Source organism: Triticum dicoccoides, chromosome 2A (genome assembly GCF_002162155.2).
Source record: "Triticum dicoccoides isolate Atlit2015 ecotype Zavitan chromosome 2A, WEW_v2.0, whole genome shotgun sequence".
Taxonomy (NCBI): Eukaryota; Viridiplantae; Streptophyta; class Magnoliopsida; order Poales; family Poaceae; genus Triticum; species Triticum dicoccoides.
Window position 1 is genome coordinate 735,420,456 of NC_041382.1, and position 72,089 is coordinate 735,492,544.

General features: G+C 47.6%; 1 long non-coding RNA gene across 6 annotated transcripts; it reads left to right on the forward strand.

The window, feature by feature from the left end:
* Window positions 1-27,591: 27,591 nt before the first annotated feature.
* On the forward strand, window positions 27,592-32,303 carry LOC119356768. 6 transcript variants are annotated; one of them, XR_005172036.1, is made up of 8 exons: window positions 27,592-28,121; window positions 28,238-28,298; window positions 28,412-28,485; window positions 29,708-29,921; window positions 30,166-30,313; window positions 30,524-31,382; window positions 31,596-31,717; window positions 31,915-32,303. It is a non-coding gene; the product is annotated as an uncharacterized LOC119356768 (long non-coding RNA). The 6 variants fall into 6 exon arrangements; XR_005172037.1 differs by lacking the exon at window positions 31,915-32,303 and having other exon boundaries at window positions 30,524-30,698; window positions 31,273-31,382; window positions 31,596-31,865; XR_005172038.1 differs by lacking the exon at window positions 31,915-32,303 and having other exon boundaries at window positions 28,238-28,315; window positions 31,596-31,865.
* The last annotated feature ends 39,786 nt before the right edge of the window (window positions 32,304-72,089 follow it).

A 72,089-nucleotide genomic window follows, 5' to 3' on the forward strand; every position in this document is an offset into this window, starting at 1 on the left:
AAAGGCCAGCTGGTCTCCTCCAACCTCTTGCCATTCCAGAATGGAAGTTTGACCACATTGAAATGGACTTCATGCCTGGGTTTCCAAAGTCCAAGCGTGGCAATGATGCTATATTCGTTGTCATCGACAAACTCACCAAAGTGGCTCACTTTCTGCCTATCAAAGAGTCAATCACTGCAGCTCAATTGGCGGAACTCTATACCTCTCGTATTGTCTCTCTGCACGGTATTCCACAAGTGACCTCTTCAGACCGTGGCAACATCTTTACATCCAAGTTTTGGGATTCTTTTCAGAAGGCCATGGGCACCAACATCCGCTTCAGCACAGCTTTCCATCCTCAAACTAGTGGTCAAGTCGAGCGTGTCAACTAGATTCTTGAAGATATGCTCAGGGCTTGTGTGATCTCCTTCGGCATGAAGTGGGAGGATTGTCTTCCTTATGCTGAATTCTCCTACAACAACAGTTTTCAAGAAAGTTCGGGCAAGGCCCCATTTGAAATTCTGTATGGCAGGAAGTGCCGTACCCCTCTCAACTGGTCTGAAACCGGTGAACGTCAGCTTTTGGGTAATGACTTAATCACAGAGGCAGAGGAGATGTGCAAAGTCATTCGAGATAACCTCAAAGCAGCCCAATCCCGCCAGAAGAGCTACTATGATAGTAAGCACTGTGATTTGGCTTTCGAGATCGGAGATCATGTTTACCACTGTGTCTCTCCTATGAAAGGTACTCGTTGCTTCGGTATCAAAGGGAAGCTTGCCCCTAGATACGTGGGACCTTTCAAGATTGTCAGCAAGAGAGGCGACCTCTGAAGGAAATATGCCCTAGAGGCAATAATAAAGTTATTATTTATTTCCTTATTTCATGATAAATGTTTATTATTCATGCTAGAATTGTATTAACCGGAAACATGATACATGTGTGAATACATAGACAAACATATAGTCACTAGTATGCCTCTACTTGACTAGCTCATTAATCAAAGATGGTTATGTTTCCTAACCATAGACATGTGTTGTCATTTGATTAATGGGATCACATCATTAGGAGAATGATGTGATTGACATGACCCATTCCGTTAGCCTAGCACTTGATCGTTTAGTATGTTGCTATTGCTTTCTTCATGACTTATACATGTTCCTGTAACTATGAGATTATGCAACTCCCGTTTACCGGAGGAACACTTTGGGTGCTACCAAACGTCACAACGTAACTGGGTGATTATAAAGGAGTACTACAGGTGTCTCCAAAGGTACATGTTGGGTTGGCGTATTTCGAGATTAGGTTTTGTCACTCCGATTGTCAGAGAGGTATCTCTGGGCCCTCTCGGTAATGCACATCACTTAAGCCTTGCAAGCATTGCAACTAATGAGTTAGTTGCGGGATGATGTATTACAGAATGAGTAAAGAGACTTGCCGGCAACGAGATTGAACTAGGTATTGGAATACCGACGATCAAATCTCGGGCAAGTAACATACCGATGACAAAGGGAACAACGTATGTTGTTATGCGGTCTGACCGATAAAGATCTTCGTAGAATATGTAGGAGCCAATATGGGCATCCAGGTCCCGCTATTGGTTATTGACCGGAGACGTGTCTCGGTCATGTCTACATTGTTCTCGAACCTGTAGGGTCCGCACGCTTAAGGTTACGATGACAGTTATATTATGAGTTTATGCATTTTGATTTACCGAAGGTTGTTCGGAGTCCCCGGATGTGATCACGGACATGACTAGGAGTCTCGAAATGGTCGAGACATAAAGATTGATATATTGGAAGCCTATGTTTGGATATCGGAAGTGTTCCGGGTGAAATCGGGATTTTACCGGAGTACCGGGAGGTTATCGGAACCCCCCGGGAGCTATATGGGCCATGATGGGCCTTAGTGGAAAAGAGAAGAGGCAGCCCCTCATGGGCCGCGCGCCCCTCCCCTCCCTTGGTCCGAATAGGACAAGGAGAGGGGGCCGGCCCCTCTCTCTCTTTTCCCCCCTCCGCGAATCCTATTCCAACTAGGATTGGGGGGGGGGATCCTACTCCCAGAGGGAGTAGGACTCTCCTGGCGCGCCCTCCTTGGCCGGCCATCCTCCCCCCTTTAGTCCTTTATATACGAAGGCAGGGGCACCCCAGAGACACACAAGTTGATCCACGTGATCTTTTCCTTAGCCGTGTGCGGCGCCCCCAGCCACCATAGTCCTCGATAATATTGTAGCGGAGTTTAGGCGAAGCCCTGCTGCAGTAGTACATCAAGATCATCACCACGCCGTCGTGCTGACGGAACTCTTCCCCGACACTTTGCTGGATCGGAGTCCGGGGATCGTCATCGAGCTGAACGTGTGCTAAAACTCGGAGGTGCCGTAGTTTCGGTGCTTGATCGGTCGGGCCGTGAAGACGTATGACTACATCAACCAAACGCTTCCGTTGTCGATCTACTAGGTATGTAGATCACACTCCCCCCTCTCGTTGCTATGCATCACATGATCTTGCGTGTGCGTAGGAAATTTTTTGAAATTACTACGTTCCCCAACAGTGGCATCCGAGCCTAGGTTTTATATGTTGATGTTATATGCACGAGTAGAACACAAGTGAGTTGCGGGCGATATAAGTCATACTGCTTACCAGCATGTCATACTTTGGTTCGGCGGTATTGTTGGATGAAGCGGCCCAGACCGACATTACGCGTACGCTTACACGAGACCGGTTCTCCCGACGTGCTTTACACAGGGGTGGATTGTGGGTGACAGTTTCTCCAACTTTAGTTGAACTGAGTGTGGCTACGCCCGGTCCTTGCGAAGGTTAAAACAGCACCAACTTGACAAACTATCGTTGTGGTTTTGATGCGTAGGTAAGATTGGTTCTTGCTTGAGCCCGTAGCAGCCACGTAAAACTTGCAACAACAAAGTAGAGGATGTCTAACTTGTTTTTGCAGGGCATGTTGTGATGTGATATGGTCGAGACATGATGCTGATTTTTATTGTATGAGATGATCATGTTTTGTAACCGAGTTATCGGCAACTGGCAGGAGCCATATGGTTGTCGCTTTATTGTATGCAATGCAATCGCGATGTAATGCTTTACTTTATCACTAAATGGTAGCGATAGTCGTGGAAGCACAAGCTTGGCAAGACGACAACGACGCTACGATGGAGATCAAGGTGTCACGCCGGTGACGATGGTGATCACGACGATGCTTCGGAGATGGAGATCACAAGCACAAGATGATGATGGCCATATCATATCACTTATATTGATTGCATGTGATGTTTATCTTTTATGCATCTTATCTTGCTTTGATTGACGGTAGCATTATAAGATGATCTCTCACTAATTATCAAGAAGTGTTCTCCCTGAGTATGCACCGTTGCAAAAGTTCTTCGTGCTGAGACACCACGTGATGATCAGGTGTGATAGGTTCTACGTTCAAATACAACAGGTGCAAAACAGTTGCACACACGGAATACTCAGGTTATACTTGACGAGCCAAGCATATACAGATATGGCCTCGGAACACGGAGACCGAAAGGTCGAGCATGAATCATATAGTAGATATGATCAACATAATGATGTTCACCAATGAAACTACTCCATCTCACGTGATGATCGGACATGGTTTAGTTGATTTGGATCACGTAATCACTTAGAGGATTAGAGGGATGTCTATCTAAGTGGGAGTTCTTTAAGTAAATTGACTGAACTTAAATTTATCATGAACTTAGTCCTGGTAGTATTTTGCAAATTATGTTGTAGATCAATAGCTCGCGTTGTTGCTTCCCTGTGTTTATTTTGATATGTTCCTAGAGAAAATTGTGTTGAAAGATGTTAGTAGCAATGATGCGGATTGGATCCGTGATCTGAGGTTTATCCTCATTGCTGCACAGAAGAATTATGTCCTTGATGCACCGCTAGGTGACAGACCTATTGCAGGAGCAGATGCAGACGTTATGAACGTTTGGCTAGCTCAATATGATGACTACTTGATAGTTTAGTGCACCATGCTTAACGGCTTAGAATCGGGACTTCAAAGACGTTTTGAACATCATGGACCATATAAGATGTTCCAGGTATTGAAGTTAATATTTCAAGCAAATACCCGAGTTGAGAGATATGAAGTCTCCAACAAGTTCTATAGCTAAAAGATGGAGGAGAATCGCTCAACTAGTGAACATGTGCTCCAATTGTCTGGGTACTTCAATCGCTTGAATCAAGTGGGAGTTAATCTTCCAGATAAGATAGTGATTGACAGAATTCTCTAGTCACCATCACTAATTTACTAGAACTTCGTGATGAACTATAGTATGCAAGGGATGACGAATCCCAAGCTCTTCGTGATGTTGAAATCGACGAAGGTAGAAATCAAGAAAGAGCATCAAGTGTTGATGATTGACAAGACCACTAGTTTCAAGAAAAGGGCAAAGGGAAAGAAAAGGGAAACTTCAAGTAGAATGGCAAACAAGTTGTCACTCCCATGAAGAAGACCAAAGCTGGACCAAAGCCTGAAACTAAGTGCTTACACTGGAAAGGAAATGGTCACTAGAAGCGGAATGCCCTGAATATTTGATGGATAAGAAGGATGGCAAAGTGAACAAAGGTATATTTGATATACAGGTTATTGATGTGTGCCTTACTAGTGTTTTATAGTAGCCCCTGAGTATTTGATACTTGTTCGGTTGCTAAGATTAGTAACTCGAAATAGGAGTTACAGAATAAACAGAGACTAGTTGAAGGGGAAGTGATGATGAGTGTTGGAAGTAGTTCCAAGATTAATATGATCATCATCGCACACTCCCTATACTTTCGGGATTAGTGTTAAACCTAAATAAATGTTATTTGGCATTTGTGTTGAGCATGAATATGATTTGATCATGTTTATTGCGATACAGTTATTCATTTGAAGTTAAAGAATAATTGTTATTCTGTTTACATGAATAAGACCTTCGATGGTCATGCACCCAATGAACATAGTTTGTTGGATCTCGATCGTAGTGATACACATATTCATAATATTGATGCCAAAAGATGCAAAGTTAATAATGATAGTGCAACTTATTTGTGGCACTGCCATTTGGGTCATATCGGCGTAAAGCGCATGAAGAAACTCCATAAAGATGGATTTTCGGAATCACTTGGTTATGAATCATTTGATGCTTGCGAACTGTGCCTTTTGGGCAAGATGACTAAAACTCCGTTCTCTGGAACAATGGAACAAGCTACTGACTTATTGGAAATAATACATACCGATGTATGCAATCCAATGAGTGTTGATGCTCGTGGCAAGTATCGTTATTTTCTGACCTTCACAAGATGATTTGAGCAGATATGGGTATATCTACTTGATGAAACATAAGTCTGAAATAGTTGAAAGGTTCAAAGAATTTCAGAGTGAAGTGGAAAAATCATCGTAACAAGAAAATAAAGTTTCTGCAATCTTATCACGGAGACGAATATTTGAGTTACGAGTTTAGTCTTCAATTAAAACAATGTGGAATAGTTTCACAGCTCACGCCACCTGGAACACCACAACATTATGGTGTGTCCGAACATCGTAACCGCACTTTATTGGATATGGTGCGATCTATGATGTCTCTTACTGATTTACCACTATCATTTTGGGGTTATGCATTAGAGACAGCTGCATTCACATTAAAAGGGCACCATCTAAATCCATTGAGACGACACTATATGAACTGTGGTTTAGCAAGAAACCCAAGTTGTCGTTTCTTAAAGTTTGGGGCTGCGATGCTTATGTGAAAAGTTTCATCCTGATAAGCTCAAACCCAAATTGGATAAGTGCGTCTTCATAGAATACCCAAAGGAAATTGTTGGGTACACCTTCTATCACAGATCCGAAGGCAAGATATTCGTTGCTAAAAATGGATCCTTTCTAGAGAAGAAGTTTCTCTCGAAAGAAGTGAGTGGGAGGAAAGTAGAGCTTGATAAGGTAATTTGTACCTTCTCCCGAATTGGAAAGTAGTTCATCACAGAAATCAGTTCCAGTGATTCCTACACCAATTAGTGAGGAAGCTAATGATGATGATCATGAAACTTCAAATCAAGTTACTACAGAACCTCGTAGGTATTTCATAGTACGGTCTGCACCAGAGTGGTACGGTAATCCTATTCTAGAATTCATGTTACTAGACCATGATAAACCTACGAACTATGAGGAAGCGATGATGAGCCCAGATTCCGCGAAATGGCTTAAGGCCATGAAAATCTGAGATAGGATCCATGTATGAGAACAAAGTGTGGACTTTGGTGGACTTGCCCAATGATCGGCAAGCCATAGAAAATAAATGGATCTTCAAGAGGAAGACGGACATTGATAGTAGTGTTACTATCTACAAAGCTCGACTTGTCGCAAAAAGGTTTTTGACAAGTCCAAGGTGTTGACTACAATGAGATTTTCTCAACTGTAGTGATGCCTAAGTCTGTCCGAATCATGTTAGCAATTGCCACATTTTATGAAATCTGGCAAATGGATGTCAAAACTGCATTCCTTAATGGTTTTCTTAAAGAACAGCTGTATATGATGCAACCAGAAGGTTTTGTCAATCCTAAAGGTGCTAACAAAATGTGCATGCTCCAGCGATCCATCTATGGACTGGTGCAAGCATCTCGGAGTAGGAATATACGCTTTGATAAGTTGATCAAAGCATATAGTTTTGTACAGACTTACAGTGAAGCCTGTATTTACAAGAAAGTGAGTGGGAGCACTACAGCATTTCTGATAAGTATATGTGAATGACATATTATTGATCAAAAATAATGTAGAATTATTCTGCAAAGCATAAAGGAGTGTTTGAAAGGAGTTCTTTAAAAGAAAGACCTCAGTAAAGCTACTTACATATTGAGCATAAAGATCTATTGAGATAGATCAAGACGCTTGATAAGATTTTCAATGAGTACATACCTTGACAAGATTTTGAAGTAGTTCAAAATGGAGCAGTCAAAGAAAGAGTTCTTGCCTGTGTTGCAAAGGTATGAAATTGAGTAGGACTCAAATCCTGACCACAGCAAAAAATAGAAAGAGAATGAAAGTCATTCCCTATGCATCACTCATGGGTTCTATAAAAGTATGCCATGCTATGAACCAGACCTATTGTATACTCTGCCCTTGTTTGGCAAGGGAGTACATTAGTGATCTATGAGTAGATCCCTGGACATTGGTCAAAATTATCCTTAGAGGAATAAGGATATGTTTCTCGATAATGGAAGTGATAAAAGAGCTCGTCGTAAAAAGTTACAGCGATGCAAGCTTTTACACCAATCCAGATGACTCTAAGTCTCAATCTGGATAAATATTGAAAGTGGGAGCAATTAGCTAGAGTAGCTCCGTGCAGAGCATTGTGGACATAGAATATTTGCAAAATACATACGGCTCTGAATATGACAGACTCGTTGACTAAGGTTCTCTCACGAGCAAAACATGATCACACCTTAGTACTCTTTGGGTGTTAATCACATAGCGATGTGAACAAGATTATTGACTCTAGTAAACCCTTTGGGTGTTGGTCACATGACGATGTGAACTATGGGTGTTAATCATATACAGATATGAATATTGATGTTAAATCACATGGCGATGTGAACTATATTATTGACTCTAGTGCAAGTGGGAGACTGAAGGAAATATGCCATAGAGGCAATAATAAAGTTATTATTTATTTCCTTATTTCATGATAAATGTTTATTATTCATGCTAGAATTGTATTAACCGGAAACATGATACATGTGTGAATACATAGACAAACATATAGTCACTAGTATGCCCCTACTTGACTAGCTCATTAATCAAAGATGGTTATGTTTCCTAACCATAGACATGTGTAGTCATTTGATTAATGAGATCACATCATTAGGAGAATGATGTGATTGACATGACCCATTCCGTTAGCCTAGCACTTGATCGTTTAGTATGTTGCTATTGCTTTCTTCATGCCTTATACATGTTCCTGTAACTATGAGATTATGCAACTCCCGTTTACCGGAGGAACACTTTGGGTGCTACCAAACGTCACAACGTAACTGGGTGATTATAAAGGAGTACTACAGGTGTCTCCAAAGGTACATGTTGGGTTGGCGTATTTCGAGATTAGGTTTTGTCACTCCGATTGTCAGAGAGGTATCTCTGGGCCCTCTCGGTAATGCACATCACTTAAGCCTTGCAAGCATTGCAACTAATGAGTTAGTTGCGGGATGATGTATTACAGAACGAGTAAAGAGACTTGTCGGCAACGAGATTGAACTAGGTATTGGAATACCGACGATCAATCTCGGGCAAGTAACATACCGATGACAAAGGGAACAACGTATGTTGTTATGCGGTCTGACCGATAAAGATCTTCGTAGAATATGTAGGAGCCAATATGGGCATCCAGGTCCCGCTATTGGTTATTGACCGGAGACGTGTCTCGGTCATGTCTACATTGTTCTCGAACCCGTAGGGTCCGCACGCTTAAGGTTACGATGACAATTATATTACGAGTTTATGCATTTTGATGTACCGAAGGTTGTTCGGAGTCCCCGGATGTGATCACGGACATGACGAGGAGTCTCGAAATGGTCGAGATATAAAGATTGATATATTGGAAGCCTATGTTTGGATATCGGAAGTGTTCCGGGTGAAATCGGGATTTTACCGGAGTACCGGGAGGTTACCGGAACCCCCCGGGAGCTATATGGGCCATGATGGGCCTTAGTGAAAAAGAGAAGAGGCAGCCCCTCATGGGCCGCGCGCCCCTCCCCTCCCTTGGTCCGAATAGGACAAGGAGAGGGGGCCGGCCCCTCTCTCTCTTTCCCCCCCTCCGCGAATCCTATTCCAACTAGGATTGGGGGGGGGGAATCCTACTCCCAGAGGGAGTAGGACTCTCCTGGCGCGCCCTCCTTGGCCGGCCAGCCTCCCCCCTTTAGTCCTTTATATACGGAGGCAAGGGCACCCCAGAGACACACAAGTTGATCCCCGTGATCTTTTCCTTAGCCGTGTGCGGCGCCCCCAGCCACCATAGTCCTCGATAATATTGTAGTGGAGTTTAGGCGAAGCCCTGCTGCAGTAGTACATCAAGATCGTCACCACGCCGTCGTGCTGACGGAACTCTTCCCCGACACTTTGCTGGATTGGAGTCCGGGGATCGTCATCGAGCTGAACGTGTGCTAAAACTCGAAGGTGACGTAGTTTCGGTGCTTGATCGGTGGGGCCATGAAGACGTACGACTACATCAACCAAACGCTTCCGTTGTCGATCTACTAGGTATGTAGATCACACTCCCCCCTCTCGTTGCTATGCATCACATGATCTTGCGTGGCGTAGGAAATTTTTTGAAATTACTATGTTCCCCAACAACCTCGCCTATCAACTCGAGCTTCCTTCAAACTTTGCAAATGTTCATGACGTGTTCCATGTCTCTCAGCTTCGAAAGTGCTTCAAGACTCCTGACCGCACCGTCAACTTCGAGGACATTGAGCTCCAAGAATATCTCTCCTATCGTGAGCACCCAATTGCTATTCTTGAAGAGACTGAACGCAAGACTTGCAATAAGTCAATCAAATTTCTCAAAGTCAAGTGGTCACACCATTCCGACCGTGAAGCTACCTGGGAACGCGAGGATCACCTCCGTTCTGAGTACCCGGCGTTCTTTCAGTCCTAGATCTCGGGACGATATCCTTTCGTAGTGGTGGAGTGTTGTAACACCCCGGATGTAACTTTCTCAATTTGTACTCCAACTCTTGTCGTTTCCGGCTTTAAGTTATTTTATTTTCTCGGGTTCGGGTTTTTGTCTCCGTGTGTTTTTGTTGTTGTTGTCATGCATCTCATATCATGTCATCATGTGCATTGCATTTGCATACGTGTTCATCTCATGCATTCGAGCATTTTCCCCGTTGTCCATTTTGCATTCCGGCGCTTCGTTCTCCTCCGGTGGCCATTTCTACCTTTCTTTCATATGTGGAGATTAAACATTTCTGGATTGGACCGAGTCTTGCCAAGCGGCCTTGGTTTACTACCGGTAGACCGCCGGTCAAGTTTCGTATCATTTGGACTTCGTTTCATACTCCAACGGTTAACCGAGGGACCGAGAAGGCCTCGTGTGTGTTGCAGCCCAACACCCCTCCAAGTTGGCTCAAAACCCACCAAAACCTTCTCCATCATCTGGAGCGTTCGATCACGATCGCGTGGCCGAAAACCGCACCTCATTTGGACTCTCCTAGCTCCTCCTATGCCTATTTAAAGATCCCCCGAAAATCTCCTTCTCCTTCCCCCCAAAAACCCTAGATCCATCCCTCGCGCCGCACCGGACATTGTCCGTCCGGGCCGGATGTTGTCCGCTCGCCGCCACCGCCCAACCGCGCCGTGCCACGTGTCCCGGGCGGGCGTCCACATCGCCGCCGCCGCGCCGGCCCGCCCGAGCCCACGTCGGGCCCCCGTGGCCCAGGGGAGCCGCGCCGCCCGCGCCCTTTCTCCTCCCCGACGCCCGTCGCCGCGCCGCTGTGGGACGCCGTCGCCGCCGCCGCCACCAACCCTCGTGCCCGGCCGCACAAGACGCCGCCCGCGCCAACCGCGGCCACCTCAGCGTCCGTGCTCGCCGTTGCCGCCTTCCCCTCGCCGCCACGAGCTCCGGCCGGCCTCCTCCTTCCTCCGGCCACCGCGGCCCGCAACTCCGGCGAGATCCGCCATCGCCTCGGCTTCCATGCACCATTGACTTTTATCTCGAGGTGGTTTTTTTTCTTCTAAGTCCCTAAAATCCCAGATCCATATGCTCCTGTTCATAGCCTCGTAACTTTGCATCCGTAGCTCCGATTTGGGCATATAATATATCAAAATGTTCACCTCAGAGAGTACATCATTTCATTCCATTGCATCATTTTCATTTGAGTTCATCTTGATGCCTGAAATGCTGTTAGAAGAGGGCTACTTGAGATAATTGTTAGATCTGCTGCTCCATTTAGCTTTTTGTCATTTCTGCCATGATTATTGTGTGCATGATATGCCCATGAGTTCTACATATGTTTTGTTAAGGGTTTTGCCATCTTTCCAGAGGTGCAACCCATGTATTTTTGTGATGTGTGTGGTGACTAGTACAAGCTTGCAAAGTGGTGCACTTGGCAATTCTGATTTCAGGGACTTAGCAATTCCACTAAGTCCTTGAGCTATTTATCTCATGTGGCCATATGTTCATGTTGTTTCCTAGTGATCTGTGCCTCTTTTGAGGATGGTCAGTAAGGATGTTTTGTTAATATTGTAGTGCTCTATCCATCCACGTCCTTGTTTACAATTATGGAGTACCCTAGCTTGAGTCAATCGAGCTCTACTTTTGCTACTTTGTGAATCTGGGCAGATTGTGAACTTGTTTGCAATTTTGCCGATGATGTTGTAGTTGATCCGTGCATGCTATGCTATTGTTCTTGCCAATTCTAGCTTGCATTTTATGTATTCTTGATGGGTGTATGCTTAGCTTATCATGACTTGCTCCATATTGAGTGCATCGAGCTCGTAAACATGCCTACTTGATATCTATTTCAGCGTGCACCAGTTTTCACCAAGTCTGTGATCTCATTATGTTTTTGCCATGTTCACATGCTTGCAATTGTATTTTCTGATCCCTTTTGGCTCAAGGTCACTAAGGGACTTTTGTTAAGCTCTTTGAGTAGCTCCATGCCATGCTTTACTTTGCCATGTTCAGGTCCTGTAGCATGTAGTTTTGTTGCTCCGAAGAGTGCTACCTGATCTGAAATTCCAGACAAGTGTTCATTTCACTAAGTCTGAAATCTGTTTGCCATATGCATTTTTGCCATGCTTGTTTGAACCTGTTAATGTATGAATTGGCTGTAGCTCAGTGCTAGACTTTTGTTAAGCATCATGAATGAATCCCTGCCATGTATTTTGTTGTCATGTTTGGGTCCTGTAGCATGTTCATCTCATTGCATTTAGATGGCTACTTGCTGCGAATCGCAGACCGGTGCCATATTTGAATCGCTTGCCAATTCTGGCGTTCTTTATATCGTTATCAAGCGATTTCATCTCATATTTCCAGTGGCACACTTGGTTTCCCAAGTTGAGGCCAGGTTCATGCATTCCTTGTCTCATCTTGCATATGCATCCCGCATCGCATCCCGCATAGCATATCATCTTTGCATCATTTTGTTTGAGCTTGCACGTGGTTGATTGTGTCCTTGTTGATTGTTTGTATTGTTTGGGTAGAGCCGGGAGACGAGTTCGCTAACGAGGAGCCCGTTGAGTTTGCTTTCGAGGATCCAGTCAACTCTAACAACTGTGCAGGCAAGATGATCATACCCTCGAAATCACTACTATCTTTGCTATGCTAGATTGCTCGCTCTTTTGCTATGCCAATGCTATGATGCCTACCACTTGCTTTCAAGCCTCCCAAATTGCCATGTCAAACCTCTAACCCACCATGTCCTAGCAAACCGTTGATTGTCTATGTTACCGCTTTGCTCAGCCCCTCTTATAGCGTTGCTAGTTGCAGGTGAAGATTGGAGGCCGTTCCTTGTTGGAACATTTATTTACTTTTTGGGATATCATTATATTATCTTGTTATCTTAAATGCATCTATACACTTGGTAAAGGGTGGAAGGCTCGGCCTCTCGCCTAGTGTTTTGTTCCACTCTTGCCGCCCTAGTTTCCGTCATATTGGTGTTATGTTCCCGGATTTTGCGTTCCTTACGCGGTTGGGTTATAATGGGAACCCCTTGATAGTTCACCTTGATTAAAGCTTTTCCAGCAATGCCCAACCTTGGTTTTACCATTTGTCACCTAGCCTCTTTTTCCTTTGGGTTTCCGGAGCCCGAGGGTCATCTTATTTTAGCCCCCCCGGGCCAGTGCTCCTCTGAGTGTTGGTCCCACCGAGCGATGTCCGGGGCTACCAAGGGCAACTCTGGGCTGGCCTACCCGATGTCTGGCTCATCTGAGTGTGCCCTGAGAACGAGATATGTGCAGCTCCTATCGGGATTTGTCGGCACATTCGGGCGGTGTTGCTGGTCTTGTTTTAACCTGTCGAAGTGTCTTGAAGAACCGAGATACCGAGTCTGATCGAAACGTCTTGGGAGGAGGTCTATTCCTTCGTTGACCGTGAGAGCTTGTCATGGGCTAAGTTGGGACTCCCCTGCAGGGATTTGAACTTTCGAAAGCCGTGCCCACGATTATGGGCAGATGGGAATTTGTTAATGTCCGGTTGTAGATAACTTGAACCTTAACTTAACTAAAATGAATCAACTAAGTGTGTTGCCGTGACGGCCTCTTCTCAGCGGAGTCCGGGAAGCGGACACAGTGTTGGAGTAATGCTTGCGCAGGTTGTTCTCTAGTTTCTCGCTCGCGCTTTGCCTCCTCTTCTTGCTCTCTTTTGCGAATAAGTTAGCCACCATATTTTGCTAGTCGCTTGCTGCAGCTCCACATATATATTTACCTTGCCTTACCTATAAGCTTAAATAGTCTTGATCGCGAGGGTGTGAGATTGCTGAGTCCCTGTGGCTCACATATTACTATTACACCAGATGCAGGGCCTGATGATTCCGCTCCAGGAGACGCTCTTGAGCTCAAGTAGGAGTTCGACGAAGACTCTCAACGTTACTATGTTTCCTTTCCTGATGATCAGTAGTGGTGCCCAGTTGGGGGTGATCGGGGCCGTGTCGCTTGTTGGGTTATCTTTTATTTTGGCGCCGTAGTCGGGCCATGAGTGTTTGGATGATGTAATGTTATTTATGTACTTGTTTGACGTGGCGAGTATAAGCCAACTATGTTATCTCCCCTTTGATTATCTATATTACATGGGATGTTGTGAAGATTGCCTAACTTGTGACATATGCCTTCAATGCGATTATGCCTCTAAGTCGTGCCTCGACACGTGGGAGATATAGTCGCATCGAGGGTGTTACACAAGGAAACAAGGATGGATTCAACATCACCATAAGGATGTAGATTATAGTATGAGAAAAATACTATCTCTTGAACTCCTAGGACAATTCCGGCAGCATAACGGCAGTAAAATGCTCAAAATGAAACATCCTGCAAATGAAGGGGTAGCACCATACTCAACATCATTACTCAAGGTTCTGAGATATTACTAAACAGGCTACACCGGAGGTACTCAAACTGGGATATGACTTAGATCAACCAAACCTTAGAGACTATGGAGTAGTAACACGTGATCCTGATAGACGGAAGAGAAAGCCTAGTTCCTTAACCCCGTAGGAAAGATAGGATGACTCAGATCAGAAGGCATGAGGCATAAGGAGTAAAAAGAGCCTTACATTCCCTTCCACAATCAATTCCCCTATATAGCTAAAGAATTTCTAGACTCAACTTCGACCAAGTTGGCTTAGAAATCCTATAGACAGTCAGGCCCTGATACCAAATGCGGTCGGGACCCCGATTCCAAATCACATCGATCTAGCCGGTAACACCTCATATCACTTTGCGGCCTCACGCATGGTATCCCCACGGGTGTCGCCTTACCCTGGCCCGGGACCGTCTGCGCCTTTTGGCTCGCATATATGATTGTGTCGCTAGCATCCATATGGCAGAGAACCCGGGCCGACATGGCTAGTCGTGAACCCAAAGCGTCACTAACCTATGGGAACAGGCATACATGATTCACATCGAGCGTGTCGGTGAGCAGCGTGTGAATCCGGGCTATAGCACTGGGCTAACAGGACTCCGGGGAACCCGGGCTATAGCAGGCTAGGCAGGACTCCGGTTGTCACCGCGTGACATTTCCCCAAAGGGACAGACACTGGAACGAAGTGAAACACATGCCGGCCAGTCAAGTGTCCTGAGCAGTAGTGCTGGGCTAGCAGGACTCTGGTGAACTGGGCTGTAGCGGACTACTATGGCTCAAGGAAGCACTAGACTACATTTCCCCATAAGAGAGACTGCCAAGGATAAACAACTAGATTGTCGGATCCCACACATAGCAATACACGTCACACGTACGCATAACATGCAAGTATGTGTTGTACAACATGGCATCACAACATAACGCAAACTCATATAGATAAAGGCTCAGAAGAGCCACATAGCATAAATACAAATAGGGGTCACATGACCCATCATTCAGAGCTAAAAGCAACGGAAGCATTACATGTCTGAGTACAGACAACTACAAAAGAAAAGGGTTGAGAAGCCTGACTATCTACAAGACCCTCCCAAGGGTACAAGATCGTAGCTGAGGTAACAAGCTATTCGTCGAAGTCCAAGCGGAACTACTAGTAAGACAGATGTCTCATCTACAAAACATAAATAAAGCAAACGTGAGTACAAAGGTACTCAGCAAGACTTACATCAGATCCTATCATATATGCATTTGTATCAAGAAGGTAATGTGGGGTTTAGTTGCAGCAAGCCAGCTTTGACTCAGTGGCTATCCTGTTCTACGACAACGAGAAACTTCTTTGAGATGAGGCAGCGCACACGAGTCCACTAATCACCACATCAATACACTACTATGGATTCATCCTCGTCTCCCTATGAGAAGGCCATCCATAGCACTCACACTTGTCTTGAGCATTTTAGAGTATCCACTTTAAGTTGTCTATGTACCACGTAAGCATCCAAGAAGTCCATAACTGAGGACACGGCTATTCGAATAGATCATGATAACCCTGCAGGGGTGTACTTCTCCACACACGCTCTCACCACTTATCACCATGTACACGTCATGTATCTCGGCAACCTTCAAGCGGAAGCCTGGCGAGGGTGTCGACCACGACCTAACTAACCACACAAGACTCTAGTCCAGGTTTATCGCCTCTGCGGGTTCCATCCGCAAGGAGATCCGGCCGGGGTTTCGCTCACGGCCCCAAACGATGTGTACAGGGTTCCCGAGCCCACCATCCGGGTGCCACTCGGTACACCGAGCCACGTGTGCCTAGTCTGTCCCAAGTCCACCCTGCCGGGTGCCACTCGGTAGAAAAATAGCACTACCTACAAACACCAGAAACTATTTGCAACTCCTGGACAGAGTTAAAGGCAGTTAATAAGTCGAGAGAGCTTGGAGCGCCCGGAGCCCAATGTGTGGTAGTAGCTAGTCATTGGACAACTTACACAGAACTCAGTTCTTAAGGACGGTCCCAATGAGACAACCCACCATGTACTCCTACATGGCCTCTCACCGCTACCTTTACCAAATCGTGTTCACACGCTTAACTCTCAGCACCAGAACATATCATAGCACTCCCATTCATTCCCGATGAATCAGACCTGACACAACTCTAAGCAATAGCAGGCATGGCATGGTAGGAACACCACATGGCTCAAACAACTCCTACACATGCTAGTGGGTTTCAACTATTTACTGTGGCAATGACAGGTCATGCAGAGGAATGGGTTCAACTACCGCAGCATAAAGTAGCAGTTGAATCATTGTTGTCCTAATGCAATAAAAGAGAGCAGGAGCGAGAGAGTGAGATTGTGTCGGAATGAACAAGGGGGGTTGCTTGCCTGGTAGCTCAACAGGGGGACACTGCTCCTCAGACAGGTACTCTCGAACACTCTCCGGAGCAGGACCTATCGAGAAGGAACGGTGTCGGAAATCAAAACACAAGCATATGCAACATTATGATGCATGAACATGGTAATGATGTTATGATTGCAATAATGCATCTAGCAACCATTTAAATGAAGTCCATATGGACCAAGGGTTCATATGCAAACTCCATATTTAGCATTTAAAATGCCATTATCATGTTTTCACTTATAAAGTGGTATAAGTTGGTTGAACATGCATGAAAGTGGTACAGATGGATAGATTGAATTTTTCTGATAATTTTTCATATATAAATTATTTTAATCTGAGCTACGGTTGAATTTCTATGAATTTTTGAAGTTTTGAACATTTTTTGGAATTTCCTGTTTAAAAATAATTACAGAAAAAGAATAACTACGTCAGCATTGCGTCATGCCTGCGTCAGCAGGTCAACGAAGCTGACCAGGTCAAACCTGACGACCGGGTCCCACATGTCATTGGCTCATTGTTAGTTAACAGTGTTAATTAGATATTAAACTAATCCTAACAGAAACATTAGCAGGCCGAGCCCCACCTGTCATTGTCCCTGGGTAGTCAAACCCCAGGTCAACTGGGGGGTTAGACCGGTCAACCCCACCGGCGTTTAGCCGCCGGCGAGGCCGAACGCGGTGGAGGGGCTCGGGATCATCGTTCCGGTGACCAAAAGGACGACGAAGAGCACCAGGGCGTAGCCCGTGCTCTCCCGCATCTAATGGGGTAGATAGGAGGAGGAGTGGTGGCCGGAGCTCGCCGGAGCGAGGCTCGCGGCGGCGGCCGGAGCACGGCCTAGTGCGGGCGAGGGCTGCGGTGCATGGGGAGGCGAGCAGAGAGGATCTACGGCCTCCTGGCGTCACCAGGAGCACGGTGACGCGCGCGGGTGCGGCTGGCTCGGCCCCTAGCCACGGTGGCGCCATGGCCGGCGGCGAGGTGCTACGGCTTTGGTCGAAACGGCGGCTGCGGTGATCGAGAGGCAAGGGGAAGAGGGGCAAACGACGATGGAGCTCACAGCGGTCGCAGAGGGCGTCGAAGCGGGCTCGGGGAAGGTTAAACGCGAGCATAATAGCGTGGGCGATCGCCGGTGGCCGGAAGTGAAGACGACGGCAATGGCGGCGCTCCAGGGCCTCCCGAGGTGCGTGTCTTGACGGGGAGGTAGCCGGCGATGTGGCGGAGCTTCTGAGCACGGGGAGAGGGCGAGGGGGAGAGTGAGAGAGGTCGGGCGGATCGGGACGACACCGGGGCGTTCATCCACGCGTCCAGGGGCTCGGCGGCGAGCAGGAGGTGGCGAGGCGCATGCTCGCGTGCGGCGGCCACATGCGCTATCCTCCTGGCAGGAGGAAGACGACGAGGGAGGGAGACAGGTGGGCTGGGCTGCTGCTGGGCTGCACAGTGCTGGGCTAGCACAGGAGCTGGACCGCAGGTAAGCACAGGTGGGTTTTTACCATTTCTGTTTCTTTTCTATTTATCTGACATTTGTTCTGATTTAGTAATAATACTAAATCAATTTATTTTATTCTGTAAATTTTTGTAGGGACTAGTTGGACCACTCCAAAGCCCCTCACCAAAATTCAGAAATATTGGACAATATTTTGTATATATAAAAAATATTTATCCAACGCAAATAATTACTAGATTAATTCCAAATGGGCAAAATAAATATTTATGAGCTCCTGAAAATATTTGTTAGAATTTTAACTCTGACCAATATTTTCAGAGAGCAACATGAACATTTTCTTGGACCCTTATGGAGCAATTTTTATCTGGGTTATTTCCAGAAATAATTCTAAGGGTTTCACAAATCCCCATTTCAAATTTAAATGGAATTTAAACATGATGCACAAAATGGCTAGCTGGTCTAGGTCATACCAGAACTAGGGATGTGACATCAACACCCCAGGAGCGGGAACCAGTAATCCGCCGGTGGTAAACCGGGCGGAAGCTCCTGGGACGGGCGCGCCGGTTCAGCCCCGTTTGATGGATCTGCCTCATCATAACACTGTTGTACCTCAGGCTGTTCCGACACCTCCGAGTCACTACTCCAACCCGATGGACAACCTTGTTGCAGCTGCTGCACGACTGGAGGCCATTCCAATTGAAGGTGATTCGCCGCAGGCGGTAGAGACGCGCCGGGTCAAGGAGCTTCTTAGGACAGCTTTGGTCCAACAGGAAGCATACTCGTACAGCCGCGATCGGATCCACTCTACCCCTCGTCCAAGCCGGAGCTATAGCAGGCATATGGATGAACCGGCCGTATCAATTAATGAACGACGTGGAGCACCCCGCGGCAACAACCCGGCGGGTGGTGCTGACAATGCTCAGGAAGTGGTGGACCGGGCCCGAGCGTGCAGGGAGGCCGAGTTAGCCGCACAATATCATGCTCGGCAGCTTACGCCGGTTCGTCCAACTACCTCGGTCGAGCCTGGTGTTACTTCTAGTGCTTTGGGGGTGCCTTGCCTTGTCCCCGCTTTACGCAATGTGCGCCTGCCCAAGGATTTCAAAGGCCCGCGCAAGGTACCAAATTACACGGCGGATCAACCTCCAGGGACATGGGTAGAGAGCTATGAGATGGCCATGGAGATGCTTGATGTAGATGATGCGGCGTGTGCGAAGTACTTCACCATGATGCTCGAAGGAACGACCCGTACTTGGTTAAAAAGCTTACCGGCCAATTCTATCAGTTCATGGGCCCAATTGCGGGCCCGGTTTATCAGTAATTTCAAAGACACATGTAAACAGCCTATGTCGATAGTGGACTTGGCTGCTTGTGTCCAGGAGGAAGGAGAATCGACGACTCATTGGGTGCGCCGGGTCTCGCAAGTTCTGCATTCATCAGACCGCATCAACGTTGACACCGCGGTTATAACCCTAGAAGGCAACTGCCGGTTTGGGCCCCTAAAGCTGAAGTTAGGACGGATGAAGCGCCATTGCACTGATATGGGGACCCTCATGGCTGCGTTGGTAAAGTATGCTGATTCGGATAGTACCAAGGATCCCGAGTCTGATGATGACAAGACAGGGAAGGGAAAGAAGAACAACAACTCCAAAGGTCAGCAGCACCACTCGGCAGGCAATGGTAGTGGAGGCAAGCGTAAAGCGGATGGCAACATGGACTTCGTGGCTAATACCAACGCGCAGGACAAGGGCCAGCGACGCAAGGGTAAACCGCCGAATCACAGTGGAGCGCCTAACCCTAACCCGGACCGCCTAAATTATCTATTGAACCAGCCCTGTCCGAAGCACGGGACGAAGGAGGTGCCAGCCAACCACCTTTGGAAGGACTGCTACATTATGCAGGAGTTCAAGAATTCTAACGCTTTCTGGTATGATCACGGCTCCGGCGGTGGCTCAAGATCTGGGCCGGGTTACGGTGGAGGAAATTCCGATTCAGGATTTAACGGTAATCCGGGCGGACATAGCAATCAAAATAATCAGAATAACCAGGGCGGTTACAACCAGCAGCAGCAGCAGTCGGGTTACCAGAGCAACCCAAAACAGTTGAATAGTGGACAGTACCATGTCTTCACTACTAGCCTAGACAAGCGAGACCGGAAGGTTCAGAAGCGGGCAGTCAACTCTGTTGAACCGGCCGTGCCCCGTTATCTGCACTGGTCTGAACAACCAATCATATGGAGCAGAGAGGATCACCCTCCTCCGGTTGACAATCCGGGTCAGTTGGCTTTAGTGGTGGCGCCTCAGGTGGGAGGTTACAAGTTCACCAAGGTGCTCATGGATGGAGGGAGCAACATTAATATCTTGTACTATGAGACCTTCCGTCGTATGGGACTAACAGATAAAAATCTCAAACCGTCCAGTATGGTGTTCCATGGTGTGGTACCTGGCAAGTCAGCATATCCTGTTGGTAAGATAGCTCTGGAAGTGGCCTTTGGAGATGATCATGATTCCAGGTCGAAAACATTGACGTTTGAAGTAGTAAATATCCAAAGTCCATATCACGCCCTGTTTGGGCGACCGGCCTACACCAAGTTTATGGCACGGCCCTGTTATGTGTATTTGCAGCTCAAGATGCCGGGTCACAAGGGGACAATAACGGTTCACAGAAGCCGTAAGGTCGCTTTGGAGTGCGAGGAAGGAGATGCGGCCTATGCAGAGTTGGTTTGTGCCACCGAGGAGCTGAAGTATTATAAGGACAATGTTGATCCGCGCGGACATGACTCCATTAAAGAAGCCAACTACAGAGCATGATCCGGCCCTGAAGTTCAAATCGTCAGCTGAAACTAAGCTTGTTGACTTCGTGCCTGGCGATTCGTCCAAGCAGTTCAGCATCAGTGCCAACTTGGATCCGAAATAGGAAAGCACGTTCATCGAGTTCATCCGTGAGAGTCAGGACATTTTTGCATGGAAGCCCTCTGACATGCCAAGTGTACCGAGGCAACTCGCTGAGCACACCCTTAATGTGGATCCCAAATACAAACCGGTGAAACAGTTCCTCCGCCGGTTTAACGAAGAAAGACGCAAGGCTATTGGAGAAGAGGTAGTCAGGCTCTTAGCAGCTGGCTTTATTATTGAAGTTTTCCACCCTGAGTGGCTTGCTAATCCGGTGCTGGTCCTTAAGAAAAATGGCACCTGGCGCATGTGTGTGGATTACACAGATCTTAATAAGGCTTGTCCGGCAGACCCTTTTGCCCTCCCCCGTATTGATCAAATTATTGATGCTACGGCGGGTTGTGAGCGTTTGAGTTTTTTGGATGCATATTCCGGCTATCATCAGATCAAAATGGCAGTTAAGGACCAGGAGAAGACGGCGTTCATAACTCCCTTTGGAGCCTTCTGCTATGTGTCTATGCCCTTTGGGCTCAAGAGTGCCCAGGCAACTTATCAACGGTGTGTACAAAATTGTCTTCACATGCAGATTGGTCGTAATGTACATGCTTACGTGGATGATATCATGGTTAAGTCAAGGGAGAAGGAGACTCTGGTTGACGACTTGAAGGAAACCTTTGATGACCTGAGGACGTACAAGATGATGCTTAATCCGGCCAAGTGTGTCTTTGGTGTACCGGCAGGCAAGTTATTGGGTTTTCTGGTGTCCAACAGGGGAATCGAGGCTAATCCGGAGAAGATCACAGCCATCACCTCCTTGGCTAAACCGAAGTGTATTAATGATGTTCAACGCCTGGCAGGCCGGATTGCCGCGTTGAGCCAGTTTATCAGCCGCCTTGGTGAGAAGGCAATCCCTTTGTATCAGATGTTGAAGAAGACGGATCAATTCGTCTGGAGTTTTGTTGCTGATAAGGCATTTCAGGACTTAAAGCGGCAATTGGCCAATCCGCCTGTGCTCGCCGCTCCCATTGACAAGGAGCCGTTGCTGCTATATGTTGCTGCTAATGCTCGTGCGGTCAGTGTGGCTATTGTGGTGGAGCGAAAAGAGACAGGCAAGGAGCATCCGGTTCAACGTCCGGTCTATTATATCAGCGAGGTACTTATTGAGTCCAAGCAAAGGTATCCGCATTGGCAGAAGCTGGTATATGGAGTTTTTATGGCAAGCCGGAAGCTTAAGCAATACTTCCAAGGGCACCCAATTATGGTGGTCAGTTCTGCTCCCTTGGGCGATATCATCCAGAACTGGGAAGCGACTGGCCGGATCGCCAAGTGGGCTATAGAGCTTGGGCCGCACGGGTTGAAGTACGTGCCTCGGACGGCGGTTAAGTCTCAAGCACTTGTTGATTTCATCAATGATTGGACGAAACTGCAAGCACCTGAAGAAAAGCCGGATCACACATATTGGACCATCCATTTTGACGGATCCAGGCAATTGGAAGGCTCGGGGGCTGGAGTCGTATTAACTTCCCCACGAGGTGATAAGTTTTGTCACGTTCTCCGCTTAATGTTCCCTTGTACTAACAATGCAGCTGAGTATGAAGCCTTGCTCCACGGTCTCCGGATGGCTAAGGAGATGAATCTAAGTCGAGTTAAGTGCTTCGGTGACTCGGACCTCGTGGCTCAACAGGTGTCTGGCACTTGGGATTCCAAGGACCCACTCATGGCAGCATATCATCGTGAGGTGGATATTGTTGCAGGTCACTTTAAAGGCTATCAGGTGGACCACGTGGACCGACGGAAGAATGAAGCGGCGGACGCTTTAAGCCGGCTGGGCTCTCAACGCAAACCAGTCCCGCCCAATGTCTTTCTGGATGTGTTGCACAACCCGTCGGTTAAGCTCCCTCGTGAAGCGGATTTGGCTATTCCTGATCCGGAGGCTCAATTGGTGGCAGCTCTTCATGTCATTCTGGATTGGACGCTTCCTTACCTGGCGTACATGAACCGAGGCGAGTTACCAGAGGATGACAGTCTGGCCCGACAGATAATCCGGCGGTCCAAGTCCATGACTATTGTCAATGGCGAGTTGCATCATTGCAGTGTATCAGGGGCATTTCAACGCTCACTACAAGAAATATGTCAACTTATGACCTTCTGTCAGTGACCCTCGAAGAATTGGTCATAAATATATGACCATTTTAGACCAATTGGTCAAAAGCTGTTCAGGGGGCTCCAAACCCTAAACCATTGCGACCATTTTGGTCAGAAAGGTCGTAATTTCCTTACACGAAATGGTCACAAAGCAAACAGTGCTAGTCCGCTGCCTTATTTCTAGCTGATCATGACCAATATAGATGGTCATAGCCTTGTAGATTGTGGTGGGTTGTGATGGCTAGGCGCCATCTCATCAGTTTTGCTTATGTGTCATGTCCATGTGGCAGTTTTTGCCCTAGGTTGTGAAGCAACCTATATTTCTATCATTCCCAAAATTCCCAAACAATCTCATAAATTCTTTGGGTCATATCTTCATCGAATATGTAAAAATCCTTCCTTGCCTAGTTCAAAACTAATTCAACAATATTCATTTTCCTATTATGTTCACAACAACACTTTATGAAGGAAGTGCTATTTATATATTCTTGATTGCCCTAGGAATTTTTGGGCACTCTTTCCTATCCAAATCATTACCGCATGACAAAATTCAGCTTCATTTGCCTAGCAAATCTTCCTCGGCAAATTTGCAAAGTTTTTGTCCACCTAGAAGCATTGTGAAGGAAGTACCTTTTTTATATCTCTAAATGACATGAAATTCATACAGTTTCTTCATATGCCCAAATTATCACCCTCCTCCAAATTGCAGCTCAGTCAAATCATCTATGTGAGCCCAGGTTCAATTTATATTTTATGGCCAAATTGGCACGTTGCAAAGCAAGTGTTATATAGACCCCTCCTATTACCCTTAAACTTTTCGGGCACTCTTCCATACCCAAATCATTGCCACATGATAATATTCAGCTCAATTTTCCTAGTAAATCTTTCTCGGGAAGTTTCCAAAGTTTCTACCTCGAGAGAAGCTTTGTGAAGTAAGTACTAGCTAGGCTTACCCAAATTATCTGAAAATTTACCAGCGCATGACCATACCTAAGTAACTTACCTACACCAATTTTGAGCTCATTTCATTCATCCAATCTCTCTCACTAGTTTTCCCAAGTTTATGTCCATAGAAGAGCATTGTGAAGGAAGTACTACTTTGGCATGTCCAAATGGTATCAAGTTTCCACAATGCTTTCCTATGCCCAAATAACCATCCTCCACAAAATTTCAGCTCAATCCATTCATTATTTTGAGCCCAGCTTCAACATTCATATTTTTGTCCAACGTGGTACTTTGCAAAGCAAGTACCACCTAGGATCCTCCTTTTGAGCTAAAAATTTGTGAAGAGATTCTCCTTAGTAGATGATCATCCTCAGCCAAAACTCACGCCCATTGGCCATGTGCATTTCCCGTACCGCTAATCAAACACTTGGCTGCTAATTCATGTTTGAGCATCGATCGGTCTTCTCGTGAGAATCTTATGTTGTAATTTTCTTCCTAGCACCAACCTGTGGAGTGCTCAACCCACTAGACATGCCTAAGCCGCCCAGAACACATGGCAACATTACGGTCACGCGGTGACCACGCGACGGGCATGCGAGTTTACGCGCTCTAGAGTTGGGGCCCTCGGCCACCACCCAAACCTCGACGTATCGCCACCAAACCATGTATTTATGATTAAATAGGTCCTTATGTAACTATAAATGATTTTTGGAAAAAATAAATAGCAAACTATGAGGCAGCTGCAGTTCAAATTTGACCCGCTTCCAACTAAATCGGTGGAAATTTGTCTTTTTCACGAGAGGTGGATCAAAAAAATTTACACGCAACCATTTTGTCAATTGTGCATTAAATATGGCCTATTATTTTATAAAAATGATTTGGTCCAATTTTGCAACAATTATTTGGTAGTTCCTTCACAAAAAACCTCCTTTCGGGCACTCGAAAAATGGAAAATGGTTTTTTCGTCCAACAAAAATGAAAACTTTATTAGGCAACATTATTTGCCATTCCAATATGCACCCTTGTGCACAATATGAGATCATTTGAACAAACTATGTCATGAATGTGGCCATAAGATTGATCATTTGGCTTGAAAGCCATGAATCTTCACACATGACAGCTCATTTCTGAGAACATTTTTTTAAAATAATTATCGTATTACAAGTTTATTATTTTTCCCGGAAACTTGGTCATATATAATGACACAATGCGAAGGTTTTCCAATTTTTTGTTTTTTTTTAATTTTTTATGCCCGTTTCAAAATGCGGTCAAAAGGAATGACCGTTCCTAGCTAGTGGTTGAATCTTGGATTTTTTTTGGTGTTTCTCTGATTAAATAGATACTTATGTACCTATAAATGATTTTTGGAAAAAATAAAGAGCAAACTACGAGGCAGCTACAATTCAAATTTGACTCGCTTCCAACTGAATCGGCGGGAATTTGTCTTTTTCACCAGAGGTGGATAAAAACTTTTTACACCCAACCATTTGGTCAATTGTGCATTAAATATGGTCTAGTATTTTAGAAAAATGATTTGGTCCGATTTTGCAACAATTATTTGGGAGGTCCTTCACAAAAAAACCTCCTTTTGGGCACTCAAAAAATGGAAAATGGTTTTTTCGTCCAAAGAAAAAGAAAACTTCCTTAGGAAACATTGTTTGCCATTCCAATATGCACCCTTGTGCACAATATGAGATCATTTGAACAAACTATGCTATGAATGTGGCCATAAGATTGATCATTTGGCTTGAAAGCCATTGATCTCCACAAGTGATAGCTCGTTTCTGAGAACACTTTTTTAAAATAATTGCCATATTTCAAGTTTATTAATTTTCCTGGGAACTTGCCCACATATAATGACACAATGCGAAGGTTTTCCAATTTTTTGATTTTTTTTGAATTTTTTATGCCCGTTTCAAAATGCGGTCAAAACAGCGGGAATGACCGTTCCTAGCTAGTGGTTGAATCTTGGAATTTTTTTGGTGTTTCTTTGATTAAATAGATACTTATGTATTTATAAATGATTTTTGGCAAAAATAAAGAGCAAACTACGAGGCAACTACAGTTCAAATTTGACCCGCTTCCAACTGAATCGGCGAAAATTTGTATTTTTCACCAGAGGTGGATAAAAACTTTTTACACCCAACCATTTGGTCAACTGTGCATTAAATATGGCCTAGTATTTTAGAAAAATGATTTGGCCCAATTTTGCAACAATTTTTTGGTAGGTTCTTCACAAAAAAATCTTCTTTTGGGCACTCGAAAAATGGAAAATGGTTTTTTCGTCCAAAGAAAATGAAAACTTCCTTAGGCAAGATTGTTTGCCATTCCAATATTCACCCTTGTGCACAAACTATGCCATCAATGTGGCCATAAGATTGATCATTTGGCTTGAAAGCCATTGATCTCCACACGTGATAGCTCGTTTCTGAGAACACTTTTTAAAAATAATTGTCATATTACAAGTTTATTATTTTTCCTGGGAACTTGGCCACATATAATGATACAATGCGAAGGTTTCCCAATTTTTTGATTTTTTTTGAAATTTTTATGCCCGTTTCAAAATGCAGCCAAAACGGCGGGAATGACCGTTCCTAGCTAGTTGTTGAATCTTGGATTTTTTTTGGTGTTTCTCTAATAAAATAGATACTTATGTACCTAGAAATGATTTTTGGAAAAAATAAAGAGCAAACTAGAAGGCAGCTACAGTTCAAATTTGACCCGCTTCTAACTGAATCGGCGAAAAATTGTCTTTTTCACGAGAGGTGGATCAAAACTTTTTACACCCAACCATTTTGTCAGTTGTGCATTAAATATGTCCTAGTATTTTAGAAAATTGATTTGGTCTAATTTTGCAGCAAATATTTGGTAGGTTCTTCACAAAAACCCCCATTTTTGTCACTCAGAAAATGGAAAATTATTTTTTCGTCCAAACAAAATGAAAATTTCCTTAGGTAACATTGTTTGTCATTCCAATATGCACCCTTGTGCACAATATCAGATCATTTGAACAAACTATGCCATGAATGTGAGCATAAGATTGATCATTTGGCTTGAAAGTCATTGATCTCCACACAGGATAGCTCGTTTCTGAGAACACTTTTTCAAAATAATTATCGTATTACAAATTTATTATTTTTCCTGGTAACTTTGCCACATATAATGACACAATGCGAAGGTTTTCCAAATTTTTATTTTTTTTTGAATTTTTCATATCCGTTTCAAAATGCGGTCAAAACGACGGGCATGACCGTTCCTAGCTAGTGGTTGAATCTACGAAAACTTTTGGTCTTTCTCATATTAAATAGATACTTTTGTACCTAAAAATGATTTTTGGAAAAAATAAATAGCAAATTGTGTGATGGGGGTAGTTGAAGTTTGACCTGTTTCCTGCTGAATCGGCAAAAAATTGTCAATTTGATGGGAGGTTGATGAAAAGTTTTTAACACACAATCATCTGGTTAATTGGACATAAATATGGTCTAATATTTTTGAAAAATGAAATGGTGCCATTTTGCAGTAAATATTTGATATATTCTTTACATTGATGAGAAAATATATAAGAGAAACTAAAGAAGAAATACAATTACATGCGCTTAATTCTGATTGGTGGAGACGTTTGTGCCATGGATCGATGACATGGCACATATCCATCTATCCATCTCCTCATCCCACGTCCATCCATCCATTCACCCACCCATTCCCCACCGCAAACCCCTACCCGTCTCCACCCCACCGCAAACCCCTACTCCTTCCCCTTCCAGATCGCCGCCGCCGCCGCCTCCCCATCAGCTCCAGCGGCGAGCCCTTCCTCACCGCATCGCCACCCCCGCGCCCATCCATGGCATCCCCCGCGCCCTTCCATCAGCATCCATGGCCTCCCCCACGCCCTTCCTCACCGCATCGCCACCCCAACCCTCTCCCTTCCTCTCCCCGACGCTCCCCTCTTTCCGGACCTTCATCCTCTCCGGCCAGACCAACCGGCCGCGGCCCCTACCCTAGGCAGGGAGGGCGGATCGCCGCTGCGCGGGCGCACAGGAAGGGGCGGCGACGGAAGCGCATCCCCAAGATCTAGCCCGTCAAGCACCGTGTCGAAGTCTCTCCTTCGAGGAGCTCTATGTGCGGGTGTGCGGAGGCGCTCGTGAGGGCGGTGGTGGCCTTCTTCGACACCTTCCTCGTCGACTGCTTCCTCTTCTGGTTCCGCCGCCGCCCCGGCCCCGACAGCCCCGCCTCCGCCCACCGGGTAAGCCAACCCTACCTCTCCCTCTCCCTCTCCCTCGCGTCCGGCTCCTCTGTTCCTTCGTTCTTCGATCCCAGGCGGTGATGTTTTTATTTTTTGGTGCGTTCGTGTGTGTGCAGGATCCGCTCGTGCCCAAGGACTGGACAGGGGAGGCGCTCCCGGCCTCGGACGAAGAGAAAGGTGCCCTGGATTTCTCGGTCAGATTTGTGATTTCGCGGTATTGGTTTGGTGTGATGTGTACCTGTGGTTGACCTCTCTGCCACTGGTTGGATGTCTGTGTGGTGTTGTTTCAGGTTTTGTAGAGAGCACATTGTCGAACCAGCAGTTGGCAGATGGCGATGACACAGATGAGTAGCTTAGGCGAGAGGTACGCCTACCAGAGCACCGTTAAACGAATGTCTATTACTTTTTCAGTCACATGCGTGAGGAATGGCTGTGTTGTGCGGTTATTGTTACTGTCAGGTTGTAGCTCTAGGTCTATTGTGCTATGGCTGACCTCTCTACCGCTGGTTGGATGTCCGCTGGTACTGTTTCAAGTTTTGCAGAGAGCACAGGCTCGAATGAACAGTGTGTGCGGAACAGATTCTTGTCTGAATTCTCTTCTTGTGGGAGTATGAACTTGCTTGCAGTATCTTGGAGTATCAACTTGGAGCATCTGGTTAGAGTAGCATCTTGCAACACATTCGATTACTCCAGTACTAATAGTTACAGTGGCATCTTGCAAAATGGAGTAGTTAGAGTAGCATCTCCGATTAACTAAATTGATGATAACCGTTGTTAAGTTGGGACTTGCAAGCAGTAGTGCTTGCAAGCAGTAGTTCCCTCTTCGTATCTCTTCTTGCTTGCAGTAGTTTAATTTATGATTTGTCTTTGGTGGAGTATTTCTTGAACTGTGTTGTATTCCTGTGACTAAATAGCAATGTTTTAAATAGCGGGCTATGGCATTTAGCGGCGACCCTTAAAAACAGCTATAGCTGGGCTATAGCGGGCTATAGCGGGGCTATAGCGGCAAATTGTACATGAAATCATTTAGCGGCAACACCCTCAAACAGCTATAGCGGAGCTATAGCGGGGCTATAGCCGGCTATTTAAAACTATGCTAAATAGTGAATCCAGTTATAACAAAGCATGACAATTACAATAAAGCTCCCTGTAACCTTTTGTTTCATTGGTCAAACATGATAGCAGCGATGCCGAGGGAGCTCCCCTACACACGTATGCATTCTAATGGTCACATACATATATCTAGTTCTCCTCATAAAATATTTGCATGCATGACAAAGCTCCAACACGTACACTCTCATGCTTACTTAGATTAGAAGCATTCTGTACAAGACAAACTACTATATGCTAGTCTTACTTACACTGTGTGTTGGGCACTCTACTTTAATTTTCTAGCATGTTAAATTTAACATTTTAATATATTTGTTTGAAACAATAGTCTAGCATGACATATTTACTTCATTTTTTAAAACAGATAATACATATTGAATTATTCATATTAATCTAAAATAATAACCAAACAACTACATGACAGTGGATTAGTAGCATGCATGTGTGACTTAGTTTTTGGTGTGTTTTGCTTGCAGGTCATTGTTGTGAAGGCCGTCACGGGAAGGCGTGGGGGATTTGGCACAAGGCCGATGATCGAGTCTATGCTCTCTCCTCTATGGAAAGACCTATTTTCTCTGATGATTGTTTTGAAGTGGCAGACCATGTGAACAACCTGGGCACCATCGCGGGCTCGAGCACCAAGGAGTTCATGGAGGTGCTGCAGGGCTGGGGCCGTGGCTGCGCCAACAGGTAACCAAATCGGCTTCCCTGTGATTATTATTGTTGTAGCGCTGGTTTTAGTGTAAATAGGCTGTTGGACTGATGAACAAAAGTCACGAGACCCTACAGCCTGATGATTGTGTAGAAGCAGAGTGGTTGGATTCATGTGTACTAGTAGCATCTAAACCCTGCAGACTAAATCATTAGGCACACTGTACTACACACACTAGTTAATGTTCTGTCTTTTTGAGAATATTTTGTATCTGTTGTCTAGTTCTATCCGGTGATACTCGATTAGGGCCCCATGTGTTTGAACAACTAGTCAAGTAACATGGGTCCCCACTGGTGGTGCAGCGTCAAGTTTGGAAGCAGCTGGAGTGAATGCCAGAAAAGTTGAACAGCTTACACATTTTCCTGAAATGGTATAGCTTAGTTTGTTTTTTAGCTACTGCAGCATTTCTTGAAATGATTTTTATTCTAAGCATTTTTGTCATACTCAATAAGCTAGTTCCTGAATCAGATTTGTTAATGAAATGTTTCTTTAGCATGCTATAGTTAATTAGTTGGCAAGTGTGATGTCCATTTGCCTTATTCCGTCGCCTGATTCCAAACACCTCCTTTGTTTTTTGCAGGTCTGGCAGCACCGCCGCGTCAACGACGAAGGTGGTGACCGCGGCGGCGAGCGGCGCGAGTTTGTGGCTGCGGGACTGGATGACACGGCTCATATATGTGCTTCTGACTAATCCAGCTTCTTTTGGTCCAGCTGGGCATTACTTTGAGTTCATATATGTGCTTGTCACTCCATAGGTTATAGTGATTCCCGCTGTTTCCTTATATGTTCTTGTTATTTGGTTGCTTTCCTATTCATGCATGTTTGTACAGCTATATATAGTTTTGCTGTGAATCTGTCGTGCATGTATTGAAATGCAGGAAATATTGAATACATGTTCACTCTCAGTTGGGATATTGAATTGTACATAGTTATGTGATTCATGTCTGCTTCTTATCTTATTAAGTGATTATCTTTATGTTCTTGCTTCTTATCTTATTAAGTGATCTATAATTGTTTTTCCTATGTTGGAACGTGTCTAGTTAATGACCTGTGGTTACTTATGTTTATTGTGTATCACATTGAAAAAGAAAATGCACAATGACTTATCTTTGTATGTCAGGATTTTTTCTTCATCTGTTACTCTTCCTTTTGCTAGTGACTTCATTGTCTTGTGAGATTTTGCTTCTTTATTACAGGGTTAAATAGTCCACTATTTTGTCTGGTCTCTGTGTCTCAATGACAGCAATCTGAACTGATGTATTGTGTGCCTTAAAAAGCATGGCTGCAACCATTCCTAATTTTTGTTTGGTTTGGATTTGGATGCAGCAGGTGCTCTGCTCTTGCGCACGGTGTGTGTCACCGGTGTAACGGTGCTCTGCTCTTGCGCACGGTGACCGGCGTGACGGCGGCTATGTATGGCAGCAACCACAAGCTCATCGGTGAGCGGCTCCCTCTCCTACCCCTAGTTCTCTTTTCTAAGATGTAGTGTTCTATGCAGAAGATCTATTTGCTAGTACTTGGGCTCACTGCTGTTTATATTTGATTATTCTATTATTATGTATATTGAAAATGCTACAACGAATTTACAGCTCATATTCCTGTACAAAAGCCCTCGTGCGAATTAATGACATGCTTCATTTCTGAACAAACAGGGAAGTTGAAGATTTCGCTAGGAGGCTCAATTCTGTTTGGCCTGAAAGAATGCATTTGGGTCAAGAAAGAAGAATTGAGTCGCAACTGATTGGTGGTAATGGTTCTCTGCAGAGATTTTCTGGTAACTTTTTCCATATAGAATAGTTGAAACTGTAGTGAGTAAAGAATTTAGCCCACTACTGAATCTTTTGGAAGAACAGAAGGTTTTACATACTAAAGGACACTGTTTGGTTAGTCCAACGTAAAGTAGGAATTACCTCATTCTTGCACCAGCTCATTCCATAACCGGGTCAAGTGATAATTTGTATGTACCCGCAGGGTTCAATCACAGGTGAATGCCGTGCAATAGTGAGTAAAGAATTTGCATTGCCCCATTAATTGAGTTTCTTTTATCTATTCAACACACTCCAACTTGTTGGTTTAATCAAATCCTCTAGTAATGCCACAGCTTGTCATGGATGTCGCATTTCCTCTGTTTTTGGGGAATTTCGAGATGTACCATTCTCTGTTTTGGGAATTTCTTTGCCGTAAATTATTATAGCCAACTGTTCAGAATTGTTTTTGCGGGGAGCAAATCTGTATATGCAAAGTGTGTGTGTGTATCCAGTGAGCAAATCTGTAGTAATTATAGAGTATATTATCTTCTTTCTTTTATTGGCAATTTTTTGCTCAGTTCTCTTTTGACATATAGTTTGTTCTTTTTGAATGTGAAGATGGTATGATGTGGTGGTTATCTTTTTTCGTTGCTGGAACCTGGATGTCATATGTTATGTGATTTGAGCCAAATGGCATATTGTAATCTTTTTATTGCTGGTTTTTATGTATGATGTCATGAAGATGTACGTTTGAAATGTTGCTTTGATAGCAAAATTGTATTCCTGTGTACATGCTGCATTGACAGCAAAATTATGAAAATTTCTCAACAATATATATGGGCAAAATTGTATTCCTTTGAATTGCGCCTGAAAAGGCTACAACCAACTGATGATGTTACTAGAACCTGACAACTGGGACCCATCTGACTAGTGGACCCTTCTTTTGGGAAAAAAAGAAAAACTAAATTCGTTTAGACAAAAAGGCCACAACCCAACAATAAAAAAGGCTGCAATGTTGGGCTTGACCCATGAAGCTGATCAAAAATTGATAGAAAAAATACATTAAAAATGCCGAATTGTTGGGCTAGGCCCATGTAGAAAATTGAATTGGACCGAGCTGAATCTTGTGCCACGTCAGATTGCCACGCTGGATGCCTATATGGCCTGGGGAGGTTGCTAGTGACCAAAACGCCACCGTAGACGTATTTTGGTCATAAACGTCTTCGACCATTCCAGAAGAAAGGTCGCTATAGTCAGTTTATGACGGCCAGCTTTTGACCTTATGTTTTTGGTCACAAAAAGGTCACAAATGGAAATTTGTGACCATTCAGTGACCAATAGTGGTGGTCACAAGTTGACATATTTCTTGTAGTGGCTGTGTGTCCCTTGAAGAAGGCTGTGAAATTTTGCGTGAGATCCACGAAGGAAATTGTGGTCACCACGTCGGTTCAAAATCTTTGGTGGCTAAAGCGTTCCGCCATGGCTTCTATTGGTTAACTGCTCATGCTGATGCGGAGGATCTGGTCAGACGATGTGACGGTTGCCAAAAGTTTTCAAGACGTGCTCATGTGCCGGCTCAAGAATTGAGAATGATTCCAATTACTTGGCCGTTTGCGGCTTGGGGGCTGGATATGGTTGGGCCTTTCAAAAGGTCCAAAGATAAGAAGACCCACCTCCTGGTGGCGGTTGACAAGTTTACAAAGTGGGTGGAGGCAGAACCTGTTAGCAAGTGTGATGCGGCCACGGCGGTTCAGTTCATCAAAAAAGTGATTTTCCGGTTTGGCTTTCCACACAGTATCATCACAGATAATGGTACCAATTTGTCCAAGGGTGCCATGAAGGAGTTCTGCGAACGTGAGCACATCCGGCTTGACGTTTCATCAGTAGCGCACCCACAGTCTAATGGTCAAGCAGAAAGGGCTAATCAAGAGATCTTGCGAGGCATCAAACCCCGACTTATGGTTCCTTTGCAGAGAACACCGGGTTGTTGGGTAGAAGAGTTACCATCTGTGTTATGGAGCATCAATACCACACCCAACAGATCAACAGGATAGACACCGTTCTTCATGGTCTATGGAGCGGAGGCGGTTCTCCCCAGTGATATCCGTCATGACTCACCTCGTGTGGCGCCTTATGTTGAAGCGGACAACGAGACAACACGGCAAGATGCTTTGGACCTGTTGGATGAAGAGCGTGATATAGCAGCCGCCCGCTCGGCGATTTACCAACAGGATCTTCGTCGTTATCACAGTCGCCGAATCAGAACCAGAACCTTTCAAGAAGGAGATTTGGTGCTTCGGCTCATCCAAGATCAGACTGATATGCATAAGTTATCCCCACCTTGGGAGGGGCCTTTCGTGGTCAGCAAGAATCTGCACAACGGGTCATACTATCTGATCGATATTCGAGAGCATAAAGACTCACGTACATCAGAGGAGGAGACCAACAGGCCGTGGAACATAGCTCATCTTCGGCCTTAATATACCTGAGCCATTGGCTCTACTTATGTACATATTATGACAATGTATATATTATGATTAATATAATAAACCGGAACCTCAGCTAAAGCGGGGTATCTGTTCTTTCACATCATGTGTGGTTACACGGAGTTGTTCTGTCTTAAAGCGGCCTCCGGTTTACCCCTTGAATTTACTTTTTAAATATCACTTGGGGGCTTGGTCGTATCCGAACCAATGCAACACCTTTTGATAGGCGAAAGCCACCAGATCACTTGGGGACATGGTCAAGTCTGAACCAGTCACGCCTCTTGATCGGCCTAAGGCCACATAATCACTTGGGGGCTTGGTCGAACCCGAACCATTGCCACGCCTCTTGATCGGCATAAATGCCACGGTTTCATTTGGGGACCTGGCTGACTTGAACCATAGCTACGCCTATCGGGAGCTTGGTCGTGTCCGACCATGGTAACACCATCTGATCGGCTCAAATAAGCCTCTTTTTGCAAACGGTTTTATCATTGCCTTTGCTTCACAATTTTCTTTGATAGATATTTCTTTCTTTTTATTGCGTTTTTTAAACCGACAAAGTTTTAAACCGGTTCAAACTGTCAATTGACGGAACACGGTCCATTTTTAATCCGGAGACTATTTGCTCGGGTTGATTTTCTATTCACATCTCGAAAAACACGATGTTTATCATAACCCGGCACGGCTTACATGGTAAACCAGCATTACATACACAGGAGCTACTTTCTCCTTCGACGGTACAGGTTTACATACCTCCGTTTCAAGATTGGCAATGCCAACTTCATGCCCAACGATGGCAGGTATTTTGTATCACAAGATTTGATCGTATACCTAAATTTCATTGCATATATATACAAAGATCATAATCCGGCTCGCGGTACAACCGCCTTGGCAGTTTAAGATTTTGTGATTGCAGGAAAAATAGATTGAAGGTTTTGATCATTCAAACGAGGTGTAAGTACCAGTACCTATGCACGAAGGCATCTCAAAAGCAAGAGTATTGGCTATCCTATTACAAGGCAACATGGTGCCCAAATAAGATCATTGTTTTTTTGGCGGAATATAAAAGACCATCAAGTTAAACCGGCCTCCAGTTCAAGCTTCATCGCCGACTTGGTCTGATGGTTGCGGGTCATCTTGCGCCGCTTCAGCTTCTGCTTCCCTACCCAGTGGCTAGAAATCAACAGTTGTCCAGTCGATTCCCATTAAGGCTTGAAAGACAGCTTCATCATGGATCAGCAACGACGGTTCAATATCAGGAGCACATGTATGCTTACGGATTGGAGGGATCAGATTCTCCGCTTCAAGAATTGGTGCAACCACTCATTTGTTCTGGTTGTCATATTGGGCTTGATAATGAGACAAGTCTGCCTCTTCCACCAATTGACAAGCTAGAGGGCGCACCTCCCGGTTTATCGCCCTCAGGTCCTCCTCATTGAACTCTGAGCCATCTTCCTTCAAGTGAGGGTAGCCTTGAGCCGCTTCAACAGGATCAAAATCCGGCACCCACGCTTTTGCCCGGATTAAGGCATTGATAGCACCGGTTCGAGCAGCAGATTTTTTTAGCTCTTCAACCCGGGCAGGAAGCATAGATAGTCTTTCCAGGGTGTCTTGGATCAAGGTGGGCGCCGGGTTGTTGTGGGAAGCAGTTGAGATGATCCGCTGCGCGCCAGTATACAATTGCTCTATCAATGTATAGGCAGCTTTCAACTTCTTCCGCACATCTGACCCCAAGTGACCAATGCGTGTCCCTACAACATTACAAAGGATTCACAAACCGGACATGTCATAAGAAGGCCGAGTTACTACAGAAGTCAAGAAAGCTTACCAAAGATGGCGGCAGTCATGGAATGCACTTGACGCTTTACGCTGGTCAGTTCATCTACCACCGGTTTAAGTGCGGCTTCGGCATTTTCAACTCGCTTAGTCAAAGCGGCCTTCTCAGTGGCCCAGTCCGCCCGCTCTTTCTTGAAGTCCTCCTTAAGCTGTTCCATGACGCTTAAAGCGCTGGTCAACTCCTCTTTAGCTTTTGAGGTTTCAGCTTGTTGGGACTTCAGATTTTCTTGGAGATCGGCGACTTGGTTTTCTTTTGTCTTCATCTCAGCCTGCATACAGACAGTTATACGATTCAGAAAGCGGTGCAAGAATTGAAGTACCAACCACATAACAAGTTATGCACTTGGCACTTGGGGGCTAATGCATATTTGATCTTCATCTTTCAATTGATTATAAAGTTCCAAGATCAATACAAGTATTCAACTTGGCACTTGGGGGCTAATGGCTATTTGCTCGAATAAAATCCGATGCTGCGATGTCAATTACTTAAAGTCCCGGTTTAACTACATTAAGTTGAACCGGCCCTTGGGGGCTACATCAGTGAATTCTGAAGCATTAAGATTTACGTTAGCAAGTCCCGGCTTGAATGAAGATTCTAAACCGGCCCTTGGGGGCTAGGAGAATTAACAATATTGAAATATCCAAGAAGGAAAAAGCATATGGAAGTTACCTCAAATTTTTCTTTCATCATATTCACCAGACCAGCTTCATAATCACGGCTGGTATACAACCGGTTCAGGTAGCCAGAATGAAGATCTTGGGCATTCAGAGCAGCATAAGTCGCCAGATCAACATTCCACTTGCCTTTGCCCATGGCAGCAAATTCTTCTTTGGCAGTATGCTTGGATAAGGCGATAGGATTGCTTGGCTCTGTACAGCCAATGCCAGTAATCACAACATCATCATCCTTAGCATCACCGGTTTGCACCGGGGCATTCGGTTTGTCAGCAGGCTGGGATGGACTGGTGGATCTCTCAATCCGGATGGGGCTTGTGGGCTGGTCGACAGGGCCTGAGGTGTCAATAGGCCTTTCTTCAGCAATAAAGTCGTCATCTTGCTGTGGTGGGTCATTGGGTATATCTTCACGAATAGCCGCTTCAAGATCTGGTGTTTTATCCAGTTCAGGGGCGGCGTCCTCCTCGGCCGCTTTATCCAGGCGGGCCTTCTTGCTCGGCCTAGGCTTTGCTCTGAAAGAAGTGATAAAGTTAAATACAACATATGGTACACAGTGATGCACCAGAAATGTTATGATAAGTATAGATTACCCAAGCACCGTTTTGAGCGGTGGCAACTGAGTAGCCGATGATTCGCCAGAAGATGAATGGGAAGTAACCTGATAATCGGAGTCAGATGGATTAAGAGGTTGATGAAAACAGCCCGCTTTAGGACAAGCACTGACAAGCAATTTAGAGACCTCTGAACGGCGTTTCCGAACCGGACTGTTCAGTAAACTGGCGGAGGTAACTACCTGGCCGCTGTGCCGGTTGTGCGGCGAGCTTCGTGCTGTTGGGTCTTCATAAGAAATTTGGGATCCAAGTAAGCAAGAGGACGAGAAAATTTAACCTTCCGGTTTGCCTGACGGATTTTTAGCGAAGGCAAAGGGTTTGAATCGGAAGAGAGAGTAATTACCTCTGCAACATCAACATGGCTGGTTTCGGCATCATCCTGACAAATATCATCATCAATAAGGCGTGTGAAAAATAAGCCAAGTGAATCAAGCTCTACCTCAAGGTCCGGATTACCCACATCATCATCAGCGGCCGGATCAGAAGATGCAGTGGTTTTCTTCTTATGAGCAGGCCTCTTCACGAGTTTAGTCTTTGGCCGGAGTGGTCTTTCCGGTTTGTCTGGTTTTTCTGGTTTCTCCTGTGGAAGCTTCTTGCTCCAAAATGGATCATCGCCCTGTTTAAACATATGTTGATATTAAAGGATGGACAGATATAGCAATGACCGGTTCAGTAAAAAGTAAAATCAAAATCTTACAGCTGGCGGTTTGTTGGTGGCACAGAAGGGAAGCAGGCCGGTTCGGGCACATATGTGTTCCGGTTCGTTCAACATTTTCTTCACAGCTTCTGTGACTTCTTTGTCGGTGAGCTGGATGTTAACATGTCGCAGTGGGTCATCGACACTGCCAGTATACTCGCACATCAAACCGGAGTGCTGACTAAGGGGCAATATGCTCCACGATATCCAACAGCGAGCGAGATCAACTCCTGTTAAACCGTTGGACATGAAGGCTCTGAGCTTGGACAGTTGAGGAGTGTATTTACTTCTCTCCTTGGCAGTTAACCTTTGCGGAAAAGGGTGTGTATTGCTAAGCCGCTCCGGACGAAAGCCAGGCAAAGGATTTTCATCAGCAGGGGAGGTGTCTTTGCAGTAGAACCATGTGTGATTCCACTCTTTGGGGTGGCTGTGCAGTTTAGCGTGAGGGTAAGTGACCTCTTTTCTTTTCTAAATCGCCACACCACCCAATTCCGTATTGGAACCGTCAGTAAACTCTGTGCGGCGGTTTAGATGGAAGCAGTCTCTGAACAACTCAACTGTGGGTTCCTCTTGAAAGAACACCTCACAGAGCACTTGGAAGTGATATATGTTGGTAACAGAGTTGGGGCCAGTGTCTTGCGGGCGGAGTTGAAAATTGGCTAAGACATCCCGGTAAAATTTAGAACCTGGCGGATTAAAGCCCCGGGCTAAGTGATCTGCGAAAACGACGACTTCTCCCTCTTGAGGTGTGGGAGGACATTCTTTACCAGGGACCCTCCAATGGATATTGTCTTTGCTGCTTAAAGCGCCGGTTAGGACTAAATTGTTCAATTGAGTTTCTGTGACGCGAGAAGGGACCCAGTTGCACTCATATACTTGCTTGGCCATGATGAAATCTACAAAATAAGTGATTTTGGTTAAGAATGTGTTGGATAAATGTATACTGGTATATACAATGTTAAACCGGAGACAGCTATATCTAAACCGGAGTTCTATGAAGCATCTGGCCAAAGAGTTCCGGCGGTTCAACAAGGGGACTAATGGTATATGCCGGTTTGTTAATTTTTTCTACACCAAGTTAAACCGCCTGATCTAAGCATTGAAGCAGTTGAGATTGCGGATGGATAAATATACAGAAATAGGTTTCACAAAGATTTCTCTAGAACATTGGATCTGAAGCAAGTTTAGAAAAGAAGGAAAATATTCAAAAGCTCAAAGTAGAACGATATTGAATCAATGGGCAGAAGCATATATCAGATCTATGGTTTTGGGCGTGAAACTAAAGGCGGATAATAAAAGTTGCCGCTACACAGAACAGGGGTTCACAGATGCGTCCAGGAGCTAGTATATGAATATGAACAGATGATGAACACTGCAAGAACACGAAACCCTAGAATAGATCTATGCTGAGAAGAGCAGAAGACCTACCAGGGCTGAGGAAGACGCGGAAGGTCGCCGCGGTTTTCTGGCGCATTCAGGTTGATGCAGCGGCCAAGGTCGGTGCAGAAGACGACGACGGCGGCGGAGCTCTAAGACTGGTGACGCGAGGAAGACGAAGAGGAAGGGTACGAAGGGGAGAAAAGAAATGACCCTTCAGTCCTATTTATAAGGCAAAAAGACATGTGTCAGGCGCATGATTCAAGGAACCGCGAATTTTGGAAGTGGAGCTGTTGCCTCGGGTGTTGTGGATTTATTAAACAAGGAGATATCATGGATACTTTCTTTATGACAAATGATGTCATTCCGGTTTACAGCAACTGGAGAAGATGACATCACAGCAGTTCAACAACTACAAGAAGATGTTGAAGATGAATATTTTTGCGAAGGATTGACATGAACCCGTTCAAATCAATCTGGGGCCTAATGTTGGGGATATTACTACTGGGCGTAAACCGGCCTATTTGGGCCGGGTTAACTTCATCAGTAGTCCAAGAGTGTTAAAGCCCAAGAAGATAGACGAGGGCCCAAGGCCCGTAGTCGGTTTAAGATTTGTAGCCGTAAACCGGCATTTGTATGTAAACTTGTGCTGTAAGTTAGGAATAAGGAGAGGCCAACCCGGATACGGATATGAACTGGTGTTGAGATTCTGTGACCCGACGGGCGTCACCCGTGGATATAAGGGGACGACCCGGCGGTGGTTCAGGACGACAGACAACAACTCGAGACTTAGGCGAAGCTTGTTTGCTCCCTAGTCACTGAAACCCCATCAATTCCATCACAACTAGACGTAGGCTTTTACCTTCATCGAAGGGGCCGAACTAGTATAAACCCTCTTGCGTCCCTGTGTCCGCTTTAACCCCTTCAAGCTAACCCGTTGCGATGGCTCCACGACTAAGTCCTTTCATGAGGGCATCTGCCGTGACAAAACCACGACAAGTGGCGTGGCCTCTGGATGAACAGGACCCCGTGGTGTGGTGGAGGGCTGGACGAACAATAGACGGTGGAGGGGTGCCCGTGGAGGGGTGGATGAACAGGACCCCGTGGTGTGGAGGACTGGATGAATAGTAGACGGTAGAGGGGTGCCCGTGGAGGGTGGTTGAACAGGACCCCGTGGTGTGGAGGGCTGGATGAACAGTAGACGGTGGAGGGGTGGTTGAACAGTAGCCGGTGGAGGGGTGGTTAAACAGTAGCCGGTGTAGTAGCGCACGGTGGAGGCTGGATGAACAAGAGCCCATGGATGAACAGTCGCAGGTGGAGGCGGGAGGAGGTTGACGGTGGATGAACAGTAGCTCGTGGAGGCTGGAGGGGGTCGACGGTGGAGATGAACAGTATCCCGTGGAGTGCCATTTTGCAGTACGCCACACTCCTCCCGATGAATAGGACCCCCGTTTCGACCGTAGCGCTCCAACGCAAGTCCGTTTCCTCCGTTTTGCGGTACGCCACACCCCTCCCGATCAACAGGACCCCCGTTTCGACCGTAACGCTCCAACACAAGTCCGTTTCCTCTGTTTTGCGGTACACCACACCCCTTGAGTGAGTCCTGGATTAGGGGGTGTCCGGATAGCCGAACTATACCTTCAGCCGGACTCCTGGACTATGAAGATACAAGATTGAAGACTTCGTCCCGTGTCCGGAAGGGACTTTCCTTGGCGTGGAAGGCAAGCTTGGCGATACGGATATGTAGATCTCCTACCATTGTAACCGACTCTGTGTAACCCTAACTGTCTCCGGTGTCTATATAAACCGGAGGGTTTTAGTCCGTAGGACAACATAATAATCATACCATAGGCTAGCTTCTAGGGTTTAGCCTCCTTGATCTCGTGGTAGATCTACTCTTGTACTACCCATATCATCAATATTAATCAAGCAGGACGTAGGGTTTTACCTCCATCAAGAGGGCCCGAACCTGGGTAAAACATCATGTCCCCTGCCTCCTGTTACCATCCGCCTAGACGCACAGTTCGGGACCCCCTACCCGAGATCCGCCGGTTTTGACACCGACATTGGTGCTTTCATTGAGAGTTCCTCTGTGTCGTCACTTTTTAGGCCCGATGGCTCCTCTGATCATCAATAGCGATGCAGTCTAGGGTGAGACTTTTCTCTCCGGACAGATCTTCATCTTTGGCGGCTTCGCACTGCGGGCCAATTCACTTGGCCATCTGGAGCAGATCGAAAGCTACGCCCCTGGCCATCAGGTTAGGTTTGGAAGTTTAAACTACACGGCTGACATCCGCGGGGACTTGATCTTCGACGGATTCGAGCCACAGCTGAGCGCGCCGCACTGTCACGATGGGCATGATCTAGCTCTTCCACCGAACAGTGCCCTGGAGGCTGCACTCGCGTCGGCTCCGACCCTTAATTCGGAGCCAACTGTGCCGATCGAGGATGGGTGGTTGGACGCCGCCTCGGGGGCTGCAATCCCAACGGTGATCGAGCTGAACACCAGCCCCGCACTCCGCAAGGCCCGTGACTCCGAGGGGTCGGACTCCTCTCCGGACTACGAGCCCTCCGTGCCCCCGCCGATCGAATCCGATTGGGCGCCAATCATGGAGTTCACCGCCGCGGACATCTTTCAGCACTCGCCCTTCGGTGACATTCTAAAGTCACTAAAATCTCTCTCTTTATCAGGAGAGCCCTGGCCAGACTACGGTCAGAAGGTTGGGATACGGACGATGAAGAAATTCAAAGCCCACCCACCACCCACTTTGTAGCCACTGTCGATGATTTAACCGACATGCTCGACTTTGACTCCGAAGACATCGACGGTATGGACGCCGATGCAGGAGACGATCAAGAACTAGCGCCTATAGGGCACTGGAAAGCCACCTCGTCATATGACATATACATGGTGGACACGCCAAAAGAGGGAGATGGCGATGGAACAGCGGAGGATGACCCCTCCAAGAAACAGCCTAAGCGCCAGCGTCAGCGGCGCTGCTCAAAATCCCGCCAAAGCAAAAACAGTGATTCCGGCACGGGAGATAATAATACTCTGGAGAGTGCCGAAGAAAACCCCCTCCAGCAAGATTCAGCATAGGAGGATGGAGAAGCCAGCCCTCATGAGAGAGCGACAGACAGAGAGGTCGAGGACGATAATTATATGCCTCCCTCCGAAGACGAGGCAAGCCTCGACGACGATGAATTCATCGTGCCAGAGGATCCTGTCGAGCAAGAGCGTTTTCAACGCAGGCTTATGGCCACGGCAAGCAGCCTCAAGAAAAAACAGCAACAACTTAGAGCTGATCAAGATTTGCTAGCCGACAGATGGACCGAAGTCCTTGCGGCCGAAGAGTATGAACTCGAACGCCCCTCCAAGAGCTACCCAAAGCGCAGGTTGCTACCCCGATCAGAGGAGGAAGCACCTAAAGCTACATCACCAGCACATGATATGGCAGACCGACCACCTCGCGGCCGCGACAGAGAGGCCTCTCGGCCCTCCACTCAAGCCGCACCCAGGCGCCGCTCAAAACATACCAAGGCACGGGAAAATGCGCCAGACCCGCGAGATATATTGGAGGACAAGGCAAGGCAAACAAGATCGATCTACAGATCACATGGGCGCCCCATGGCTCGAGACAATAATCGTCACGCCGGATACAACAAATCCTGTAGGGCCGAACACAGCAGACAAAGCTCATTTGAGCTATGCCGTGATATAGCCCAATACAGAGGCGCCGCACACCCACTATGCTTCACAGATGAAGTAATGGATCATCAAATCCCTGAGGGTTTCAAACCCGTGAACATCGAATCATACGATGGCACAACAGACCCTGCGGTATGGATCGAGGATTATCTCCTTCATATCCACATGGCCCGCGGCGATGATCTACACGCCATCAAATACCTCCCACTCAAACTTAAGGGACCATCTCGGCATTGGCTCAATAGCTTGCCAGCAGAATCAATCGGTTGTTGGGAGGACCTGGAAGCCGCATTCCTCGATAATTTCTAGGGCACTTATGTGCGACCACCAGACGCTGATGACCTAAGCCACATAATTCAGCAGCCAGAGGAATCGGCCAGGCAATTCTGGACACGGTTCCTAACAAAGAAAAATCAAATAGTCGACTGTCCGGACACAAAGGCCCTAGCAACCTTCAAGCACAATATCCGTGATGAGTGGCTCGCTCGACACCTTGGACAGGAAAAGCCGAAATCTATGGCAGCCCTCACGACACTCATGACCCGCTTTTGTGCGGGAGAACATAGCTGGCTTGCTCGTAGCAACAATATGACCAAGAACCCTGGTAATTCAGATACCAGAGACAGTAGTGACAGGTCACGTCGCAACAAGCAAAAGCGCCGCATCAACAGCGACAATGCTGAGGATACGGCAGTTAATGCCGGATTCAGAGGCTATAAATCCGGTCAGCGGAAAAAGCCATTCAAAAGAAATACTCAGGGCCCGTCCAGTTTGGACCGAATACTCGACCGCTTGTGCCAGATACATGGCACCCCCGAAAGGCCAGCCAATCACACCAACAGGGATTGTTGGGTATTCAAGCAGGCAGGCAAGTTAAATGCCGAAAATAAAGACAAGGGGCTGCATAGCGATGACGACGAAGAGCCCCGACCGCCGAACAACAATGGACAGAAGGGTTTTCCCCCACAAGTGTGGATGGTGAACATGATATACGCAGCCCACATCCCCAAGAGGGAGCGGAAGCGCGCGTTAAGGGACGTATATGCGATGGAGCCAGTCGCCCCAAAGTTCAACCCATGGTCTTCCTGCCCGATCACCTTTGATCGAAGGGACCAGCCCACTAGCATCCTCATGGCGGATACGCCGCATTGATTCTAGACCCAATCATTGACGGATTTCATCTCACTAGAGTCCTTATGGACGGCGGCAGCAGCCTGAACCTGCTTTACTAGGATACAGTGCGGAAAATGGGCATAGATCCCTCAAGGATTAAGCCCACCAAAACGACCTTTAAAGGCGTCATACCAGGTGTGGAGGCCAACTGTACAGGCTCAGTTACACTTGAAGTGGTCTTCGGATCTCCGGATAATTTCTGAAGCGAGGAGTTAATCTTCGACATAGTCCCGTTCCGCAGTGGTTATCACGCACTGCCCGGGCGAACCACATTCGCCAAGTTCAATGCGGTACCGCACTACGCATACCTTAAGCTCAAGATGCCAGGCGCTCGAGGAGTAATTATGGTCAACGGAAACACCGAACGCTCCCTCCGAACGGAGGAGCGCATGGCGGCCCTCGCAGAGGAAGTACAAAGTAGCCTCTCAAGGCAGTTCCCCAGTCCGGCCATTAAACGTCTGGACACCGTCAAGCATGCCCGGAGTAACCTATAACAAGACCGCCTGGCACGTTCCGAGCAGGCGTAGCAATGCTGCCCCAACCCCAGCCCTCGTGAAAATGCGAAATCAGTGCTTCGCGTACATAACTACGCTATTGAAATACCATGGGCATAGGGGGAGGGGCACCATCACGGCACACCCAAAACACGGCTTAAACCGCACTAGGGGCTGCCGATTTTTTTAATTTTCTCTTACTTTCAGGACTCCATTCTTCGGAAGGCCTGTCCGGCAGTACAGTTGCCACACAAGCGATACAAGAACCAGGGAAGCAGACAAGCCATGCCGCATTATGGGACTCCCAGCTGGTCTCTATCACGAGCAGTATACCTGTTTCGCATACAATTCCGCAGCCTGCCCCTGGAACGGACATGTTAAATAGTCCAACCTTTTGCTTATCGCGTTATTTGTATCGTTCTGCCTTGATCGCAGACTTTTTTTTATAAACAATGCATAGCTTTTGTCTATCTTTGCATTACTCTTTTTTACAAATATATGTTCATTAACGACACATTGCAACCATACACTTTGGTACGGACAATACGCCAGGGGCTTTAGTACCCCTCAATATGGTGTGAGAAGCCCGAACACTTTAACAAGTGCGGCACCCCGAACTTATAGCATTATATGCATCGGCTCCGAATCATGTCTTGTGTCAGGACCCCGATTCCAAGCCACATCGATCTAGCTGGTAACACCTCATATCACTTTGCGGCCTCACGCACGGTATCCCACGGGTGTCGCCTTACCATGGCCTGGGACCGTTTGCGCCTTTTGGCTCACGTATATGATAGTGTCGCTAGCATCCATATGACAGAGAACCTGGGCCGACATGGCTAGTCGTGAACCCAAAGCGGCACAGACCTATGGAGACAGGCATACATGAATCACATCGAGCATGTCGGTCATCAGCGAGTGATTCCGGGCTGTAGCACAGGGCTAACAGGACTCCGGGGAACCCGGGCTGTAGCAGGCTAGGCAGGACTCTGGATATCACCGCGTGACATTTCCCTGAAGGGACAGACATAGGAACGAAGTGAAACACATGCCGGCCAGTCAAGTGTCCTGAACAGTAGTGCTGGGCTAGCAGGACTCCGGTGAACTGGGCTGTAGCGGACTACTATGGCTCGAGGAACACTAGACTACATTTCCCCATAAGAAAGGCTGCCAAGGATAAACAACTAGATTGTCGGATCCCACTCATACCAAGCATTTCAATCATACACACAATATGCCCGATATGAGTACATACAACATGGCATCACAACAAAACTCTACAACTCAAGTACTTTATTTAAAGGCTCTAGAGAGCCATACATAACATGTTCATACAGATAGGGGTCACATGACCCGACACTCAAGTCATACAATCATACAAGCACATGCGGAAGCAACTAGTCTGAGTACAGACACTAGAAAAAAAGAAGGCTTCTCGAAGCCTGTCTATCTACATAGGGCCCTCCATGGCCAGGATCACGACCTGGGTGGCTAGTCACTCGTCGATGTCAAGGTCTACGTAGAACCCATCGGAGGGGGCGGTGTTGTCGTCTGAAAACAGTAATTAAGCAAACATGAGTACAAAGGTACTCAGCAAGTCTTACATTAGACCTCATTCTATTCTAAACTAGAACCTACTATACATGCTTATTCTCAAGAAGGTGGTGGGGTTATTGCAGCAAGCCAGCTTTGACTCTTGGCTAAGCTATCCTATGGAACTCCACTAGTAAAATAGTTTTCGCACACGAGTCCACTACTCACCAACACAATACTCCACCGGGGATCCTCCCTCGTCATCCTACGAGAGGGCCATCCTCGGTACTCACACTTATCTTGAGTATTTTTGTAGTATCCATTAACTTGTCTATGAACTGTATAGGCAACCAAGTAGTCCTTTACCGCGGACGCGACTATTCGAATAGTTTTATACCCTGCAGGGGTGTACTTCGTCATACACGCTTTCACCACTTACCGCCGTTTACACGACATGTACTCGACAGCCTTCAAGCGGAGGCCCAACGAGCGTGTCGTCCACGGCCTACCTAAACACTCAAGCCTCTAGTCCAGGTTCATCGCCTATCCAGGTTCCATCCGCAGGGAGTCCGGCCGAGGTTTCCACATACGGCCCCGAACGATGTGAACAGGGTTCCTGAGACACCAAACGGGTGACTCGGTACATCGTGCCACGGTGTATCTACCGCAACATAGCCCACCCCTAGGGTCAGCGCTACGCGCGACCGCCAACACATAACCTACAACACCAGAAACTATTTGCAACTCCTGGACAGAGTACTAAGGTATTTAAGAAGCCGAGAGGGTCAATTAAGGATCCCAATGCATGGTAGTAGCTGAATCTTAAATCACACATACAGATCTAAGTTCTTAGGGACGGCCTCAATGAAACAACCCACCATGTACTCCTACATGGCCTCTCATCGATACCTTTACCAAAACATGTTCCACACAACCCTCACGTTACCGACGTAATCATTTCACTCTAGCCCATCACCCGGATGAACCAGACCTGACACAACTCTAAGCATAGCAGGCATAGCAAAGTAGGAATCACATACATGGCTCAATCAACTCCTACACATGCTAGTGGGTTTCATCTAGTTACTGTGGCAATGACAGGTCATGCAGAGGATAAGGGTTCAACTACCGTAGCACACAACAGTTTGAAACGCATTGTCTTAATGCAGTAAACAAGAGCAGAAGCAGGAACATGGGTTGTATCGGAATGATCAATGGGTTGCTTGCCTGTTGTAGAGGTAGTAGGGTACTGCCCTTCAGACGGATACTCGGGGTTATCCTCGGAGGCAGAACCTACCACGAAAGATACACTGAACATAATCAACACATGGCAATATGCAACAATATGATGCATGCTATGACATGGCAAGATGAAAGTGTCTTGGCCTAATGCAAGCTAAAACAGAAGGGAATGAACTCATTTGAATCAAATATTCAAATATTAGCTCATTAAACATGGCCTTATTAGTGCATTACCTTATTCTGCTTAAACAGCAAGGTTAACTTGTTTTGTCATGCATGAAACCATTACAGATGGATAGATTGAATTTTTCTGATCATTTTTCATATATAAACCTTTGCATTTGGAGGTATGGTTGATTTTCTATGATTTTTAGAAGTTTTGACTATTTTCTGGAATTTCCTATTAAAGAATAAATCCAGTAATTGAATTAATGCTTCAGCACTGCGTCACTGTGACATCAGCGGGTCAAAGGCGCCAGCCCAGGTCAAACTTGACTGGTGGGCCCCTTCTGTCAGTCTCTCAGCTAACTAACATAGTTGGTTAGTGGTTAGTTAGCACTAAACTGGGTTAGGTAGGCTCTGGGCCCACATGTCAGTGAGAGAGGGGTAGTTAACGACGTCATTAACCTCTAACAAAGTGATTAGCTCTAATTTAAACTAATCTAAATTAGTTAGGAGCCGGCCCCACCTATCAGTGTCTCAGGCGGAGTCAAACTGGGGTCAAACCCCTGGTCAGCGGGGTTAATCCCGCCGGCGTTGAGTCGCCGGCGAGGCCGAGATGGCAGAGAGCTTCAGAAATCGCCCACAGGCGACCAAATCGACCGTGGTTTGGTCCTACGCATAGCTGGGGCTCGCGCGCATCTAGTGGGGCAAGTGGGAGGAGCTGGGGTGGAGCGAACTCGCCGGAATCGAGCTCGTGGCGGCGGCCGGAGCTCGGCCGTTGGTGGTTTTGCTGCTGCAGCAAGCTAGGGGGGAAACGGACGTTCTAGCGAGGCGCTACGAGGTGCGGTGAGTGCGTTAGGCACCCGCGCTTGACCAAATGGCCATCGGAGTGACGCCGACGTCGAGCTCGCGCGCCGGCGTGCTACGGTGAGAAAGGGGGCAGCGTCTATGGCGAGCAAGCGAAGCAGGGAAGAGGGGGGATCGACAGAGGAGCTCACGGCGGTTGCAGAACGCGTCTCAGCGGGCTCGGGGGAGGTCGGACGTCGTCGGGGCATTGCCGGCGGTCTCAGCGGACTGAGGAAGAAGAAGGCGTCGGGGAGGCGCTTGGAGACGTCCGGCGTCGCGTGAGTCGACGAGGAGGTCGAGGACGGCAGCGCGGAGCTAATGGGCTTGTCGGAGGGGCGAGGGGGTGGCTCTGGTGACGACTAAGGCGAACGGCGACGAGGATCGCGCTCGGCTATCGCGGGAGAGGGTGAGGAAGACGAGGGGGAGAGTGAGGGAGCAAGAGAGGGGAACGTGGGGGTCGGCGTGGCACCCCTGGACGCCTCCAGGGCGTCGGCAGAAGCAGGAGGTGGCCGGCGTGTGGCCGCGGGCGCCGGCCACGTGCTCCTCGTCCTCCTGGCGGGAGGAGGAGGAGGACTGGCAAGGCCAGTCGGCTGGGCTGAGCCAGGTGGGCTGGGCCAGCACAGGTGAGGCCCAGGTGGTTTCCCTCTCTCTCTTTTTCTTATTTGTTTCTGTTTTCTATTTTTTTCTGCAACTGTTGGGCTTTATTAAAAAATACTAAAACGTTTCCAAAAATCCTGAAAATAATTGTGGGCTCTGTTTAGAATATTTCCAATAGCAAACATTTATTTCCAGAATTATTTGAGCATTTAAATTATTTTATAGCATTTAAATGCCCAAAATCAAATACTTATGATTTAATTCAATGACCTTCTGTTGACCTAGAAAATTGTGCACCAATTTTGCCAGAGGTTCTAACCCAAGACAAAGAGAGTGAACTTTTTAGAAGGGCATTTCAGGTTCATTGAAAATAATTTTAGTAAACCCTAGTTGTTTCCAGGGGGGTGTTGGGGGTTCTGCCTTCCCCATTTCAAATGTAAGAGGAATTTAAACATGATGCACACTCTAATGCTTGAACTAACTAGGGTGTGACAACTCACCCCCACTCAAAAGAATCTCGTCCCGTGATTTAGGATCCTCCGGGAAGAAGGTGGGGTACTCGAGTCGAAGACGATCCTCCCTTTACCAAGTGGCTTCTTTCTCAGAATGGTGTGACCATTGAACCTTGAGAAACTTGATATTACGACGTCGAGTGGTACGCTCGGCTTGATCAAGGATACGAACAGGATATTCCCGATATGAGAGGTTATCTTGTAGATCAAGCGTTTCGTGGTCCACTCCACGGATAGGATCCGCGAAGCAACGCCTGAGTTGAGAAACGTGGAAGACATCGTGAACTCTGGAAAGATGCAAAGGTAGTTCCAATTGGTAGGCAACTTCTCGTTTGGCAAGAATGCGAAAGGGTCCAATGTAACGAGGAGCCAATTTGCCTTTGATACCGAAACGATGGGTTCCCTTTAACGGAGTAACCCGAAGGTAAGCCTTCTCATCGACTTCATAAGTAATAGGCTTATGTTTACGATCATATTGACTCTTTTGACGAGATTGGGCTGTTTTCAATTTCTCACGAATAACGCGAACCTGCTCTTCTGCTTCCTGAATCATATCCGGGCCAAAGAGTTGTCTTTCCCCGGTTTCTGACCAGTTAAGAGGCGTTCGACATTTTTGTCCATAGAGAACTTCGAAAGGAGCCCTGCCTAAGCTAGCTTGATAACTATTGTTATAAGAAAACTCCGCGAATGGAAGACATTTCTCCCAACTCATTCCGAACGAGATGACAGAAGCTCGGAGCATATCTTCCAGAATTTGATTGACTTGCTCTACTTGACCACTTGATTGAGGATGGAAGGCGGTACTAAAAGAGAGACGAGTTCCCATAGCATTTTGGAAACTTTCCCAAAATCGAGAGGTGAAGAGACTCCCACGGTCTGAGTTAATTTCCAATGGAACACCATGAAGAGACACTATTTGGGAGATGTATAAATCGGCTAGCTGGCTAGCGGTGATACTCTCACGAACAGGTAGGAAATGGGCTACTTTGGAAAGACGGTCGATCACGACGAAGATGGCATTATTCCCTCTCTTGGTCCTGGGAAACCCAGTGATGAAATCCATACTGATTTTATCCCATTTCCACTCGGGAATAGCCAAAGGTTGAAGGGTGCCAGCAGGCCGTTGGTGCTCTGCTTTAACACGACGACAGACGTCACAGCTAGCAATGTATTGAGCGATTTCTCTTTTCATCCTAGTCCACCAAAACCTCTGGCGTAGGTCTTGATACATTTTAGTACTACCGGGATGAATGGTGAGAGGGGATTCATGAGCTTCCTTAAGGATCAACTAGCGTAGATGTTGTTTCTTGGGAACCACCAGACGGTTCTCGAAGAAGACAACACCTCGCTCATCCATGGAGAAACATTTAGCAACTCCGCTAGCGATGTTTTCCTTAATTTCGGATATGCCCTTATCATACCGCTGGGCAGTTATGATTTGATCCATAAGGTTAGGTTTCACTACCAAGGTGGATAGAAAACCTTGAGGAACAATGTGAAGATTAAGCTTATGAAATTCCTCATGGAGAAGTGGTTGACTTTGTTGTAACATCAGATTGTTACAATAGGACTTACGGCTTAGTGCATCAGCCATGACATTGGCTTTGCCCGGGGTGTAAGTTATTCCTAAGTCGTAATCCGAGATCAACTCGACCCAACGTCTTTGCCTGAGATTCAAATCTGGTTGGGTGAAGATATATTTCAAACTTTGGTGATTGGTGAAGATCTCGCAACGATTACCGAGGAGGTAATGTCGCCAAGTTTTGAGTGCATGGACTACAGCTGCAAGCTCTAGATCATGTGTGGGATAATTTTCCTCATGTGGGTGTAATTGCCATGAAGCATAGGCAATTACCTGATGATCTTGCATGAGTATGCAACCAAGTCCTTGTCGCGAGGCGTCACAATAGATAATAAAGTCCTTGGAGAAATCTGGTGGTACCAGTACGGGAGCAGATGTCAGGCGTCTTTTCAGTTCCTGAAAGCTGAACTCACACTGTGGAGTCCACTCGAACTTTTTATCTTTCTTGAGGAGTTCAGTTAGAGGTTTAGCAACCTTGGAGAAATTCTCAACGAAGCGGCGGCAATAGCTCACTAAGCCAAGGAAACTCCGAACTTGCTTGACCGTCTCAGGTGGAGTCCAATCAAGGACGGCTTGAACTCGCTCGGGATTGACAGCAATACCCTTGCTAGAGATTACATGGCCTAGATAGGTCACTTCTGGCAACCAAAATTCACACTTGGAGAATTTGGCATAAAGGCGATGCTCTCAAAGTTTCATCAATACCAGCCTTAGATGTTCGACATGTTCCTCTTTGTTCTTGGAGTAGATGAGTATGTCATCGAGGTATACAACGACGAATTTATCCAAATACTCCATGAAGACCGAGTTCATTAACCGAGAGAAGGTAGCTGGGGCATTGGTTAAACCGAAGGACATGACGGTGTACTCGTATTGGCCATAACGAGTAACAAAGGCCGTTTTGGGAATGTCCCCGTTTCTGATTTTGATTTGATGGTAGCCCAACCTCAAATCCATCTTGGAAAAGACTGAGGATCCAGCGAGCTGATCATACAGATCGTTGATCCTGGGAAGCGGGTATTTGTTCTTGATGGTGACCAAGTTGACAGGTCGGTAATCCACAACCATTCGATCCGTTCCATCCTTCTTCTTAACGAAGAGGACGGGGCAAGCCCAAGGAGAGGAACTAGGACGGATGAAACCCTTTTTCAAGGACTCATTGAGTTGGTTCTTAAGCTCGGCTAGTTCTAAGGGTGCCATCTTGTAGGGTCTTCTAGAAATTGGAACGGTTCCTGGAACAAGGTCTATTACAAACTCGACATCCCTGTAAGGTGGAACACCTGGCAGTTCTTCTGGAAAGACATCCGGAAAGTCTCGGACTACCAGAACATCCTCAAGGTCTGGAAGGGGGTTGGCATTTAGGGAGTAGAGCTGGCGCTTGGCCACTCGAGTTAAGACATTGACTGTCTTGCCCGATGGGTGAGTAAGTTGAACGGTTCTAGTGGCACAATCAATCTTAGCATAATGAGCTGCCATCCAGTCCATACCCAAGATGATGTTTATGTCCGAGGACTTGAGAGCTATTAAGGATGCAAGGAAGACAAGTCTATCGACAAGAATTTTGTTCCCATGGCTTACTCTAGAAGTTTGCCATTTGGAACCCGGAGTTTGAATTACCATGGAAGTGGGCATGTCACAGAATGTCGTGTTATGCATTCGAGCATAGTTCTCAGATATGAATGAATGAGATGCTCCAGTATTGAAAAGAATAGATGCCGGATGGCAGTTAACAAGGAGCGTACCAAGGACGACGTTAGGATCCTCATGAGCCTCCTCGGCTGAAACATAGTTAACATGGCCATGGGCAGTGGTGGCCGGCTTGGCGTAGAATGTCTTTCCCGCGGGCTTACCACGGCCAACGGACTTTCCAGTTTGATTGGGGTTGTTGTTCTGGGGACACTCTCGGCTATAGTGACCCGGCTCTCCACACTTGAAGCATGTCATCACATTGGGGCGTGGAGCAGCATTAGCAGCGGGGTCACCATAGGGCTTGGGCGGTGCAAACTGCTGGTTGGGACGAGGCGCCTCAAAGGATGGCCTCGGGATGAACCTGGGTGGCAGTGCCGTGCTTGGGATCCACACCCGGCGCTTCTAAGCTCCAGAGCCGGATGAAGAGCCAAAATCACGGGAGTGCTTGCGTGAAGCATCATAATCAGTCTGGCCTGTCTCAGCACTGATGGCTTTATTGACCAACTTCTGAAAGGAGGTGCACTCGTGCAGACGAAGATCGCGGCGAAGCTCAGGGCTAAGTCCCTTGCGGAACCTTGCCTGCTTCTTAGCGTCAGTAGATACCTCTTCAGGGGCATAGCGTGCATTCCCAAATTCACGACTATATGCATCCACAGTTAGTCTTCCTTGGGTGAAATTGCAGAACTCCTCCCTCTTGCGATCCATGAGACCTTCCAGAATGTGATGCTCACGGAAAGCCTCACTGAATTCAGCCCAAGTAGTGATTTGGCCGACCGGGCGCATAGCTTCAAAATTTTCCCACCAGAGGCTAGCAGGGCCTTCGAGATGGTAGGCAGCGTAAGTAACCTTGTCGGCTTCGGCTACGTTGGCAGAACATAGCTTGTGGGTGATGCTGCGAAGCCAGTCATCCGCGTCGAGGGGCTCGACGGAATGGTTAAACTTTGGTGGGTACAGCTTGATAAAGTCATTGATTGACACCAAGTCATTTTGCGGATGGCGTGCAGTGTTCTGCTCAATACGCACTAGCAGGCGGTTAGTCTCACGCTTGTTTCTTTCCGCCTCCAGCATCACTTCGGCCAGAGAAGGCGGGTGAGGTAGATTTTCACCCCTAGCTGCACTGGCTTCCCCCTGCTCCGAGGCAGCAAGGTTGCTGCGGGTGTTGACCATCCTAGGAGAAAACAAGACAACGGTTTAGACAAGGATGGCTCAAACTTAGCAAGGAAGTGCAGAATGTAATGGATAACACGGAATGCAGAGATGTTCATCCGTATGTCATGGTAATATAAAACTACCATATATATATACCAACGGTCATACACATCATACATAGTTTAGTACAAGCCCAGGCTACAGTACAACTATGATGAAAGACGTTACATCTCATCGGAGGCATTCCAAGCTCCTATACATTATTTGTCTACACCTCCGGAATTTATTACACACAAAGTCATATTCCACAAGTCACGCAGGACAGTGGAGATACAACTACTACAATACTAGTGATACTACTACTAACTCAGACAGCTCCGTAGTAGTCCTCATAGAAGTCACCTCCATAGCCTGGAAGTTCAACGTGATCATCCGGGAACAGACGGTCCTGAGGAGCCTATGGACCATAGGGGCTAGGATGAGGTCTTGGACCAACAAACGGTGGCCGGCGGGGACCACGGGATGGGGTGATGCCTCCCACATCACGCCAATCCACCATGTCTAGCAGAGCAGATCTCACAGGATACAGATCCCTTGTATCCATACATCCAGCTTGCACCGCAGGTGGAAACCGAGTCAATGTAGCCCAATGATCAGCACGGGTATTGAAAAGCTCCAGCCTCAAGGCCCGATTCTCTCGGTCCTTATCTTCGAGCATCTCGGCAGTGGTACGAGTTAATGAGTCCTCCTGAGTGGAGTCAGCATAGATAGCCTGAAGATACCCTTGCGCTCCCGGAAGTGAAGCTGGCATGTAACGGAAGTCGGTGTTCCGAAGCAGGCCAGTCCGGACTCGCATGATGGTCATCATGGAATAGGCAACATCCTGCACAACCATCTCAACAGTAACCCCGAGTCCATAGGAACAGTGAAGGGGCTCGGTAGATCCAGGATAGGAAGGAAATATCCTGACGGTGCAGAAATATTGGCTTTGATTAAAGTCTCGGAATTGCTCTTTGACGGTGTATTCGGGATACCAACGGTAACCCGTCTCGATCATTACCCGGACTAACATAGCAGTATGACCGGGCACGTCGAGGCACCGGGTCAGGCGAACCACTTGGTTTTGAACACGGTTGGCCATCTGAAAGCACAACCACAATGCAAAGACATTAGAATTTCTAGGGAAAATTGGACAGCATAACAGCTATAAATGCTCAGAAAAAGATTTGAGACATCCACAACAGTTTGCAATACCACTCAACAACATCATATCAAGGCTTTGATCCAATTAGCAACATACTAAAAATAGTAGAAACTGAACTGGGGCTTGTAACAACAATCCTAAAAGCTACTACAGATTAGTAACACGTGAACCTGATAGAAGAAGAGAGCCTAGTCCTTAACCCATGTTGAATGAGAAGAGAATGACTCAGATCAGAGGGCATAAGGTAAAGGAGTAAAAGAGCCTTACTTTCCCTCCCACAATCAATTCCCCTACATATAACTAAAGCATTTCTAGACTCGACATCGACCAGTTTGGCTCAACAAACCTACAGGTAATCCGGCTCTGATGCCAACGCTATCAGGACCCCGATTCCAAGCCACATCGATCTAGCCGGTAACACCTCATATCACTTTGCAGCCTCACGCACGGTATCCCACGGGTGTCGCCTTACCATGGCCTGGGACCGTTTGCGCCTTTTGGCTCACGTATATGATAGTGTTGCTAGCATCCATATGACAGAGAACCCGGGCCGACATGGCTAGTCGTGAACCCAAAGCGGCACAGACCTATGGAGACAGGAATACATGAATCACATCGAGCATGTCGGTCATCAGCGAGTGATTTCAGGCTGTAGCACTGGGCTAACAGGACTCCGGGGAACCCGGGCTGTAGCAGGCTAGGCAGGACTCCGGATATCACCGCGTGACATTTCCCTGAAGGGACAGACATAGGAACGAAGTGAAACACATGACGGCCAGTTAAGTGTCCTGAACAGTAGTGCTGGGCTAGCAGGACTCCGGTGAACCGGGCTGTAGCGGACTACTATGGCTCAAGGAACACTAGACTACATTTCCCCATAAGAAAGGCTGCCAAGGATAAACAACTAGATTGTCGGATCCCACTCATACCAAGCATTTCAATCATACACACAATATGCCCGATATGAGTACATACAACATGGCATCACAACAAAACTCTACAACTCAAGTACTTTATTTAAAGGCTCCAGAGAGCCATACATAACATGTTCATACAGATAGGGGTCACATGACCCGACACTCAAGTCATACAATCATACAAGCACATGCGGAAGCAACTAGTCTGAGTACAGACACTAGAAAGAAAGAAGGCTTCTCGAAGCCTGTCTATCTACATAGGTCCCTCCATGGCCAGGATCACGACCTGGGTGGCTAGTCACTCGTCGACGTCAAGGTCTACGTAGAACCCATCGGAGGGGGTGGTGTTGTCGTCTGAAAACAGTAATTAAGCAAACATGAGTACAAAGGTACTCAGCAAGTCTTACATTAGACCTCATTCTATTCTAAATTAGAACCTACTATACATGCTTATTCTCAAGAAGGTGGTGGGGTTATTGCAGCAAGCCAGCTTTGACTATTGGCTAAGCTATCCTACGGAACTCCACTAGTAAAATAGTTTTCGCACACGAGTCCACTACTCACCAACACAATACTCCACCGGGGATCCTCCCTCGTCATCCTATGAGAGGGCCATCCTCGGTACTCACACTTATCTTGAGTCTTTTAGTAGTATCCATTAACTTGTCTATGAACTGTATAGGCAACCAAGTAGTCCTTTACCGCGGACGCGGCTATTCGAATAGTTTTATACCCTGCATGGGTGTACTTCGTCATACACGCTTTCACCACTTACCGCCGTTTACACGACATGTACTCGACATCCTTCAAGCGGAGGCCCAACGAGGGTGTCGGCCACGGCCTACCTAAACACTCAAGCCTCTAGTCCAGGTTCATCGCCTATCCAGGTTCCATCCGCAGGGAGTCCGACCGAGGTTTCCACATACGGCCCCGAACAATGTGAACAGGGTTCCCGAGACACCAAACGGGTGAATCGGTACACCGTGCCACGGTGTATCTACCGCAACATAGCCCACCCCTAGGGTCAGCGCTACGCACGGCCGCCAACACATAACCTACAACACCAGAAACTATTTGCAACTCCTGGACAGAGTACTAAGGTATTTAAGAAGCCGAGAAGGTCAATTAAGGATCCCAATGCATGGTAGTAGCTGAATCTTAAATCACACATACAGATCTCAGTTCTTAGGGACGACCTCAATGAAACAACCCACCATGTACTCCTACATGGCCTCTCATCGACACCTTTACCAAAACATGTTCCACATAACCCTCACGTTACCGACGTAATCATTTCACTCTAGCCCATCACCCGGATGAACCAGACCTGGCACAACTCTAAGCATAGCAGGCATAGCAAAGTAGGAATCACATACATGGCTCAATCAACTCCTACACATGCTAGTGGGTTTCATCTAGTTACTGTGGCAATGACAGGTCATGCAGAGGATAAGTGTTCAACTACCATAGCACACAACAGTTTGAAACGCGTTGTCTTAATGCAGTAAACAAGAGCAGAAGCGGGAACATGGGTTGTATCGGAATGATCAATGGGTTGCTTGCCTGTTGTAGAGGTAGTAGGGTACTGCCCTTCAGACGGATACTCGGGGTTATCCTCGGAGGCAGAACCTACCACGAAAGACAAACTGAACATAATCAACACATGGCAATATGCAACAATATGATGCATGCTATGACATGGCAAGATGAAAGTGTCTTGGCCTAATGCAAGCTAAAACAGAAGGGAATGAACTCATTTGAATCAAAGATTCAAATATTAGCTCATTAAACATGGCCTTATTAGTGCATTACCTTATTCTGCTTAAACAGCAAGGTTAACTTGTTTTGTCATGCACGAAACCATTACGGATGGATAGATTGAATTTTTCTGATCATTTTTCATATATAAATCTTTGCATTTGGAGCTATGGTTGATTTTCTATGATTTTTAGAAGTTTTGACTATTTTCTAGAATTTCCTATTAATCAATAAATCCAGTAATTGAATTAACGCGTCAGCACTACGTCACTGTGACGTCAGCGGGTCAAAGGCGCCAGCCCAGGTCAAACCTAACTGGTGGGCCCCTTCTGTCAGTCTCTCAGCTAACTAACATAGTTGGTTAGTGTTTAGTTAGCACTAAACTGGGTTAGTTAGGCTCTGGGCCCACATGTCTGTGAGAGAGGGGTAGTTAACGACGTCATTAACCTCTAACAGAGTGATTAGCTCTAATTTAAACTAATCTAAATTAGTTAGGAGCCGGCCCCACCTATCAGTGTCTCAGGCGGAGTCAAACTGGGGTCAAACCCCTGGTCAGCGGGGTTAATCCCGCCGGCGTTGAGTCGCCGGCGAGGCCGAGACGGCGGAGAGCTTTGGAAATCGCCCACAGGCGACCAAATCGACCACGGTTTGGTCCTACGCGTAGCTGGGGCTCGCGCGCATCTAGTGGAGCAAGTGGGAGGAGCTGGGGTGGAGCGAACTCACCGGAATCGAGCTCCTGGCGGCGGCCAGAGCTCGGCCGTTGGTGGTTTTGCTGCTGCAGCAAGCTAGGGGGCAAACGGACGTTCTAGCGAGGCACTACGAGGTGCGGTGAGTGCGTTAGGCACCCGCGCTTGACCAAATGGCCACCGGAGTGACGCCGGCGTCGAGCTCGCGCGGCGGCGTGCTATAGTGAGAAAGGGGGCGGCGTCTACGATGAGCAAACGAAGCAGGGAAGAGGGGGGATCGATAGAGGAGCTCACGGCGGTTGCAGAACGCGTCTCAGCGGGCTCGGGGGAGGTCGGACGTCGTCGGGGCGTTGCCGGCGATCTCGGCGGACCAAGGAAGAAGAAGGCGTCGGGGAGGCGCTTGGAGACGTCCGGCGTCGCGTGAGTCGACGAGGAGGTCGAGGACAGCAGCGCTGAGCTAATGGGCTTGTCGGAGGGGCGAGGGGGTGGCTCTGGTGACGACTACGGCGAACGGCGGCGAGGATCGCGCTCGGCCATCGCGGGAGAGGGCGACGAGGGGGAGAGTGAGGGAGCAAGAGAGGGGAACGTGGGGGTCGGCGTGGCACCCCTGGACGCCTCCAGGGCGTCGGCAGAAGCAGGAGGTGGCCGGCGTGTGGCCGCGGGCGCCGGCCACGCGCTCCTCGTCCTCCTCGCGAGAGGAGGAGGACGACTGGCAAGGCCAGTCGGCTGGGCCGAGCCAGGTGGGCTGGGCCAGCACAGGTGAGGCCCAGGTGGTTTCCCTCTCTCTTTTTCTTATTTGTTTCTGTTTTCTATTTTTTTTCTGCAACTGTTGGGCTTTATTAAAAAATACTAAAACGTTTCCAAAAATCCTGAAAATAATTGTGGGCTCTGTTTAGAATATTTCCAATAGCAAACATTTATTTCCAGAATTATTTGAGCATTTAAATTATTTTATAGCATTTAAATGCCCAAAATCAAATACTTATGATTTAATTCAATGACCTTCTGTTGACCTAGAAAATTGTGCACCAATTTTGCCAGAGGTTCTAACCCAAGACAAAGAGAGTGAACTTTTTAGAAGGGCATTTCAGGTTCATTGAAAATAATTTTAGTAAACCCTAGTTGTTTCCAGGGGGGTGTTGGGGGTTCTGTCTTCCCCATTTCAAATTTAAGAGGAATTTAAACATGATGCACACTCTAATGCTTGAACTAACTAGGGTGTGACATCTTGGGTCAATAGTTGGGTTTGCCCGGCTCCTATGTTTTGGTGCCTTACGTTCCGCTATATCGGCTAAGGTAGCACTAGGAGAACTACTGCGATTGTGCCCCAGTTGAGCTGGGCTGAGCACCTCAGTAGAGAAAGCTAAAACTGACTGTCGTGATGAAGCGAGAGCTGGTCGCTGTTTGAGAGGTTCTTCGAGTCCCTAAAGACTTATGCCGCTTAGAGCGAGGAGTCGGCTTTGTCCGGCCAAGGTGTGGATAGTGCCCCGAATACTGTCTTCCGAATACCAGGGGCTTCGCCGAAATTTAAAATTATAGAATTCTATGGCTAAATGAGAGTGTTCAAGCATTATAGTCCGGTTGCCTTGTTCGTTGTGCCGAGCGCCTCCCTCGAAGGACCCAAACATGGGAAAAAGAGCGCTCAGGTTATCCCGAACACCCCAGCACTAGTGGCACGGGGGCAGAAGCCGACGACTCGCCATCTCTCAAATTTGATAAACGGCCGCACAGAAGGTAATATTTTAAATTCCAAAAGCATTGCTTAGCGCATATGAACAAGTTTTCAGCGCACAGGACAAAACGAGCGAGTTTTACTCAAATATTACATCCCTTGAACATTCATCCGCCATAAGGCGGGCACCCTTCAAAACGTCCTTATAATAATTCTCGGGTTTGCGATGCTCTTTCCCCGGCGGTGGCCCGTCCTTCACAAGCTTCTGAGCATCCAGCTTGCCCCAGTGCACCTTAGCACGGGCAAGGGCCCTACAGGCACCTTCGATGCAGACGGAGCGCTTGATGACTTCGAGCCTTGGACATGCCTCCACCAGCCGCCGCACTAGTCCGAAGTAGCTCCCAGGCAGAGCCTCTCCAGGCCACAGCCGAACTATGAGGCCCTTCATGGCCTCTTCGGCCACCTTGTGGAGCTCGACCAGCTGCTTCAGCTGGTCGCTCAGGTGCACAGGGTGTCCGGCCTCAGCATACTGAGACTAGAACACCTTCTCCGTCGAGCTGCCCTCCTCGGCTCGGTAGAATGCGGCGGCATCGGACACGCTAAGCGGAAGATCTGCGAATGCTCCTGGAGAGCTCCGGATTCGGGTAAGTAACAAGTAGCTCACTTTTATATCTTTGCTTTGCATAAAGAATGCCTTACCCGCCGCTATCTTTTTCACCGCATCCAACTCCTGGAGGGCCTGCTGGGATTCAGCCTTGGCAGACTTGGCATTTTCAATAGCTGCCGCGAGCTCGGATGCTCGCGTCTTTGAGTCAAGCTCCAAACTCTCATGTTTTTTCATGAGAGCCTGGAGCTCTTGCCGCACCTCGCCAACCTGGGCCTCTTACTTCTCCCGCTCGGTGCGCTCCGTGGCTGCCATCTTCTCGGCCTCGGACATCGCTTGCTTAAGGGTCGCCACCTCAGACGTGGCCCCTACAATAGCCACGATAATCCTGTCATTTTTTGCAATTGCACTTTTTATAAATTTCAATAAGGTATCTCTTACCTTCCTTCTCCTCGAGCTGCCGCTTGGCAAGCCGAGCTCTTGCTCGGACCGCTCGAGATCTTGTCTCAGCGTATCCACCTCCGCAGTTAGTGCGGCGGACGCTAGCAGCGAAGCCTGCATACGCATATTGACTCACTTTTTTGTTAGACTCCTGCGAATTTGATTTGATCCTCTATTTGGCTTTTCTTCCCGAACACCAAACAGAGCATCAGGGGCTACTGTCTATGCGGTAATATTTTTACATACTCTTTACTTACCTCAAAGCCTGTTAAAAGGCTGGCACAAGCTCCAGTCAGTCCGCTCTTGGCGGATTGAACCTTCTGGATCACCGCACTCATAACAGAGCGGTGCCCCTCGTCGATGGAGGTGCCGTTAAGCGCCTCCAACAAATTGTACGGTGCCTCTGGTTGGACGGAGGTCACTGGCTCGGCAGGCTTGCTCCTCTTGGAAGGAGGCCGCCTACCGGAGTCCGGAACCATTGAAGGTTCCAGCGTGGTGTCCGGCTCACAGCCGGACTTGGAGCCCTGGGGGGTTCCATCCCCTTTACTCCTGGAATCCGGGAGGTCGCCTTGCGGCGCCTCCGGGATCACCTCCTCCTGACTTGGAACCTGTTGGGACAACACTTCGGCGTCGTCCGTAGGGCAGGGGGAGGTAGCCGCCGAAAGTGAATTCACATCCGACGAATCCAGGGAGCCGCTCGACGACTCGTCGAGCCCGGCCCTGGGCGGACTGCATAAATCATACTCGATGTAAGGAAAAGCTGTGCAATAAAGGAATACTATGAATTACTATGGTATCCGGATACTTACGATTTCGCCGGGCGCTTGGCCCTGTGAGGCCACTCCCCTTCGTCGTCGTCAGCGTCGGGGGAGTAGTCCGGAGGAAGGGTCTTTCCCTTCTTGGACCCTTCGACCTCCCCGGTCGGGGCGGCCTTCCTTTTCTTTCCTCCCCCCATTGGAGGGGGAGAGGTTTCTTCTCCCTCCTCCTCGTCTTCATGGGAGGAGCGCGTCTCGGATTCGTCGGATGATGAATCCGACACCTCCAGGCGCCGGGCACTCTTTCGAGTCCCTGTGGCCTTCTTCTTGGCCTTCTTCTCCGGCACCACATAGGGTGCCGGAACCAGCAGCTTCGCTAAGCAAGCATCGGCTGGGTCTTCGGGCAAAGGGGCCGGATAGTCGATCTGTCCGGACTTCGCCTGCCAACCCTGTCAAAGGAAAGGGAGCTTAGATCCCGCATAGAGTCAAACTATGGAAAACTAATATCCTGTAAAAGGTAAAAATAGCTTACCGCACTAGTGTGACGCTGCGTGCTGAATCCGCGGTCCTCGGAAGCGGATGCAGGAGCCTCAGCGCCCTTGAATAGCACCTTCCAGGCGTCTTCGTATGTCGTGTCGAAGAGCCTGTTCAGAGTTTGGTGCTGCGCCGGGTCGAACTGCCATAGATCGAAAGCCCGTTGTTGACACGGGAGGATCCGGCGGATGAGCATAACCTGGACTACGTTGACGAGCTTGAGCTGCTTGTTCACCAGGGTTTGGATGCATTTTTGTAGTCCGGTTACCTCACCTTTGTTGCCCCACGACAGGCCCGTCTCTTTCCAGGACGTGAGCCACGTAGGGGGTCCGGACCGGAACTCGAGGGCAGCAACCCATTCAGGGTCGCGCGGCTCGATGATGTAAAACCACCCCGATTGCCACCCCTTCAGGGTCTCCACAAAGGAGCCCTTGAGCCATAGGACATTGGCCATCTTGCCCGCCATGGCACCTCCGCGCTCCGCCTGGTTGCCGCGCACCACCTTCGGCTTGACATTGAAGGTCTTGAGCCATAGGCCGAAATGGGGGCGGATGCAGAGGAAAACCTCACACACGACGATAAAACGCCGAAATATTGAGGATGAAGTTCGGGGCCAGATCGTGGAAATCCAGGCCATAGTAGAACATGAGCCCCCGGACGAATGGGTGGAGAGGAAAGCCCAGTCCGCGGAGGAAATGGGGAAGGAACACTACCCTCTCATGGGGCCTTGGGGTGGGGAGGAGCTGCCCCTCTTCGGGAAGCCGGTGCGCGATGTCGTTGGACAAGTATCCGGCCTTCCTCAGTTTTTTGATGTGCCCCTCCGTGACGGACGAGTCCATCCACTTGCCTCCCGCTCCGGACATGGCTGGAGAAGGTCGAGGTGGGAAGTGCGGACTTGGGCGCTGGAGCTTGAGTACGCGGAAGATGGATAGGCAAAGGAGGAAGAAGGCGTAGGTGAAAAGGTGGATCCTTATCCCCTTATATGGGCGGATGCGGCTATGCGTCCCCACCAGCCTGATAAAACTCGCTTATCTCCCAAGCACCGTAATCAATGGCGCGGTTGGGTTACCCACGTCCGTATTGATGAGAATCCCGTAAATAAAGGGGACACGATCTTTGCTTTAACAAGACGTGCCAAGGAAACCGCCTCGCAAAATGCGCTGAGGTGGGGGAGTAAAAACGATTCGAATAAAGGCTTGGCCATAGTGTGATATCACGCTACGGAATACGTCAGCAGATTAGATTTGTGTAAATATTATTCTCTCTATGGCAATATGTGGAAACTTATTTTGCAGAGCCAGACACTGTCTTTTGTGTTCAAAATCTTCCATGAAGTACTTGGAGGAGGAACCCGCCTTGCAATGCCAAAGACAATCTGCGCACCGGACTCGTCGTCATTGAAGCCTGGTTCAGGGGCTACTGAGGGAGTCCTGGATTAGGGGGTGTCCGGATAGCCGGACTATACCTTCAGCCGGACTCCTGAACTATGAAGATACAAGATTGAAGACTTCGTCTCGTGTCCGGAAGGGACTTGGCGTGGAAGGCAAGCTTGGTGATACGGATATGTAGATCTCCTACCATTGTAACCGACTCTGTGTAACCCTAACCCTCTCCGATGTCTATATAAATCGGAGGGTTTTAGTCCGTAGGACAACACAATAATCATACCATAGGCTAGCTTCTAGGGTTTAGCCTCCTTGATCTCGTGGTAGATCTACTCTTGTACTACCCATATCATCAATATTAATCAAGCAGGACATAGGGTTTTACCTCCATCAAGAGGGCCCGAACCTGGGTAAAACATCGTGTCCCCTACCTCCTGTTACCATCCACCTAGACGTACAGTTCGGGACCCCTACCCGAGATCCGCCGATTTTGACATCGACACCCCTCCCCATCAACGGGACCCCCATTTCGACCGTAGGAGGTCCGTTTCGTCCGTTTTGCGGTACGCCACACCCCTCCCGATCAACAGGACCCCCGTTTCGACCGTAGGAGGTCCGTTTCCTCCGTTCTGCGGTACGCCAGGCCTCGTTTCCATCGCCTATTCCGTCCAGACCCTCCCGATGAACACGACCACGCATTCCATTGCCTCCCCATGAACACGACGACGACGCTGTTTCTCCGTTCCGACCCAGCCATGTACACGAGCCCTGGCCATACGTATGCGCGAGTAGGCGTTCGAGACCCCGCCCGTATGTACACATACGTGGCCGTATTTTCTTTCTTGCACCCTGGCCACTTTATGTACGTGTACATGCTACGTGCGCGCCTCTACTACGACACGTGCGCGCCTCTACATCGACCAGTATATATGTACGTACACGTTCACGACCAGAATGACAACGCTACGTACGCTTCGACCAGGTGGGTCCCGACTGTCAGGCACTTCATTGCCTGCGGAGATGTAGCTGGTGGGTCCCAGCAGTCAGGGGAAGAAATACGGTGGCCCGTCCGGTGGGTCCCCGCTGTGAGGTGGAGGAATAATTATTTTGCACGTAATAAGGAGGCACTTCCTTGCTGCGGCCGCAGACCCAGCTGTCAGCCTCTCCACGTACAGTCCACGTCCGATGGAAGCCGTTCCTTGACCACGTTGACCACGCCGCGCCGAGCGCACCAGGGTGATGGACGACGGCGAGGCCTAGGAAGGGGACGGCGCGGAGCCGGGGAAGACGCGGCAGTGGATGCCCACGCGTAGAGGAGTACGAGGGTTCACTGGTTCGCTGCGGTGTGAGGCTGCCGTCGCCGCAGAATAACAGGGGGTGTGGGTGAGTAGAGGGATGGCCTGGCCAGCGGTGGGAGTAGTAGGGGGCGGTGAGGCCTCCGCCGCATCGCAACCGGCCACGGGAGGCAGGAGCACGAGGCACGACCGACGCTGGTTTGGGCGGCTGGAGCAAGAAGACCAGAGGTTGAAGAAGCACTACGGCCGTTGGATGGACATCGTACGGTCACTGGAGCTAGAATTGTGCATATTGACTAAGTTGACAAAGCCCTCCGTCCCCGTCAACTTAGTAGGCCCACAAGTCAATCTCCCACCAAGGTGGGTCCCAGCTAGCAGGGGGTATTCATTTTTTTGTGCGTAATAAGGAGGCACTTCCTTGCGTGCGAAGATATAGCTGGTGGGTCCGAGCTGTCAGCGGCCGTAACGTTTTTTCATGAAATACAGAGGCCCTTTCGGTGGGTCCCTGATGTCAGGTGGAGGAATCATTATTTTGCGCGTAATAAGGAGGCATTTCCTTGCGTGCGGCCGTGGACCCAGCTGTCGGCCTCTCCACGTAAAGTCCACTTCAGATGCATGTCGGTCGTTGACCACGTTGACCAGGCTGCGCCGAGAGCACCAGCGCGGTGGACGACGGCGAGACCTAGGAAGGGAATGACACGAAGGTAGGGAAGACTCGGCCGTTGTTTTTGTTTCCCACGCGGAGGGGAGTACGACTGTACGAGGGTATACTGGTTCGTCTGCCGTCGCCGAAGAATAACAACAGGTGTGGGTGAGTAGAGGGATGGCTAGGCCAGCGATGGGAGTACGGTGGGGCGGTGAGGCCTGCACGGCAGCAGAGCCGGCCGCGGGGAGGAGGGAGCAGGCAGTCCCGCCGGCGCCTGTTTGTGCGGCTGGAGCAGGAAAAGCAGAGATTGAAGAAGCACGACGGCCGTTGGATGGCCATCCAATAGTCACTGCTTGTGCGTCAACCTTTTTTTAGGAAAGCCTCAAATCTGTGGAAAATAGAATACAACCCATCTGCCATTATTTCTAATAATTTACAGCCCATTTGCTAATCATTAAGGTTTTTTTGGAGCCCATATTCTTTTTGTTAGCATTACAGCCCATATTGTGGCCATGGTTAAAAAATGATACGGAATTTTGTATATTTCGGTGCGGTCCGAACTGTTTTTAATCCCGAAATTTCGACTCACATTCAAACTGATTTTAAAAATAAATGTATATCAATATAAAATCCAACAAATTCTCCACGCATAAAAATTAATGTAATTTCAAATCTCGAAATGAAAAAAAGATATTTGAAACTAATTGCCGGTTTGATGTGTTTTAAAAATGTACAGCCCATTTCTCATTACTGGTGGGCCATTTTCTCGGCCAGCCGAATGAAAGCTCTCCTCGTCGTGAAAGATTTGCAGCCCAACAGACCTGACAAAGCGACTTACTTGGCAAATCACAAAAAAACTAGGATGTGGCCGTGGACCCAGCTGCCAGCCTCTCCACGCACAATACTCTTTCGATGGAATGTCGTTGACCATGTTGACCATGCCGCGCCGAGAGCACCAAGGTGGTGGACGACAGCGAGGCCTAGGAAGGGGACGACACGGAGCCTGGTAAGATGCGGCAGTGGATGCCCACGCGGAGAGGAGTACGAGGGTTCACTGGTTCGGCTGTGGTGTGAGGATGCCGTCGCCGCAGGGCCTAGCTAGCGGTGGGAGTAGTAGGGGGCGATGAGGCCTCATCGGCAGCATAGCCGGCCACTGGAGGCAGGAGCAGGCGGTCTCCCCGACGCTGGTTTGGGCGGCTGGTGCAAGAAGAGCAGCAATTGAAGAAGCAGCAGGACCGTTCGATTCAAATCCAACAGTTACTGCTGATAGAATCGTTTGTTGACTAAGTTGACAAGCCCTGCGTACGCGTCAACTTACTATGCCCACAGCTCAGCCTCCCAACCGGTGCGCCCCAGATGTCAGTGCGGCCAGGCTAGCAGAGGGAGTAGGGTGGGCCGGGGAAGCCTGCGCGGCATCACAGCGGGCCACCAGAGGAGGGAGCAGGCAGTCCCGCCGGTGCTAGTTTAGGCGGCTGGAGCAGGAAGATCAAAGATTAAAGAAGCACGTCGGCTATTGGATGGACATCCAACACTAACTGCTGCTAGAATCGTGTGTTCACTGACAAAGCCTTGCGTAAACAAGTCAGCCTCGAAATCCGTGGCGTGTACATCCCATTTGCTATTATTTTTATAACTTTTACTCATTTTCTAATTCATATGGAATTTATTGCAGGATGTTTTCCATTTTTAGAATTGCTGGCCATTTTCTGGTCAGTACCAGGCTCAAAAAATTAACTAAATATGTGGGAAATTTTGAAAATTCGCAAATTTTTGCTGGGGAACGAAATATTCTTAATCCAAAAATTAATAGCCATAGTAAAACAAATTTAAAAATAAATTAGTACTATGTCATGTTAAATCCAATGAAATACGTATAAGATATCAGTGAAGAACAAAAACAAAAAAAAGAAACTTATATCCCATTTGCTATTTTTTTTGGAATTTTCAACCCCTTTTGATATTACTTTTAACAAACATTGACCATACTCTTAACCCAGGCCGGAATGCATCCCTCCTCGTCTTGAAAGATTTGTAGCCCAGTAATTCGGAGAAAACAAATAGGCCTAGCTTGGGTATTCTTCAAAAAGAAATACCGGGCTACCTATTTTCCCAAAGAACTGGTGCATGAGCATTTAGCTTTATTTATTTATTTACTTATTTATGTTTAGGGGACCATGAGCATGTACCTGGGCTGGATTCATGTGAGAGCCTCCCATCCAGTTAATTATGGGCTTCTCTATTGGGCCTTCATCAGTGGGCTGCATGTTATCAACAAGTGGAAAATGTGTTCTGAGTTTAAAAAAAAAGTGTTCCGTACGATAAATAGTATGCGCTACGTACGGTACGGGGCACTAAAGGATCAAATCATGCAACGACTTCCAAAACATTGTGTTTGTCGTTCTAACAACACATTTATTCAACCAACAGATGAAATATACTACTGATTGTACATTGAAAACAGCAGCAGCAGCAGCAACCAGGGCTGGGGGTGCAACAGAAGCAGAAGCAGGCCAGAAGAGTGAAGATGCAGCTCTCTCTTCCAAACCAAACATCAGCCATCATTACAAAAGGGCTACCAAAAAAGAACAAGTGTATGCATCAAACTAAATAAAGTTCCTACTACACCAAGTGTACGCATCTAACTAACTGGCTTAGTTAGACGTTACTATTTATTAAGCTGTGGAGATTGGCTGACGGCTTGAACCAGATGGGTGCCTGATGGGGGAAACTCCAGCCAGCAGGTCAAAGTATGATACTTGTGACCCTCTCTCCTACTTTGGGCTGCAGAGCGTGGCGGCACATATCAGGGTATGGTGCATGCAGAGACGCATGGTATGCTGTGTACACACAGTTTTGCCTGATGAACGAAACCGCACTGCCATCATGATCCTTGCCGTCGGTTATCTCCTGGTTAATCAGATAATTCAGTCCGACAAACAGAGAGCGTGTACCAAGGCTACTTACCAGCCTCCAGTCAAAAATTCCTGAAGGCCCAGAGAAGCTGGGATCCTGCTCAAAGACCTTGCAGTGACTATGATTGTATTCCGCGAAACAACACGTCCGGTACGTGCGAACGATCATCAATCTTTCGCCGTCGTCTGATCGAGCCAGGAACCACCTGCAACTGCCATGCCGCTTTTCTTTGAAAGGTTCTGGGATTAGGAAGGGTTGGGACACCAGGCAGCCTACAACATCATATCAAGTTGGAGTCAAATAAAAAAGGGCTCTTGGTTTAGTTAATCTTAAGAATAGCATGTTATGAGCATGAATATTTTTTCAGCAAATGTTGACAGTAATATAAGCAAGCCATCATGATATCATAGGAAAGTAACATACTGCTGTAACAGCCGTTTGTAGCGATGACTGGAGTAGGCCAGCAATACGTCCAGCCATAGAAGGAGTCGACAGCGTAAATGAAGCCCTTGTGTTCAATGGCATCAGAGAACCATGGAGGATGTATGATCCTGCGATGGATGTGCAGATTTATCCACTTACCGCAGTGACCTGTCAGATAGGCGAGACCGCGGTTGAAGAACGCAATTAGCCTGAAGTCTTTATAATTCGCAGATCTTGTGGGCACTTGGCAGATTACAACCTTGAGCAAATCAAACTTGGTATCATGTTGGCTACTGTAAGATTCCGAGTATTCTAGGCCGCGGTGCCAAAGCAATGCAGTGTTAATCGAAGGAAGGGGGATCAATCGCCGGGTGTAGACCTCCATGAGCATCCAGCTGCCGCCACCGTCGACGAGCACCATCAAAGACGTGTTCATGCCGACCTAGTACATACCATTAATGTAGTTGAGGCTGACGGGGATCGGATCGCAGTCAAGGGGGTTGATGCTTGCCACCCTACGATCGTTATGCTGCGTGACACGCCATTTCTGAAGATCAGGCGGCATCAGCAAGCAAGGAGCTGGCTTAAAAAGCTCCGGCCTGATGGCTTTGAGTAAATGATACAGCCCTGACGAGCACGCGGCGAGCGGCATGGTACTGAGATTGTCCACACGCGAAACAATGAGCTTGATTACCTCTATGGGGAGCGAATTCCAGCCACTCTTTCGAACGAGGGGGGGAGGCGCCTTAGCGGGGATGGAAGATTGGACGAGATTATGTGCGGACAAAGATGGAGAAGCAAATATGTGCTGCGGGAAGTGGACAGGTGATGATGACTACAGCACGCCGCTTGACTTACGAGACAGATACCAGCAGTGTAGGGTCATGTCGATGCCAGACAACTTGCTTGAGTGATCACAGTACTGGTACTCCCTACAGTGCTATGCCCTAACTTGCTTGAGTAGAGTAGTAGAGTAGGACTCACTCTACTACTAGCACCGGAGGAGTAGTATATTCTAATCTAAAATAGTTACAAACTTCAATGCCCGAGCGTGGAACGACTACGAACCATGCTCAAAGACCGTGTCTACGTGGTGTTTGGACATGGGCGACAACCTCAACGCCAATGGTGCTGCTCCTGTTGCACAGTATGTGTTTTTGTCCTTCCTGTTCGAAATCGTGGTAGAATTCATGTTTCTACTCTGTATCCTACTACTATGCTAGTCCACATTATTAGTTTCATCTCTGTTATAGCCGTCATGATTTATTTTGTGCTTATTCGGATTAAATCTCGTAGTAACTTGCTCATATATTCAACTGGCGCAACGTCCCCTACAGCCACTCCCGTTTCATGGACGACCTGGTCGATGTTGGAATTTTGCTAGTAGGCCTTTATAAGGTGAGCTCTTCTACCACTTGTATGAGCATGAGAAGAGGAGACCTACACGCGCGCTCCTCCTCCTCGCTTGCCTCGCCACGCCACGCCTCGTCACGACGTGCCGCGGGTTGCGGGATTGAGCCGAGCCGAGGACAAAGCTATACTCCCATGACCTACCCGACCCGCACTATATAGTTTCTCACCACCGTTCTAGATCATTGCGCCTCCAAGAAAGTCTTCTCCATCCCTCCTTTTGGTGTGCACCGGGAGAAGGGACAGCAGGCCTCGGGAACCCCGCCTCTCGTGATCCTGTACGGGAGAGGGGCGATCAGGTTTTTGGGGAGGGCACTCGCGCGACTGCTGGCAGCAACGACTTCGCGAACGACGACTTCTTCCCCGACCTCGGCAACCTCATCCTCGACGACATGGGCGACAACATCGATGCCGGCGGTGCTGCTCCCGCTGCACCGTATGTGATTCTATCCTTCCTGTTCGAGATCGTGGTAGAATTCATGTTTCTAGTATGTGATCTGTTCATCTGCTATGCTCGTTCACATGATTAGTTTAATATCTGTCAATGCTGTCATGATCTATTTCCTATTTATTCGGATTAAATATCATAGTAATTTGCTCATATTTCCAACAATCCAAAAACCTGATAATAGGCCCTTCATCCACTGCTATGAGTGCCCGATGCCGTTTTGTGGCTCGCCGGCGAACATGGTGCATCACCTCACGGATGCGTGCAGCAATCACTGCTGGCCCTTGGCGGAGAACATCAAGTATGAGACATGCTACCCGTTCACCATGCCGGAGTCGCTGGAGGATCACCGCCGCCTGCTAGTCTCGGAGGAGGACGACAGCGTCTTCCTCTTGATCGTGGGCACCGGCGAGGCCCGAGCAGGCCGCCGCCCCGTCTCTGTAATTTGTGTCAGGGGCGATGCCGCTGACGCTGACACTGACATGAGGCCGATGTACGGGTGCGTGGTCAGTGTTACTACCCCTCCGGGTTGCGTGGGCGACGACACCGGCCACATCGAATGGACTTGGACTCTGGGGAGATGGGACTATCCCGCCAATGTGGACTTGGAAAACCCATGGCATCTTTTACCCACCCATGCGGTGCATGGGGACTCCAAGGAGGTTCACCTGGACATACGCATTATCAAGTTAAATGTTGATCATTAGTCTTCGCTCAATGTAATCCGCTGTCTAAGCATGTGGAGACTTCCATGCAGGATCTTGCTCTATTGGAGTATCACGCATGAATAAAAGTGTATCCTTTTATGGTTTAGTCTAGAATCTTCCATGTATGAATTTTTACTACAGTACTGGTGAAAGACTTACGATGAACCATTTCTTACATCTCCTCTGCCCACTTGCAAGTCATCCTGATTTAATCCCTCCGTCTAGGTGTA